The sequence below is a fragment of the Phyllostomus hastatus genome, unplaced genomic scaffold, assembly GCF_019186645.2.
Source record: "Phyllostomus hastatus isolate PE091 unplaced genomic scaffold, TTU_PhHast_1.1 phas_scaffold_93, whole genome shotgun sequence".
Classification (NCBI taxonomy): domain Eukaryota; kingdom Metazoa; phylum Chordata; class Mammalia; order Chiroptera; family Phyllostomidae; genus Phyllostomus; species Phyllostomus hastatus.
The window spans coordinates 4,453,788-4,525,876 of NW_025334042.1; the positions used below are offsets into that span (position 1 = coordinate 4,453,788).

The following is a 72,089-nucleotide window of genomic DNA, read 5'->3' on the forward strand; positions in this document are numbered from 1 at the left end:
TGGCTGGTGTAGCTCAGTGGATTGAGCATGGGCTGCGAACCAAAGTGTCGCAGGTTCAATTCCCAGTCAGGCCACATACCTGGGTTGCAGGCCACAGCCCCCAGCAACCGCACATTGATGTTTCTCTCTCTCTTTCTCCCTCCCTTCCCTCTCTAAAAATAAACAAATAAAATCTTTAAAAAAATCATATGTCCAAATATGAACACATTTTTTAAATTTATTATTTTATGCTAAGAGCACCTAACATGAGCTTTATTCTCTTAACAAATTTTAAATATATAATAATATACTATTATTAAATATAGGTACAATGTTGTAAAGCAGATCTCTAGAGCTTATTTATCTTATGTAACAGAAACTTTGCACCTGTTGATAAATAATTCCTTATTTCCCCCTTTCTAAGACCCTGGCAACCACCATTCTGGGCTACCTTATTTCACTTAGCATAACATCCTCAAAGATTATCCATGCTGTCACATATTGCATAACATTTTTTAACAATGAATAGTATTTCATTTTATATTTATACCAAATTTTCTTCATTTATTCATCTGCTGATCAAAATTTAGATTGTTTCCACACACTAGCTATTGTGAATAGTGCTTTGATGAACATGGGAGTGTAGGTATCACAGTGAGATCCTAATTTCAATTGTTGGAGATATATATACCTAGAGGTAGGACTGCTGGATCATATGGTAGTTCTATTTTTAATTTTTTGAGGAACCCTAATACTGTTTTTCATAGTGGCTGCACTGTTCTGAATTTCTACTAACAATGTACAAGGGTTCTAATTTCTCCACATCTTCACCAACACTTTAAAAAAAAATAACCATCCTCATGAGTATAAGGTGATATCTCATTATGGTTTTGATTTAATTTGCATTCCCTTTATGATTAGTGACAATAAACTTTTTTTTCATATATCTCTTGGACATTTGCATGTTTTCTTTGGAAAAATATCTGTTTAAGTCCTTAGCTCATTTTTTAATTGAGTTATTGGTTTTTTGTTAAGTTCTATGAATTACTTACATGTTTTAGAAATTAATTCCTTATCAGCTATATGGTTTACAAACATTTACTATTATTCTGTACATTAACTTTTCACTCTTGATTGTTTTCTTTGCTGTACAGGAGGTTTTTAATTTGATGTACTCTCACCTGTTTCTTATTGTTTTTGTTGACTGCACTTTTGGGGTAACATCCATGAAATAATTGCCAAGACCAACATCATAAAGATTTTCCTTTATGTTTTATTCTAGAGGGTTTATATTTTCAAGTGTTACACTTAAGTTTTTAATCCATTTTGAGTTGATTTTTGTGTATACTATAAGATAAGGGTCCAGTTTCATTCTTTTACACATGGATATCCAGTTTTCCAAACACCTTTTGTTGAAGAGACAATACTTTCCCTATTCTGTATTCTTGCTAGCCATGTGGAAGATCAATTGAACATGTATGAATAAATTTATTTCTGGGCTCTCTATTCTGTTTCATTGGTCTATATATCTGTCTTTATGCCAGTGCCACACTGTTTTGATTACTGTAGCTTCATACTATTTTTTTGTTTTTTAAATATATTTTATTGATTATGCTATTACAGTTGTCCCATTCCCCCCCTTCACTCCCCTCCACCCTGCACACCTCTCCCACCCACATTCCCCCCCCCCCCTTTACTTCATGTCCATGTGTCATACTCATAAGTTCTTGGCTTCTACATTTCCCACACTGTTCTTACCCTCCCCGTGTCTATTTTCTACCTATTGTCTATGCTACTTATTCTCTGTATCTTTTCCCCCTCTCTGCTCATCCCACTCCCCTGTTGATAAACTTCCATGTGTTCTCCATTTCTGTGATTCTGTTCCTGTTCTAGTTGTTTGCTTAGTTTGTTTTTCTTTTTGTGTTATGTATGGTTGTTAATAATTGTGAGTTTCCTGTCATTTTACTGTGTATGTTTTTTATCTTCTTTTTCTTAGATAAGTCCTTTTAACATTTCACATAATAAGGGCTTGGTGAATGAACTCCTTTAACTTGACCTTATGGGAAGCACTTTACTCCTTACTTGACTTGGGAAGCACTTTATCTGCCCTTCCATTCTAAATGAAAGTTTTGCTGGATAGAGCAATCTGGGATATAGCTCCTTGCCTTTCATGACTTGGAATACTTCTTTTTAGCCCCTTCTTGCCTGCAAGACTTCTTTTGAGAAATCAACTGACAGTCTGATGGGAACTTCTTTGTAGTTTACTGCCTCCTTATCTCTTGCTGCTTCTAGGATTCTCTCCTTCATTTTTACCTTAGCTAATGTAATTATGATGTGCCTTGGTGTGTTCCTCCTTGGGTCCAACTTCTTTGGGACTCTCTGAGCTTCCTGGACTTCCTGGAAGTCTATTTCCTTTGTCAGAATGGGGAAGTTCTCCTTTATTATTTGTTCAAATAACTTTTTCACTTGTTGCTCTCCCTCTTCTCCTTCTGGTACCCCTATAATTTGGATGTTGGAACATTTAAAGATGTCTTGGAGGTTCCTAAGCCTCTCCTCATTTTTTTTTCTGAATTCTTGTTTCTTCATTCTTTTCTAATTAGATGTTTCTTTTCTTACTTCTGGTCCACTCAATTGATTTGAGTCCCAGTTTCCTTTTTATCACTGTTGGTTCCCTGTACATTTTCCTTTATTTCCCTTAGCATGGCATTCATTTTTTCATCTAATTTGTGACCAAATTCAATGAATTCTGTGAGCTTCCTGATTGAATTGTGCATCTGATAGGTTGGCTATCTCTTGATCACTTAGTTGTATTTTTTTCTGGAGCTTTGATCTGTTCTTTTGTTTGGGCTATTTTTTTTTTGTCTTGATGTGCCTGTTACGTAATGAGGGGCAGAGCCTTAGGTGTTCACCAGCCACTGGGTTGTGACACTGTATGTGGGGGTGAGGTCTGAGAGGGAACAATGGAACTTGCTCCATTCTCTGCTGGATTTCAGTCACTTTCCCCACTTCCCGCAAGCAAATTGGGCATTTCTGGAGCTGATTCCTGTGTGGGTGGGTTTGTGTACATCCTGGGACCCTGTGGGTCCCTCCAATGAACTCTCCTGTGAGGCTGGGGGTTTCTCCCAGCACCTCAACCCCCACAGGTGTTTTCAATCGATGTTTTGAGGCTTTATTTTCCCTGCACTTGGGCCCTGGGTTGGGTGGTCTGTCTTGCTCCCCAGTTTTGCCTGGTTTATGTGCCTGTGAATGTGGGACTACCCAGCCAGCCAGCAGCCTTGCATGCCATGCCCTTCCACAATCCACTGCCTCTCTGGGTCCACCCACTGCTGCTTTATGCACCTGGGGTCCACTAGTTGGCCTGCTGGGAGCCCTCTCCCTCCCGGTTCCCTGACTCTGCCCCTTCTACCAGTCTGGACGAATGTGTCTACTTTAACTCCTTGGTTGCCAGACTTCCATACAGTTCAATTTTTCTGTCAGTACTGGTTGTTTTTTGTTTTTAAATTATTGTTGTCCTTATTTTGGTTGTACAAGGAGGCACAGCATATCTACCTATGCCTCCATCTTGGCTGAAAGTCCTTCATAATATATTTTTAAATCAGAAAGTATGATGCTTCTAGGTTAGTTTTTCTTTCTCAGGACTGGTTTGACTGTTCATGGTCTTATGCGGTTCCATATGAATTAAAATATTGATTTTCTATTTCTATAAAAAATATCTTTGAAATTTTTAGATAGTTCATTGTCAATGTATAAAAATGCAACTACTTTTTGTGTATTGATTTTTTAGTCTGCACTTTCACTGAATTTGTGTATGACTTGTAGCTGTTTTTTTTTTAAATTGAGTCTTTGGGGTTTTCTGCATATAAGATCACGTTGTTTGCAAATAGGGATCATTTTACTTCTTCCTTTTGAATACAAATATCTTTTTTTTTCTTGCCTAATTGTGCTGGCTAGAACTTTCAGTGCTATGCTAAATAAAAATGGTGAGAGTGGGTATTCTTGCCTTCTTTCTAATATTAGAAGAAGAAATTGTCAAATTTTTACCATCGAGTATAATGTTAGCTGTGGGTTTTTCTTATATGGCTTTATATTTTGAGGTGTTTTTTTTTTCTGTTTCCAGTTTGTTGAGAGCTTTTTTTTTATCATAAAGAGTGTTGAACATCATCAAGTGCCTTTTCTGCATCTATTTGGATGATCATACAGTTTTTATCCTTCATTCTGTTTGTATAGTATATCACATTTATTTACTTGATTTGTTTATGTTGAACAATCTTTGCACCACAGGGATAAATTCTACTTGGTTGTAGTATATGGCACTTTTAATGTGCTGTTGGATTCAATTTACTGGTATGTTACTGAGGATTTTTGCATGTGTGTTCATCAAGCATATTTCCTCATAGTTTTCTTGTGGTGTCTTTGTCTAGCTTTGTCATCGGGGCCAGTCTGTGTATGAGGGTCAGCTCCTTCCTGCTTGGTGCTCATGGCAGCTCTGTGTGCTAGCTGAGGCTGGGGCGGGGGCCCTGATTTCCCCTTGCTGCATGATTTCTGATGTCCCTGCTTTGCTGGCCTCATTAGAATAGGGTTCTGGGAACCAGTGTATTTTGTCTCCCTGAGAGAAGTTCAAATGGGCCCTTTAGGCATTTCTCTTTCTGTCTTTCTCCTGTGGAAATGCATTCTGCAGGGGGTTCTTAAGCCTCTTCTGCTTTTGATCGTGCAGGAGGTAGGGTCTGGGTGCTCCTTCCCTTCCCAGAGATTTGATCTCCCCTGGGGTAGGCAGCTCTGTCTGGCTGTAAATAATTCCAGGTACTCAACTCCCACCCATCCAGTTCAAAGCCCGTTGCCCCTGTAGCAGACTCTCCAAACTTTTCACTCTGCACAGCCTCCATACTGCCAGCTGTGCTGGGCTGGGGCCAAGCAATCCCCTTGGTGTGCACCTTTCTGCTTTCTCTGCCCAGGTGCACTCAGTGTGAGCAAACTGCACCCTCAAGCCTTCCCCCATGCTGGCAGGGCATCTGCACATAGAGTCCCTGCCAGGCATGTCTCAGCTCCCCTTTAAAAAAGTCTTTCCAAGCATTCCCACTGCAGCACTGGGTCACTATCCAGCTTTCCTCAACACACCACCTTTCCAAAAAGCCAAAAGTGTTTCACTGTCATGGTACAGATAGAATCCCTTTCTCTCTGGCACTCTCCCAGCTGGCATTTGCTGCTTGCTGTGTGTATGTGTAGCCTGAATCTCCCCAATTTTATGTATCTAAGTCATGCCCCAGCCTGGGTCTGGGGGTTCTCTGACCTTGGAGGGGAGGGAGCCACAGAGCTGTGATCTCTATCTAGAGCAAGAGCAAGTAGACTCAACTTCCACCTACTTGGCTGCCATCTTCTCTCTCATAGTTTTTAAATTTTTTTCTATTGTTTTTCTGTTTGAAAGTTCATTTATCTTTGTTTTTTTTTTGTTATTTCCTTCTATCTTCTAACTTTGGGCCTCTTTTGTTTTTCTTTTTTTAGATCCCTGATATGTAATGTCAGGTTGTTTCTCTGAGATCTTTTTTCTTGCTTTTTTTCTTTCCTTTCTGTATGTTTTCAATGTACATAGTTATTACTACAAACTTAAACTCTTAGTATTGTTTTTGCTGAAGTCCATAAATTTTTATATGTTATATTTTCAATTTTATTTATCTTAAAGTATTTTATGATATTCCTTTGTAGTTATTCTTTGATTTAGGGGTGTGTTGTTTAATGTCTACATTTTTATGAAGTTTCCAGTGTTCTCTCTGCTGTTGATTTTTAGCTTCATTTGTTTGTGGTCAAAGATACTTGATATACTTTCAATCTTATTAAATTTGTTGAGAAAAATCCACATGCCCTCAAGAATGTGTACTTGCTCTGTTCTGAGTGAAATTCTCTATATGTCTTTTAAGTTTATTTGGTCTATAGTGTTGTTAAGGGCCTCTGTTTCCTTATTGATCTTTGGTATAAATGTTCTACCATGTATGGAAGTCTCTTATTATTATTGTATTGCTGTGTATTTCTTCCTTTAGTTTTGTAAATGTTTGCTTTGCATATATAGGTGCTCTAATGCTCTGTGTATAAATACTTATAATTGTTATATCTTGCTGGTAGATTGATCCTTTTATCATTATGTAACATTCTTTGTCTCTGGTGACATTTTTTGACTTAAAGTCTGCTTTGCCTGATTAAGTATACCGTTCCTGCTCTCTTTTGGTTACCATTTGCCTTGAGTATCTTTCTTCATCTTTTCAGTGTCAGCCAATGTGTGTGCCTTAAATGTAAAGTGAGTTTCTGGCAAGCAGCATACACTGGGGTCATGTTGTTTCAGCCACCTTATGCCATTTGATTATAGAATTCAATACATTTATATTTAAAGTAATTATTGATAGGGAAGGATTTACTATAAACATTTTTTAGTTGTTTTCTGTTAGTATTGTAGGTCTTTTATCTATCTTTTCTTCTCTTGCTGTTTTTGACTAGGTGTTTCATCACCAAAAATAATTTATTTGGGGAAAAGAAAGAGTTGCAACCCATTGTATACAGACATGGTAAACTACATTCACACTCTGCCTGGCATGCCAAGATGAGAGAGGTATTTATCCAAAAGAAAAGGAAGTTAAGAGAAAGGGAAGTTAGAACCACAGACTTTATTATAAGCATAGAGTTTTTCCTGTCGAGTTCTCATGTGGTCTGGAGATTGTGTGTGAGACTTCCATAAGCCTTTGCACCTCCTGTACACACTCTGTACTAATTGTGTTTTCTTAACATTCCAGTTAGTGTTTATCACTGTCTGTGTATTTGTTGATTTTTTGTATTGTTATATATTGATTTCTTTGTTTTTCTTTTGAGTAAGTTCTATAGGCTTATTTTTGTTGTTACTTGGGACTTATGTATCTTATGGCTGTTACAGATTAATTAAGGTTCATAAAAACTTAAGTTTAATTGCTGACAAAAACTCTACATTTTAACTTTTCTGCTCCACACTTTATGTTATTGCCACAATTTACAAATGATAGTATTATATGTCTTTAAACATGTTTTAGTTATTCTTAATTTTTTATTTTTCTTTATTTTTTTCATCACCATTTATCCCCTCCATAACCTTTTCCACCTCCACACACACCCCTTCCCCTGAAAATGTTTTGGCTTTTATATTTGAATTTAAAGTAAACTCACCATCATTACAGAATACAGCATTTGTATTATCAACATGTTTACCTTTACCAATGAACTTTGGGTTTTCTTATGTTAGCATATTGCTGTTTAATGTTTGTTTATTTTAAATCAAGAACTTCCTTTTCTATTTCTTCTAATATGGGTCCAGTGGTCATGAACTCTTACAGCTTTTGTTTGTCTGGAAAGTGTTTATCTTTCCTTCATTTTCAAAGAACAGTTTTTCTGGATATAGTATTCTTAATTGGCCTTTTTCTTTCTTTCAGCACTTTGAATTTATCAAACCACTCTCTTCTGGACTGTAATATTTCCACTGAAAAATCTGCTGATTGTCTTATGAAAATTGTACATAATCAGTTGCTTTTCTCTTGCCACTTTCATAATTTTCTCTTTGACTTTTTACAATTTGATTATAATGTGTCTTATGTAAATTTGAGGAGCTCATCTTATTTGGTGACTTTTGGACTTCTTGGATTTGGCCATTTCCTTCTTCATATCTGTGAAGTTTTTAGCCATTATTTCTTTGAATATGTTTTCCAATCCTTTCTCTCTCTTCTCTTTATTCAACTTTTGTAATGTGTATTATATTTCCTAAGTACCTTAAGTTTTCTTCACTTTTTTTCCTCTGACTAAATTATTTCCAATGATGTGTCTGTGCATTTTGCTGATCCTTTCTTGTGCTTGATCTAAACTGACGTTGAACCCCTCTAGTGAATTTCTCAGTCGTGTTATTGCATTCTTTAGGTCTGTATTTCTGTTTGGTATTTTAAAAACATTTTCTATCTTTTTGTTGAAATTCATACTTTGTTCATACTGAGATTAAGATGCTCTCTTAATCTCAGTGAGCATCTATACAACAGCCATTTTAAATTCTCTGTCAGGTAAATCATATAACTCAATTTCATGAGGTTTGTTTATGGAGATTTATTTTCTCCTTTGTGTGGAGCATCTTTGCCTGATTCTTCATTTTCTTTGATTCTTCATGTTAGTATCTGTGCATTAGACAAAGCAGAAGCTTCTCCTGGTCTTCATAGTCTAGCCTCATACAGGAGGTTACCCCTAGTCAGTCTGGGGAGAGATTCTGGGGACCTCCATTAATTCTTTTCTTCCCCAAGGTAAAGCTGACAGCAGAAGTTGTTAGCTTATTCTGTGGCGAGCCAGAAACATGAGGTGTGGCATCTGCCAGTCATCTCCATTCTCCCCCAAACTGCTAGATTGTGATTGGTGGACCTGTCTGCACTCCAGGACTGTCAGGGCAGAGGTCATTCTAATGGAGAGGGCCTGCACATGGCTTTACTCTTTCTCTCCCCAGGAAAGTTGAAGGCTGGATTTTTCATTTTGCTCATTTTATGCTGAGCAGCAGGTGGGGCTATGGTGTCTGTAAGTCCAACCTGTTATCTTCATTTTCTCTTAGGCTGCTAGGATGTGGTGACCCACCTAAGTTCCAAGACTGGCAGGACTGAGATTAATCCCCTAGGGAGGCCCCTCAGAGCAGCCAGAGCACTGGATAGGCAAATGAATCCCTTTCTTCTCCTGGGAGAGCTGGTGCCAGGAGATCTCTTTCTGACCACATGGTATTGCATCAGTGGAAGGGACTACAGGAGAGGCTGTCCTGAATTTCCTTACTAACTTTGATAAATCTGTTTTTATGGTCACTTAGTTTCTAGATTTCTCATAAAGGAAACTGCTCATGAATTGTTTAATTGGTATGTTTATGGGCAGAAGGGATGGTCCTACTCTAGCATCTTGCTGATGTCATATTGTGAGGTATTGAATGTTAGGATTTCAACATATGGGGGGGAAGGCACAATCCATCCTATAACATCTGCCTATACCTCCAATTATATTTAAATATGCTCCATTCTCATTGCTTTGTCTTACAACTCTCTACAGGATCTGATTTGAAGAACATCTTCTGATCTTACCTCAAACCAGGCTCCCCATAACTCTTTACAGTATATAAACATCAGACTTTTCCCTCAAACATGCCAAGTTTGTTCGTACCTTAGGGGTACTGTACTATCTGTTACTTTTGTATGAAATTCTCTTACTCTAGATCTTACCATGGTTTTTGCCTTCTTATCATCCAGGACTTATGGTATTTACTTATTCAGTATATTAATGTTTAATAATAATGGTGGATATCACTTGAGATCTTACTTTGTACAAGACACTATGCTAAATACTTACATGGCCTACTTGACAGAAATAGCATGCAGAGTGGTTGAAGATATGTGTAGTCTGGAGCTAGGCTGCCTGAGTTTACATCCAGGCTGAGCACATACTTTGGGATCTTTGGAAAGTTATTTAACTTCTCTATGCCTCAATTTTCCTCCATCAGCAACCATTTATTTTTATTCCAATCAACCTCAAAATTACAGAAAAGTCACAGGAAAGGTGTCAATAATCTTTATTTATCCTTGTTTGGAGACTCCATTCATGTTCATTAATTTGTCCATTAACACCTTTTATATAAAGGATCTGATTTAGGATCATACATTTCAACAAGTTGTTGTGTCTCTCTCTAGCAATTTGAGCATGGAATAATTCCTTGTCTTTTCTTAACCCTCATAACCTAATGTTTTAAATGATTTAGACCAGTTATTTTGTAGAATGTTCTTCATTTATGTTTGTTAAATGTTTGCTCATGATTTGACCCAAGCTTAAACTCAGTTTAAGTGTTACCTTCTCAGAGTTTCATATAATGTAAAATAGTTCCCTCAGTTACTTGGTAGACAGTATTCTGCCATTTTTTCTTTCTATTTGTTTTCTTGTATGTTTGTGTATTTGTTTGCTGTCTCAAGTTGGTGGACAAGGTCCATAAAAACAGCCTGGACTTTATTTTTCTTTTGCAGAACTGTATTCTAGCATATACGGTGATTATAATTTGCTAGTCACTAGGATAGACAGTAGCAATATAGTGGTGAACATTCACAAACATGCTCTTTGTTATTATTTTAAAATGCATTAGATGGCATATTCAGGAAACTTGCTATTTAGTCATTCATTTGAAAAACAGTTATTGAACACCTACCATATTCTGAGCTCTAGGGATGTGGCAATAAACAACACAGAAAATGTTCCTAATCTCCAGAAGTTTGTATTCTAGAAAGGAAGCAGGTAATAAGACAAATAAATCAATAAGTAATATAGAGAGTGGAGAAGATGAACCATCTATCTAGCTCTACAGATGAAGAGGGTTCCAGTGAGAGAAGGGGAAATGAGAAGGCCGTGAGTTGGGAATACATTTGGCAACTCCAAGGACCAACAGGGGGTCCACTGTGGCTGGAGCAGCTCAAGTGAGGGAGTAAGTGGCAGGAAATGAGGTCAGTGAGGCAGCCAAGGGCCCATCCTGTGTGGCTTTGGATTTCATTCTAATTGTGATGGGAACCCATTAGAGGGTACAAAGCCTGAGAGTGACATAATCTTTTACTGCACAGAGAATTGCTTTGTAAACTGTTTCCTTCTGAGAAATCTCCTTAGGGGATTGTCTAAGAATCAGTGAGTCTTGAGAAACTTGACATTTCTGGCTGTTTCTTATACATCAAGCTCTGAACTAGTAGCTAGAAATCCTGGAATGTGTTCCCAGATTTGCACATTCCTTTTTGAGGGGCCTCAGCTAGGCCAGTTTTTCTGGCTTAACAATATCTCTTCATACTCATGTATTTAAGGAAGTATGAAGAGTGAAGAGGAAAAAGAGCAGAACACTTACGGGAATTCTCTGGCTCTCTGAAACCTCAAGTATGAATATGGTATAAATAAATTATCATGCAGAAAGAGTTTGGGTCCTTTCCATAATAAAAAAAAAATCAGTTCTCTTTCAGAATATTTTCTGAAGGTTTAATGCTTAGTGTAGGCAAGCGTAGAGGTCAGCATGACTCCGTAAAGCAAAACAACCCTTTAGCTATGTTTTACCCACTGGCACTTTAATGACCCTAACAGTAGCTTATTTAAAATTTTTTGACTTCTTCACACTGTTGCCCTATGGAGGAAGCATTTTCTGAATTAATCAGGGTGTTAATAAGTAAGAGAATTACTGGGAAGTTCAGGGCAGAAGAGAATTCTAGGAGAAATGGTGTATTCCGTGCCCAGTTTTTGAAAAGAGCCCATGTGGGGATTGTATTTTTAAAGACATGTACTTTTATTTGATACGGATTGAAAGTGGGGTGAACTGTTCCTATAGGAGGACAGTGAAGAACATGTAGTTAGGCCCTCTGGTTTCCAGAAAGAACTGTGCTGTTAAGCCACAGGTTTTCTGGAATATTTCAGTTTCTTTTGCCTTCTAACATGAAGAGAGGATTAGGTCTTCCAAGTGCCCAAGGAAACCTAAATAGTACTGTCTGTGGTTTAAAATAATTCAAACCAGAGTCTGGCTTCTTTTTTTCTTTTCCCTGAGCTTATTTAAGATACATTTTGTTGCTTCTTATAAAGGTGTGAAATGGAAGTTTGGTATTTCCTGATCAATGACCTTTTACAGTGACTTCCTGTTATTTTATTTCCCCCTGGGAATCAGAATAGCCATGCGATACATTCCCACTGTGTGAGGATGAATAAACCTTTCTAATTTAGAATTAGTCACATGTGAGATCCTAATTAACATGAGCTAAATGTCTCTGTTTATTTCTGACCGGTCATGGGAGAAGCCTGCGTTAAATTTGTTGTAACATTTTGTTGACTCCAGTTTGAGAAACTGGTGTCTGATAGAGCATTAACCACACCCTAATCTGTCTTTTCCTTCCTATTTTTTTTCTTTTTAAAAAATTCTGTGTTGGTGGCCTCCAGTCACTTCCGTACCTCTTAATCACTGTTACCTCAGAGCCTAACCATGCCTGGCAGCTAATGTGTACCTTGTGAACTGGCGAACAAAGGACTGATTCAGAGAAAACTCACAGAAAAGCAGGTTGACATTTAAACTTTAAACTTAAAAAGCAAACAACCAGGCAAATATTTGGCACAAAAATGTGGTATCCAATGATCCTGGGCTGGTGATTACAAAGCTCTGTTTTGTCTTCTTTATTCTCGTGTTAAGTATTGTATTCTGCAGATGAGCACACATCCCAGTTTATAGAGAAGGAAAATAAGTTCGACTTCTGAGAATCAGCTAGTAAAATCTATGGGGATGGACTAAGAGAGCTGTCCTGTTTAAGCGAAGAATTTCAGAAATATCTGAAATGCAATTAAAAATGTGATCTTAGAAGTAGGAGTGTATAGTAATTACAGACTGGTGAATGGATGCCTAGTTGATTTTCATGTCTCTTTATCTGGGGATAGGCTGTGATCACAGAGGGGACATGGACTGAATAGAGTTCAGAGAATGTAACCAGTAGGACAAATTATTTGGTGATGTGTCAGTGATATGCCACCACCGAGAGTGGTTTCTGGATCCCTGAGGTGGTTCTAGACTCAACAGCCTGTCAAATCTTGGCATTGCCTTCACTGACTCCTTTACTGAATTTAGCCCCCAAAACACCATCTGTGTATTCTCTGGCTTCTGCACTGCTTTCTTACATGGAGAGGATTTTCTGATCAACCACTCTCTTATGCTGGATGGCGGGATGTGTGCATTTCTGATGATAAACTAAGAAACTGACATTCTGGCTTCTGTAAGGTCACTTAATGTGAATCAGTCCTAAGAAGCAGATCACTTCTGGAAGGGCTGATAAAGCTGTGTTTCAGGGCCTGCCAAGCCAAGGTCCCGACCCTGGACCACACCCAGAAGCTGTCCTCTTTCTCATCTTGCTGTAACTGCTACAAACATAAAAGGACTATGAATACTGCAGTGAAGCCTAGTAAGAATTCAAAGGCATGTTTAATCCATCAAGGTTAGAAACTGCATTTTTAAATCATTGTACCATTTTGCCTCAATCTTTACTTATAAACTCTTAACAATAGATTTTGGTGATCTAAAGTCTACTTTCTTTCTCATACACATTTTCATATTTTTCCTTATGTGGCCTATATTATTAACTTTATGTCTAGCTGCAAATGATGAACATTTTAAAATCAACACAATCTATAAAAGAGGAAGAGTATTGGAAATCCATTCTTCATGGACACTGTATTGCTACTTCATGACAATTCCAAGCTACACTTTATTTTTGAGCTAGAATTAATACTACAAGTAGATATTGTCATTTCAAAATAATATCATGCAAAGAGAAGAGAGTAATCATCCTCATACCAGATGCTTCCCATCCCAGTGGGAATATGCAAAAGTTTTTGTGAGCCAGGCTCCATAAGCACACAGGGTAGAAGATATAGACTGTGTGTTCAAATGAAAGCATAAGAAGAATGTTGGTCTCAGGAATGCTGGAATTGCACTAATAGACAAGAAAGAATAAGGCTCTTCCCCTGTAAAAATGGTCATAAAACCCATCAGTGAGAAACCTCAATTTTGCAAAAATAAGAAAATGGTTTTTCACCCTGGCTGACATAGCTCAGTGGATTGAGCGCGGGCTGGGAACCAAAGTGCCCCAGGTTCGATTCCCAGCCAGGGTACATTCCTGGGTTGCAGGCCAGAAACCCCAGCAACCGCACATTGATGTTTCTCTCTCTCTCTCTCTCCCTTCCTTTTCCTCCCTTCCCTCTCTAAAAATAAATAAATAAAATCTTTAAAAAAAAAAAAAAGAAAATGGTTTTTCAAAATGAGAAATACTAAAGAGTACTAGAACTTTCCCTTCACTCGTTGTTTAGAATGCATGACCTCATGACCTAAATACAATCATAAGGAAGAGAAACTTCAGCATCATTGTTCTTGCTACTGTTACCATCCTTTGAGAAAGTGACTGGAATATTCAAAGCACCTTAAAAAATCCTGTTTTGGCAGCAGTAATAATGGGAAAATACATAAAATAACGGAGAATATAATCTTTTCTCTAAAACACATGATTTATTTTTTCAGTACCTACTCCACTGCAAAATACAGTGAGTAACTAGATTTTGGAGACAAAATCTTCCCTGTTGTATTTTTGTTTCCAAAATTTAGTTACCCTATATATTTGTGTGTGTGTGTGAATACACACACACACATATTAAAATCCTCCATGAGACAAAAATTTTATCTTGTTTTAAAACTGCTGTACCTCCAGCACACAGTATAGAACCTTAAATATAGTAGGCATTCAGTACATTTGTTGGATGCATTGTTGGGTGTGCCATGAAGAAGGAAATGTGATATCAAGATGAAAATATGAAGCAACAGCTCTATGCCTGATTTCTGCCATACATAGGCCTGATTTGCTTGCTGAGCTAGAGAAAATGCCAGGCTTTACATAGGGTATCTGATGATTTATATGTCCTTTCCTCTTCTCTGAGCTCAGTAGAACTGTCTCTTGGAGAGTCTTCATGATTAATTAGATTTGAACCCTCACCCTGCTTGACCCTGTGCATTCACTATGAGTGATAATAATTGACATGGTGGAAACATTAGGAAAATTTTATCTAAATTTATTGAAACTTTCCTTCTGCTCTTTCCTTCAGTTGTTATTTTTTGCGATACCCCATTCTCTACTGCCTCTCCTTCCTGGTCTGGTCTTTCCCTGGGCTAAGATTTATTACCAGCCCTCTCCCACCCCTCCATACTCCCAATCTCTGTTGTTAAATATCTTTTCTAAGACAATTTCTCAAGATAAGTTAATAACAGACTCATAATGTTAGTACATAATTCAATAAATTGTTGATGCAAGTGGACAGAATGCTGATCTGGTCATCATGAGACCTCATTTCTAGAAAGAGCTCTGACAATAACCAGTTTTGTAACCTTGGGCTACTCAGTCTCTCTGAGCTTCTTTTCTCAGTATAAAATGTGAGGGTTCATCTAGGTCAGTGTTTCTATGAGTAAGTGCTAGAATAGTGGTCCAGGGGTAAGTCTTCCAAAAATATGTTCTAGGGTCGCATTCTTTTTAGAATTGCTATGTACTTTGCCACCTTCTTAAATATTAGCAAGTTTTGACAAGTCCTGAATTAAGAAACTTTTCTTCTTTACTTGATAATTTACTTTCTTTTAAGGTGGGGGTAACACGTTGGTAGTTTCCCTAGATTTCTGTGAAGGAATCCCTAGTTGAACTTTCTGAGAAACTTGGCTGCAGTTACACATCTCTTCATCTCCAATGCCAGCTGCTGTGGGTACAGAATAAGTACATCAGTATCTTGGTCTTTCAGGCATAAAAGATCAAACAGGGAAGAGAGGAAAATCAATGTTATAAAGGAGGGCAATTTTAGACCAAAGTTTTTTCTTTCAAATTATAATAGGCATGAGTATTGAGAAGCAAGTAGGTCTGCCCAGAGTAGGGGCAGTGGGTGAGGAAAGGGAAGGCTCCACAGGTGAAGTTCCATTTGAATTGAGTACTGAGGGGCGTTTACAATAATTCAGGTAGAGAGGGTGTGAAAGGATATTCCAGGCAGAAGGAACAACGCAGCACAGAGGCATAAAACACCAGGGTCTATTCCAGTCCTGTGAAATAATTTTATGGTTATGGAGCTGAGGAATGGAGGCTGCCTGGGGAGAAAGGAGCAGGAGAGAGCACCGGATGATGAGTAGTGGTCTGCTTGCCATGTGCTTCAAGTATAACTCGAGTCTGAAATTTATCCAGTAGGGAACAGGAAAGCATCTTTAGCTTGGTTTTTAATCAGGGGAATTGCATGATGAGTAAGTATTTTACTAAGAGAATCAGGAAAAGAAAAAGAGAAAATTCTAGAGTTTGAAGAGAAAATGTCCAGGGTGCTAGCTAGTGCAAATAGGAGGGGCAAGAGACTGACCAGAGATACTAATTATGATTCTATTAAAATGGTTCATGTAAGAGATGATAAAAAGCTGAATAATGACAGTGGTGAAAGAGTGAGGTGGAAGAAATGGATTTGAAGGAAATTTAGAAGCTCAACAGATTGTGTGAAGTGATTGGATATGAGACAAGAAAGAAAGAGAAATGCAAAATGCCTATGGTATTTAGCTTGGGCAGATGTGTCTTATAAAACTTTTGATATAGAGGAGAGAACTGTTTCATGTAGAATTCGAATTGGACTGCAGAGTCTGTTACACAGAGTACTTTTCCTGTAAAAACGCGTCCATTGATTTTTGTGTTTTGGATTTCAATAATGATTATATTCTTTTTTTCCTTTTAAAAAAAGATTTTATTTATTTATTTATTTTTAGAAAGAGGGGAATGGAAGGAGAAAGAGAGGGGGAGAAATATCAGTGTGTGGTTGCCTTTCTCATCACCCACACTGGGGACCTGGCCTGCAACCCAGGCATGTGCCCTGACTGGGAATCAAATTGGTGACCCTTTGGTCCACAGGCCTGTGCTCAATGCACTGAGCTAAACCAGCCAGGGCTACACTAAAGATTATATTCTTTTTTGAAAGAGATTCAGCATCTACACAAAAACTATTCCAAGCTCAAATTTGGTAGATACTCAATACATGCTTGTCAACAAAACAGTATTTTAATCTATATATTTCTTTTGATAAATAATAATTTTTAGCACTATACATCCATTTGGTTTTTCATTTGGTCAAAAACTCTCTTTTTTTAGCTATGGATAATCCCATATGTACTGATATCTCAGTAGAAATTTCAAAATGTTTTCCATTTTCTAGGAAGAAATAGCACAGAACCCCCACAATTTTAGTGACTTAAATAATAAGCAATTATGTTTTGAAGTAATTCTAAATTGATTCTTAATACTAAATATTATTGCTGCTAATACATTAAAAACATATTTTTAGTCAAGTAGTGGGATTATTTCAAAAGCATCTTTGTATGTCAGTAACAATTAGAAAAATTTTCTTTTAACTATTCAAACTTTTTAGAAGTTCATGCTTGCTTATTATAAAGAAGTTAACAAAGATTTTAAAGAATTACTTTTTCCAAAAATCTTTTGAAGTTCAGGGTTGTTTTATTTCGAAGAGAAAAACCCCTCTTCTTTTGAGAGGCAGGATGTGGAGACCAGCACGATCCACACTGTTCACACAGCAGCAGTCCACACCTCCCTAATCAGGCCAGAGAATTTTGCTTTTACCTGCAACAACTGTCTTCTATTAGTAATAGAAACAAACTGTACAAGATATGGTCATTGAACTATGACCACCTTCTTGTTCTGAATTTTTTTGTCCAAGAGACCAGGAATCTAGAAATTGAGTTGGTGGTGAGGGAGGAGCTTTGCTAGGCATGACCAATCAGAGGAAGGAAGTATGAGGGGGAAATCAAAAATAACCAAAATTATCTTCAGGAAGGTGGGCTTCTTGTAGTATAGGCTTCCCCCGCTAGGTAAGTGTTTTAGGAACCCATCTGTATCAATGTACCTGCTGGCATTGTTGTGAGAGGCTGAGTTGGCCTCAGTTAAATTTTTTTTTTTGGAGACTCTCTGTGCATTTGCTCCCTTCGTGGTGGGTGATTTACCAGCACATTGGTCCCCACCCACACTGAGTGTTCCACAGTTATGGACCAACAACGTCATGACCCCTGTGTCCCACCCTCCTTATTGACCTAATCTTGCCTGGAGTGACTCTTTGTGTTTGCCGAGAGGAAATAAGTCCTCAAAGGGAAATGTTTTGTTGATGTGGAAGACATAAAACAAAAAGTGGCAGAAGTACTAAAAAACATCAAGTTCAAACTATGTTTTGAGCAGTGGAAAAATTATCTCAATAGGTGTTGCATCAATTGGAGAGTACTTTGAAGGTGACTGAAGTTTAAAGAGGTCAGACTAGATATGCAATTTTTAATAAACAAATTTCAGCTCTTTTTGAGTCCCCCTTTTATAGTGTCCGCCTTAAAATTAAACTGAACTATCAAAAAGGCTATACACGATAAGATGAACACAATGAAGGTAGTCAGAGAGTGACTCATGATAATTTTTTTCCCTCTTACGTTGTAAAGAAATAAAGATAAAAGCTGAATGGCCCTGTGGTAGGCAGGGCAGCCTCTCTCCCCCCACTTCCCGCAGCTGCTCAGCATTTAAGGCAGCTCCATGAAATTATTTTGAACTAAATTCAGAGGCTCTGGAAGGCCGGTACATGTAATGGTTGTTACCACTATTCTGGGGTTAATGATAAAAGGTTGTTCTGTCTAAGCCTTCAGATTTGGCAGATTTCTAAATGCATTTTACTTCACCTGAAAGTAGTTTTGCATTCTTGAGAAAATGCAAGTCAAAACTGATTTGAGACACAATGTCCCTTTATCTCAGAACAAAACCATCTTATTTCCTTCCTTATAGTTGAAGTAGAGGCCAGGCAAGTCAGGTTGTGGTTTCGGAAACCTAACAACCCACTATCGCTGTGCCACTCTCTCCCAGGTTCACTGCCACTCCCTTAACCTGATATCTGTTTACTTGAGAGGAGGCAGTTTTTTAGAAAGGATCATAAATATCCTGGCCCAGTGCCCCAGAAGCCGTGACAGGCAAAAGAACATTCTCGTCTAGAGATAGCCCTTGAGATATTTAAATGTTTGGGTTAATTTTTTATCCACTTTAATAACTAGATTACCCCCCTCCCTTTGCTTTCTATTTCTGCTCTGAAGCCGTGGGCACAGAAATCTCTGCAGGCAAATTACTCCAGAGCATATTGCAGGACAATCCTGTAACGAACGGTTAAACTCACAGCATCTGGATTCCTGATCCTTTTCCGACATGGCAGGTGTGAGTGGCTGTTTAAAATATTCTATGTTTATCTTCAACTTCTTGTTCTGGGTAAGTGTTTTTCTTTTAATTACCAATTTTATGCAAGAAAGGGGATCTGAATATAAATATCATAAATGAGAACATACTCTGCACTAGAGAAATAGGAGGAGGAGGAAAATGTATTTTCCATTTACTTGTTTGGATTTGTTTGTTCTTTCTTTGGTTATTTCAGTAATTGAAAAGGGGCCAGTGACTCGCAAAAGTGCACCTCAGGGTCTGTGAGGATAAACATTTTACAAATGTTTTGATATTGTTGCAAAACAATCACAGAGGAAAAAATACCCCTTAATTAAAGGACAATTATTCTTAGTTGTATATCGTGCAGGCCTCCCTGGTTTTAGGGCCCCATGGGAAAATTCTGCTCTGATTCCATCCGGATGGAGCCCCGAGCCCCTGAGTCTGAACCTTTACATCTGGGTTTGAAACAGGTGGATGGCGGGGTATCAAAAGATAAAGACCCGAGAAGAGGATTATTTTCAGTCACCCAAAGAAGAAACAATGGGTCATAAAGAACTTGAGAGGGAAACAATAAAAGCATTTTAATCATGAAAAGATTAAACTAAGCCACTAAATTTGTATTAGCCATTTAAAGTTAGGATTTTGATGTGTCATCACCACATCCTTTACTCAACAGGTTTTGTATTGTAACAAGTTCTTATGTTTTCCTCAAAAGTCTGTTAACATAAGATATAGCAAATAAGTTGAGAAATGGAATCTAACATTGGAAAATTGGAACAATAAGATATGGAAATGCAATAAGGTAAAGGGCAGGCAGGGATGTTGGAAAACTGACATTATTTTTAGTATATGTGGTACAGTTTTAGATTGTTCAAAAGAAAAAATCATTTCGTATACTGATTTAAAACTGGCTTATGCAGTAGAAGCAGGAGAGAGTTGTGGTTTTGTTTTTTACCTGGTTACCTCTAGTAAATAGGCAGCTGGTATTTAAATGTTGGTGAATTTCCATTCTATTGAAATAATGATATACATAATTAAACATAACTACAAGAACACAGGCTTTATTATATAGTATGACTTTTCATTCAACATTCAGTAGCCCTAATGAGTGCAGATGACATGTGGGTGAAAATGAGCAGATAAATAGATAAAACAAAATAACAAGATCTTTGTACTTTCTCTTTTCTCTAGAAAAATGGGCCACCTTGGCAAATATTAAATGAAGGCCATGAATGTATGCCAGTTTTTTAAAGTTTGTCCTGATAAATTTCTTCCCTTGAATATTTAAAATTGGTTCAATGTTGAGAGTAGAATATAAACAAAGAAACACCTGTGTACTTTGGTTGGTTTTGTTTTTAGCTATTTATTGTGGAGAACTTGGAACGTTCCCGGGGTAGGACAGAGTGATTGACCATGAAACCATGGCCAGGCCTTCCCTGTTCCTCCTCCCCGCTGCCTTCCCTACGCCATTGGATTTTGAAGCAAATCTAGGATATATCATTTCATCTATAAGTATTTTAGTGGGTATCTCTAAAAGATAAGCAATTCTTTTACAAAAATGTAACCACATTGTCATTATCATATTAAAAACTGATTAAGAATTTCTTATCAAATATCCCATCCAGGGTTCAAATTTCCTGTTGCCTCATAAATGACCCTGTGTAAATCAGAATCCAAATAAGGCTCAGACATTGTACCCACACATTAATGTATCTTTTATGTCAATTTTCATCTTTAGGCTCTCACTCCATCTTTATCTCTTTTTTCTTTCCAGCAATTTTTGTGTACTGGTGTGTGTTGTCAGAATGTTCACAATCTGGATTTTGCCATTTTTATACCTATGGTACAATTTAACATGTTCCCCCATCTTCTGTATTTTCTCTAATTTAGTAGTCACATCCGGCAGCTTGAAAAAATTCAGGTATTCTTTTTGGCCGATACAACTGCTTTATAAGTGAGACTGTGTGTTCTTTCATCAGGAGGCACATAATATCTGACCATACCACTTTTTATGATGTTAGTAACCACTGATGCTCAAGAACCTAAGTCCTTAGTTCCTTGAGAGTTTCAAATTAATGATACTCCATTCCTATTATTTTTTCCTTTATTTTTGGCTATACTACTATCAATGAGGAGAAATGCATCATTTACTGATTGGTTCCCAGTGGTATTCAGTTTTTATTTTAAAAGACAGCACAAAAGTTTCTTACTCTTTACCTAACAGATTTCAAAATGATGAGTTAACTTTCTCATCATGCAATATCACAATAATATCACTAACATACAATAGTGATAGGCAAGTATTTCTCTAAGTACCCATGAAAGAATAAATTTAAATGTCCTCAGAGTTCTCATTCTCATTGGTGTGCAATTTATTGCATCTTTGGCCAGTGGGAGGAAGCATCTTCAGGTTGGCTCCTGAGTTCTTTTGACACGATCCTAAGAACTTTGATAACTTCTTCGCTATCTGATATGACAAGATGTTTCAGGCTCACTTCCCTATTTCCTGCCCCAGACCTGGACTCAGCTCTTTCTCCAAAAAGCCCTGATACTCTTCTAAAAAACTGTAACCATTGTCTTTTTATGATACAGAGTATATATGGCCCATAAAAAACCCAGCAAATGAATATGCTAATAAATGCATAGCTCCTATTTTAATAACGTGTCTCAAAGTACCCAAACCAGCAGCAATCCTCATTATGAAATTATAAAACTGTTAAAATACAACATAAAAAGTGAATAATATATCACAGGTCAGTGTTTTATTAAATGGGTAAGCAGGAATTTGGAATAGATTTGAACTTTGAACCACAACTATAAGTCGAAGAAAGGGGTAGGTTCAGGATTATTTACAATTAGAGTTCAAAGATAGTTGTATATATCTGTGTCATACTATTCCTTGGCATTGTTACTGCTTTTTTGGGAACCTCTGATTATTTTGTGGTTTCCATCATTTCTATGGTTTTCTGACAATGAAGACAAAATCTCATGCTGGAGATTCAGGTTAAATATGTCTAACTTCTCTGGGCTAAAGGCCTTGTCCTTATCATTAGCATAGTGGTGGGATCTGCAGTCTCCATATGAGCCTCGTGAAGTGGAGTATTTGGGCAAGAGCAACAGCTGTAAAGACCAATGATAACTTCTTGGCCAACAGGTGACACCCTTTTATTTGAAATCTAGACAGCTGGCTCAGCTTCTGGGGTTAAGGAGCTGCTCCTCTCTCTACCCTTCCCTCCACCCACAACCCAGAGTTCTCAGAATTTTACAATCCTTCATAGGAAATTAGCAATTTGTCACATTTCTAATGTTTACTTAAGCAAAATTTTAACGGTCCCTCTGATGTGGTTTCATTGTAGATATCCATGAGCGTATGTTTTCAAATGCATTCTTTCTGGTGTAACTTGCAAAACTAAGCCTTTGCAAAGTAGAGACAGATGTTGAAATATCTGTAAGATATGCATATGGTCATTTAAGTTAAACATATTGGTTTCTTTTGTGAGAGAACTTGAGATATGCCACATAAATATTCAGTGATTTCCATTTGTTAGAATTAGTAATGGAAGAAAAACATATGAAAGTGAATATCACTTCTAATCATTCATGCTAGAGGTTGATGCAAGTTAGAGTGAATTGGAGATGCTGCAGATAATAGGCAAATTATGGGTACAAAACCTATTTCCCCCAGTCTTGTGTCAGAACAGAGGATCTGCCCACATTTTCTTATGCTCCTCTCAGATAGGTCAGGCTTAAGAGTACAGTAGATGCTTGGGGTGTCTTAGGAGCCTGGAGAAGCGGGCAACATGGGGCCTTCGGCCCGTGTGTGCAATGGAACAACTGCCAAAGGCGGAGCTGTGGCATGGCCAGCTCTCCTTGTAGGAAAGCAGAGTGAAGGAACGGCGCTAATGGCAAGTGAGGTGAGGTGAGAAGGAGGAACCAAGGTGCAAAGGCAAATATATCAGGGAGTGAATGAAGCCAATGCATGAGGCAGTTTGAAGAGGGCAGAAGGAAGTTGGAATTTGGATGGTGTCCAAAACCAGCATTTTGATGTTCATCATTGTATTTTATGTGGTGCCTGAGTCTCTAGATTAGATGTTCTGAGAGCAATTAAAAGAGTTGATGCAGAGCAGACATCACTAGGAGATAGAGCTACATTAAAAAATAAGGTACAATTATATTTCATTCTGTCAGCTGATGAAATCCCTCAAGATAAAGATTTGACTAGGGCAGCAATGTGTGAGCTTGGTAAATACAGTAGCTGCCTGCCACTATGCACTCAGTGTGGAAGTGTAACGATGACAAAAGGCCTTGGAGCCAGTGGTTGAGGCTTGGGCTGAACCTCAGCTCCTTCATCACTAGATGTGAGACCTGGGGGAAATGAGTTAACCTGTTTCTGCCATAGTGTCTGTTCCTCATCTGTAAAACTGGGGATAGCACTGGTATCTACCCCATGGGGTTGTCATGAAGACTAAGTGATTTGACTCATGTAAAGAACTAAGAATAACACTAAATAAATGTTTAAGAAACAGACACTTCTGTTCACATTGTGTAAGCATTTTTATGAGACAAAAGTATAAAACCAGCATGCATAGGAATGAAGAATTCCAATGTTGGATTTTGAAACAGAGGGGGAAATAAGAGGTCAAGAGTTGTAAGGCAGAAATTCTTCTATCATAAACTAAAGGAATGGAAAGAAAGTATGTTTTGTAAACAGGCAGGCAGATTCAAATCCTGAATTCTCTTCATATTGCTTTGTGGCCCAGAACATGTTGCTTGACTTTTCCATGCCCTAGTCTCTGCATTTGTGAAATGAGGACGGTAATTTTACTGGGCTGGATTAATTGTGCAGACGCACTGAGATCCCCTATGAAAGCCTGTAAGCAAGGCCTGACATACAATCGTAGTCAATGAATGCTATTTTTCCCAAGTCCAACCATCATACCACCTTTTAATTTAAAAGTATTGGAATCTGGTGTGATAGTATTTTATACATTGTGGGCTTTAGAAACTTAAGTATAATTTTAGCACTACTCTGATCTTACTTTGGCCTCATGGGGCAAGAAATCCATGGGGATAGAGGAATATGCTCACTTTGAATCTGGCCTCCACTTTGAGTATGTGGGGCCCACAGTTTCTCTATCCAAATTGCCCCAAGCCTGTTTCCAGTATCTATATGGCCTTCTCCAGGTGTGATCAAGAAGAAGCTCTCTGCCAGGAAGGAGAACAGGTTGTAAACAGACCTGGCTGGAGGCTGAGGTATCCATACCCATTCCATTACATCCCTCAGACTTCAAGACAGAGCCAGAAGTGAGGGATGGGGGCCTGGGCTGGCTGTCCCCATGTCACCCCTCTGGTAGTAGACTATGAGAATTCTAAATCAAACCTTGTCTCCAGGCCATTAAGAAGGTTCTTTGTCAAGGTAGGAAGATAGAACACATTATGTATATGTTTATCACCTTGAGTTATAACTCCTCCATATAGAGACCAAGGGTCTGTGGTTTGTGATTTGTATTCTTGCTCCAGGCCCTGCAAATGTACACACAGGTCTGCAGGTATTACTCGATGGTGGTCGTACTTTGAAACAAACCACCAAGTGATGAAAACATTCGTGAATGTGCATCATTTTGTCATTCAGAAATATTAGGATGCTAATCAAATGCTGAACATTCATCTCTGTTTACGTATTTCGAAGCTATGTGAATTTCAGTGATTTTATACTCCAGTGCAGGAAAGATAACCTGAGGCATGCTTACCCAGGCCTATCTGTGTCAGACGAAAATGTGCTTGATTTGTTTCCCTTACATTTGGAGATATTTGAAATTAAAATTTGCAGCAGTTATAGTGGGTGCTTGGCTCTGGTTTAGGAGATACATATTAATACGACGATAGGGATACTTCACTGCGTACTTACCATGCATTGATGCAATAAATGTCATTCATTTGGGGAACACAGAGAAACCATAATAGCAGAGTCTGGTAAGAATTGTTTAATTTGCTGCACTGGTTTAGAGCACCGATTTTCAACCAGTGTGCCGGGGCAGGCAGGGTGGTGTGCCACAAGACGTTTTCAAACATGCAATACCCGAATGTTTAGTTCTGGGAACTGACCTGTTTTCCCTTAGACTGTCAAATAAAAAAATGATAACAGCCGACACAACAATAAGTTCTTGGTGTAAATGAATCAAAATTATACCAATTTTTTGTCATATCAGAAAAAAATTCTTTTTTGGTGTGCCACAGAACTTTAGTAATTAGTTTATATGTGCCACGAGATGCGGAAGGTTGAAAATCACTGGTTCAGAGCATCAGAAAATCAGGTACTGTGTGAAGGCTGGGGGGCTCTCTCTGTAAATCAGAGCTGCATTTGGCCATTTCTGTAGAGAAAATGCATGGCAACCTCCCCTCTACCAGATCTGAGAATTGACATACCGCTGTTGTTAGAAAGCAAGGCAAATTAGTATGAAATCAGAATAGGTCTCAGTAAAGAATGAATAAAGGAAAACCCAGCATAAGTTCTAAAAAAAACCACCAATGAAACAATGAAAGGAAATGTCACCCTGAAGCCTTAGAGGACAAGCTCACACCCCTGAGAGAAACTCTGCAGCAGCCGGAAAAAAAAGTACCAGGAAATTTGCCTCCACTGCCCAATGCCAGAAAATGACCCCCCGTGAAGGGGTGGCTGGAGGTCACAAGGGAAGATAAAGTTAACTGGAAAACCATAGGATGAGATGCAAAGGGAAATGGATAAAACAACGAAGTACTTCAAGTAAACCAGACACACAGTGATAGAATTAAAATCCATCCTAGAAATCACATTACATGGAGACAGTAATACAGAATCCCAAATTGAGAAGCTCTTCCAGAGGAAAATCAAAAAGAGATGTATGAGGTGAAGGAAGATAATAATATGAAAAATTCTCACAAGCAATGATTTCATAGGCTATGTCATCTTACCACAATGCAATTAAACTAGACTTTTGAGTAAATGTTTAATAAAAGAGGATGCTTGAAAATTAACAACAGTAGTACTGTCCCAAAACATTAGTGCTTCACTCATGATCACTTGTGTTCTGGGTTATCATAAAAACAAATCTTGCAGTTGCCCAAGTGATCCACTTCAGTATTTCTTTACTTGTTTGTAAACTCCCAGGAGGAGCATGGGAAGTTTTCCCCTGAGTTTATCTAAACAGTGTCTATTTTGTTTGGACCAGTGATGATAGCTCACAGTACATTTTTCCTCCTAGCATAGAACTATGTGCTTTCTTCCATTTTTGACACTTTTCAAAAACACTTTGATAAACACCCAAATCTGAAGACAGAATTGAGGGGCAGGGGGTGGAATGACTGGAGGACACATTACCCAAAAGAGGACAAGGCAGCTTGTTCTATGTCACTTGTGTCCGGGATGGTGCTTCCCATTTTCCTCCTACCCTGCCTTAGTCTGCTTGGGCAGCTGTAACAAAATAGCACAAAGTTGGGAGGTTAAACAACAGAGATACATTTTTCACAGTTCTGGAGGCTGGAAGTCCAAGGTCAAGGTGCCTACTAATTTGGTTTCTGGTCAGAACTCTCTTCCTGGTTTGCAAATGGCTTCCTCTTGCTGTGTTATCACATAGCTTCTCTGCCCTGTATATGTACAAAGGAAAAGATTCTCTCTTTCTCTCTCTCTCTCTTTCTCTCTCTCTCATCCCCCCTCTCTCTTTCTCTTCCTGTTGTTATAAGGTCACCAATCATATGGGATTAGGACCTTGCCCTTACGATCTCATTTAACTTTAATTACCTCCTAAAAGCCCTACCTCAAAATACAGTCACATTTAGAGTTAGGGTTTCAACATCCCAATTTAGAGGGGATATAATTTAGTCCATAGCATGATCATAAACAAATATCAAAATTTCTTAGCATGCTGGCGCAGACCAATAAGCATCCTGATTCCATGAATAGAAAGATGTCCCATGAGAGCTGAGTGACAACCACGATGACTCACTGGGGGGTGGGGTGGGGGTGGGAGTAGACTTAGTCAGTTCTGCAGTGCCCACTGCGGGCTGACCTGGGGCCCGATAGGTCAGCCCATTTCTTTTTACCACCTTATCAGCAGAAAGAAGGACAGAGCTTGACATTTTTTTCTTAATTTATACTCCCAATTTTTTAAAACTGTATAAAAAGATCAGGGAACAAACCCATAAATACAAACTGGAATAAAATAGATTAGTATCAATCATGACTCTAGAATGATTGTTCTTGACAGAAAATCTTAAATTACTTTAAAGCCCATAAATATAAATAAATTTACAAATTCATGAATGATTTCATGTCATTAAGGCTCTGATTTTTACATATGAATTTCTTCAGTAAGATGAAAATGATATATTTTAAACATCTGTTTCTTTTGTTTTGATGATGAAGTTTGAATAAGGGATGGAGGTGCTAGTTTGGTCAGCTTCAAAATCCCTGAGAACATTTATCTAATTGTAAGATTGACTTCAGACTTCAAAATATTCTTGACTCCTGAAATACACTTTCTACTTTAAAAAGCCTTTAATTTGTTGGAGCAGTTTTAGGTCCACAGCAAAATAGAGAGGAAGGTCCAGAGACTTCCCATACATCCTGGTCCCCACACATGCACAGCTTCCCCCCATCATCAGTATCACTTGCAAGAGCGGTAAGTTTGTTACAGTTGATGAACCAACGCTGACTCATCATCATCACTCAAATACCATAGTTTATATTGGGGTTCACTCTTGGTGTTGTACATTCCATGGGTTTGGACAAATGTATAATGACCTTGACATGTATCCATGATTATATTATTATTTAGAGTATTTTCACCATCCTAAAATCCCCTGTGCTCTGCCCATTCTTTTTGTTTCCCCTCCAACAATCCCTGATCTTTTTACTGACTCCACAGTTTTGCCCTTTCCAGAATGTGTGTAGTTGGAATTATATAGTGTATAGTATTTTCAGATTGGCTTCTTTCACTTAGTAATATGGATTTCATTTTCCTTCATATTCTTTCATGGTTTGATAGTCATTTCTTTTTAGCCTTGAATAATATTCCATTGTCTGGATGTACCACAGTTTATTTATCCATTCATCTGCTGAAGGACATCTTGGTGCCTGCTAAGTTTTAGCAATTATGAATGAAGCTGCTATAAATATCCCTGGGCAGGTTTTTGTGTGTATGTAAGTTTTCAACTCCTTTGGGTAAATTCCAAGGATCACTATATGTTGCTGGTTCATGTGATGAGAGTATATATAGTTTGTGAGAAACTGCCAAATATCTCCTGAGGTGGCTGCACCATTTGGTACCTCAGTAGCCATGAATGAGATTTCTTGTTCTTTCACAACCTTCTCAGCATTTGGGGTTGTCAGTGATCCAGATTTTGGCTGTTCTGATGGGTGTATAGTGGTATCTCATTGTTTTGATATCCTTTTTTTAAATATTAATGTTACTGATAACTTTCAGTGGCTGAGAAGACTGAAAGTTATAATTCGAGGGGGAAATACGGTCTATTTCATAAGGTTTCTGAATAATTCAATGTCTAGATACATTGAAGAAGTCAACTGAAAAGTCACATAGAAACAAACAAAAAAGTAAGGGTTTAAACAATACTACACTTTTAGTTTGTAAGAATTCTTAAAGTTTCCTCAGTAGTTTCATCAGTAAGTTTAAGGATGGTAATTATAATATTTATTTAGATAATTAATACTATTTTTAGTTAAAGCTAAAAGCCAGAGCAACTATTAAGATAATCAATGTAAATCTTCCTGTGGAAGAAGAAAAGGAGAAAATATCAGTGAACAAATCAAATAACAAATCAAATCCAGCTGCTATAAAATTACTGAAAATCCCAGAGTCTCATCATCATTTGACACAAATTCTTTCACACTTCTTTATTAACAAAAAACTGCTAAAATGAATATTTTTATCGGCAAATGAAATTAGAATTAGTCAAAATGAACAGGAAATCAGGAGGGCTTTCAGGCTCTAAAGCTGTTTTTCCAATGGTTTGTATTTTATAGTGTGTGTATATGTATGCCCATAAGATAATTAAATTATACAGGTTATTTGGTGATTTGATAAACAGCTTTGGTTTTCCATTGCATTCCTTATTTTGTAGGAGTAGAAGCAGGTGGTAGAGGCAGGACTGGAATAGAAGTAGTGCTGGATTTTCACAACATGATTGCTGTCTGTCAGGGGTTCTAGTTTCTTTATCTGAAATGAAGGGTTTAAACCTAGGTGATTTTTGAAATCTTTTAGGGAATGCAGATTTTGTGGTTGTTTAGCTCCTCATGGCACTCCCTATTTCTCAACAAAGCCCTTGACTCAACTTCCATGGCAAACTTAATGAGAAGCCATTAAAAATGAAACTGCTGTTTAGGGAGTCCACACATATTGGCTCAACTGTGCATAAAAGCAATGATGCTGTGAGGTCACTGGGCTTTAGAGGACTCTGGTACCATAAGGCCAGAAAAATCTAGAAAGTCCTCCAAGGCCTGCTGTGTAGGGTATGTTACCAAGCTTGTTCTCAACATCTCTGTCTAATAGTAGATCTTTGATTTCTTTTTTGAGGCCACAACATATATGTCTTTAAAAAAAAACCCTAAAAGACATGGGTTTTCCTTACATGAAAGTAAAATGTGTTTCACATTTTATGTGTTGGCCTTGGTCCAAATTAAATAATCTGGTAAAGTCATTAAAGGAATTTAAGACTTTAAGCACTGTTCTCATTGTTCCTCTTCTCTGGGCAAGCTTACTACCTAAAAGCTTATTTTAAAAGAGTTTCTTTAGGTACAAAAAGTGCTATGAACTCTTGTTGCTTAACTGCAAATTTTGTCAGATGTTCTACTTTTCCCTGTCTTTCCCAACTTCTTGCTTCTTGGATCTTGAAGGAATATTTGGTAATTGGTTATTCTCTTTCTTTTGGTGTAAGACAGCTTCTCAAAGACAAACTGAGAGGCCTAATAAGGCTATTTTGTCTTTAAACAGTTGTGACTTATCTCTTGTATATTAAAAATCTAGCTAAAACACTGAGTTAGAGTTGAAACATGGAAAATCATCTTTCCCCTCCCCCATAGTGGAGATGATTTCTTATCCTAGAGCTATGAATGGACTGCAAATGGGAAACAGACTATTCTTACTGAATTTAGCAATTTCGATGGACCATTTTAGCACTTACCTGCTCTTGAATATGCCTCATTTATGTCTTTTAGGTAGTAATGGTGTAACTAATGATAGATCATTTTAACCAGAATGCTAGGGGTATGTGGAATTAGAGTTGCAGTTTATCTTAGTTGTACTCTAATATATATGTTTTCTTTTCCTACAGCTATGTGGTATTTTCATCCTGGCAGTGTCAATTTGGATACGAGTGAGCAAAGATGGTCAACAGGTAAATAAATAAATATTGTACAAGCTGCTCTGATCCCAAAGTAGTTTATTTTTCTTATAATGATCAAAGTAATGACAATAATAATAAATATTTCTACAGCATTTTCCTTACCTGCCTCATATGGTTTTTGCATTGGTATGTGATTTTATTATTTAGTTCAATTTAATTGATCAAAGATCTTCACTATGTGCCTGGCACCATACTGGGCATGGGTCAATCCTGAAAAATGGAGAAGGTGCTATTGCAAAAGCAGGAAGATCACAATGAAAGTGGATGTGGGAAGGGGCCAAACTGAAAATTTATTAGCTTAGGACAAGCCTAACGTGTAGCTGGAGGATACAGACTACCTTTCTTCCAGACCAAGAATGATTTTTGTAGTATACTGTATTGGCAATAACTTGGCTGATCCCAAGATGGGATGATGGTTCAAAAGGAAAGAAGGTGAGAAGTTCTCTTAGAGAAGATTTTGAATCTGTTTTAAAGGCAACAATATACAAAGATAGTTGGTCATAACCTGCAGCAATTGGCAATGAGGGTAACCCCTTATGACAGTAAGAGGCTGGTCACCTGGGTGTAACTCTGCAGCTGGCTGGGGATCTCCAGCTTCCTGCTATCTAAGTAGGATTAGCATGACCCGCTTCCCACCACCATACACCTTCCATGTCCTGTGGTAAAGCTCTTACCAAGACTTCCACAGGCCTGGAGGATGTTTAGTTCATATAGTTGGTTCTGGCTCCAGTCTTTGGATTCCACATGCGCTGTTTCTGTTTCACATCAGTGTTGCAAATGTGGAAGGACTGTGTGTGGGGAATAAGGGTGAGGGTGTGGGAGCGTCGTTCTGTTAGTTTTACCCAGCCTCACACCTGGCACCATTTCCTGGCCCTCCTGCTTCCATTCTTCTCTCTGCCTTCTTTTCAGGTACACTCCACTTCAAATGACTTTTCCTACTGCACACAGCACAGTTTTCTTGCTCTTTGTCGTCTGAGTTCCTGCCACTACTCAGGATCACATTACCTAGTGCTAGGGCCTTTCCCAAGTATTTTCCCAAAAACTTTTTCTAAAAAGAATGCTGATTCTTATTTGATAATTATTAAGTTATTATTAAGCTGGCAATTAAGGTTAATGCATTTTTAAAAATTAACTTTTATTTTTAAATTTTTCAGTTGCATTTGACATTCAATATTATATTAGTTTCAGGTGTATGGTGTAGTGGGTAGACACTTATATAAATTATGAAGTGATCCCCCAGTAAGTCTAATACCCCATACATAGTTATTACAGTATTATTGACTTATATTCCTTATACTGTACAGGTAATGCATTATCTATTGAAACTAATTATACTATGATGCAGCTAAATGCCTTTGGACATAGCCTAGTTGAGACAAACATTAAAAGAAAATGACCACCTGTTCTGAATGGGTGGCTTTTTCCTCCCTTCCTTCCTTCCTCCCTTCCTTCCTTCCTCCCTCCTCCCCTCCCTCCCTTCCCTCCTTCTTTTACTTTTATTTCTTCTCTTTTAAAATCATGCTTTCTTCCATTGAGAACCCAGAGAATCCCAATGGGAATTAACAGCCTCCTCATTCTGTGTCTCACTGTGATGAAGAAATTGGGTGAGGGACAGGTAAGGCAACTAGTTGCTAACATCTTAGTCCATCAGGATTTCATTTATTGTTTTAAGCTGATGTGACTTCCTAATGTCTTTTGGATTTGAGCCTGTCAATGGTATTTGAAGATGTATGGAATCTCTGTTGTCTAGAAACTGATGTCTGACATTGGGACTCAAATTAAATACAGAGATTAATAGCCACCTATGGCCTTTTTAAGATGTATGTACAGCCTGCATTATTTTATTTTATTTATTGCTTATTTTTTCTAGTTGATATGGGAACTGTTTCTTTTCCCCCAGTGTTTCTGGTAAACAAATTTGGTGTTCAGTTTATTCAGAAATTACCCACATTGAATATCGTACAAGAGGACTGTTGTCCCTGAGAGGGTGTTACTCCACATCTGGGAATAAGAATAAATTAGTAGAGCTAGATAGCATCTTTAGTCATATTTTAGCTCTTGTGCTCTGTCAGCTTCTAACTTTGTTGTCAGTGTCTGCCAGGACAGTATTAACCAGCTTGACTTATGTGAAATTGGCTTGATTTATATTTATCTTTATATTTATATTTATATTTATATTTATATTTAAATATATATTTATATTTATATTTATATTTATAAATATATTTATATTTTTTTATATTTATATTTATTTATATTTATAAATATAAATATATTTATAAATATATTTATATATTTATAAATATGATTTATATTTATATTTATCTTGATTTATATATTATTTATATTTATATTTATAAGGGATAAAGAATCCAGGCTTTGCAAAGAACTGAATTTTACTAGCAGAAAAAAGTAGTAGCAATTTTGGAAGGAGAAACATGAGCATAAACACTGAAAAGAGGGATGTCAGGGAGGTGTATGTGAACATCTCTTATCTCTTTGCACTAAAATGTTTCCTAGGTATGCTTTGTTCTCCTTCAGGATAAACTCAACATTGTGAGGCAAAGCATAGGGGCAGCCAGCCATCCTTGACCCAAGAGATCACTTAGAATCCAAAGAGGACCCTGAGCCTTCTTTCAGGTTCAGCTCTTCCTCTTTCTTTACAAATTCTCCCCTTTTTCCAAGACACACTCAGATACTGTTCATCCAAGACAGCTTTTAGCACTCAGTTGCCCCTCCCCTATAACAAACACTTGAACTCAGATTTCTACTTCTTTTCTGAGTAAGAAAAGACACTTGTTAGGCTGGACTTATAATGGAGACCCTCAAGCCAACACACTGCTTTCTGACTAGTCTTTGGTTGTGGGCCATCTGCCCAGGTCAGATAGAAGTGCTTCATTAGCTGGCAGAATAAGTGCTGGCCACATCATCCAGGTCTCACTTGTAGATACTTGACCTATTATTTTTCCGTCTGAGCTAAGCAAAGTTGTTTTTTTTCTCTCTTTTGTTGATTTTAGAGAAAGGGGCAGGGAGGAAGAAAGAGAAGGAGGAAAACATCAATGGGAGGGAAAAACACTGATCTGGTTGCCTCTTACACACGCCCCTACTGGGGACTGAACCTACAACCCAGGCATGTGCCCTGACAGGGATTCAAACCAGCCACCTTTCAGCTTACAAGATGGTGCCCAACTAGCTGAGCCATACTGGCCAGGATACAAAGTTCTGAGAGGCTTCAACCCTTTCAGATGCCTTGCAGGGGTGTCCAACCTGTGGCCCACAGGCTGCATGCCACTCAGGATGGCCATGAGTGCAGCCCAACACAAAACTAAATTTATTTAATACATTATGAGATTTTTTTGATTATGTGTTGCAGTGTATCTATGTGTGGCCCAAGACAACTCTTCTTCCAGTGTGGCCCAGAGATGCCAAAAGGTTCAACACCCCTGCTAGGATTTGCCTATGCTGGCCACAGCATTCTGGTGAAGCAGTATTTGATGGGGAGTGGGTAGAGTGGGTTTCCTAATGCTATTTTTTTTTGTTATTTTCTGTCTGACCCAGATACCATGGCTGCTTATCAACAAAACTGATTTCTTAGCTCCAATCCTAACAAATAAATAAACAACAATCAAACATAAAACATGAAAAATGAACAAAATATTTTTAGGACATATGTCAGTGGAAAGGATTCTAAATGTGTAAATTGAAACATAATCTGTAAGCACAGACTCTTAGAGACAAAAGAGGCCTTAGATATCATAGAGGCTGACCTAATTCTCTTTATAAATGGGAAACTGGGGCCCAGCAGGGTTAGTTTGACCATTTCAGTAATAGAAACTGAGTTATACAGTAGGACCTGCTGGAATACAGATCTTCGTTCCAATGCTTTGACAACTTTAGCACATTCTTTCCTACTGATTGTCCAATAAAGGTTTCTTCTAGACTATGGATTGCTTTCAAATGTCATTTAAAATGTAAAGATCGTTCACAGTGGTGGTTTTTTGTTTGTTTGTTTGTTTGTTTGTTTGTTTTGGTATTTCCTGTAAGGGAGCTGAACTACAATGATATGTAGAAGATTCTAGAAGAAGAGTCTCTGAGTTAGTATAAGAACTAATGCTCTACCTAGACTAGAAATAGAAATAGAAATAGAAATAGAAACAGATAGAGGTTTTACAAGAAAGATGGGCTACTTGTGGCACTCAAGTATAACACCAGCACAAGGTTTCACTTTTGGATTATTATGTACTTCTGGATATATCTAGAGGACAAGTGGTAGATTGAGGCTAGGTGCTATGAAGGTGAAGAAGGGTATGTGTGGGGAAGAAGAAATTAATTATGCAGGTTGTATAACTCACCCACCACAAAGGGCCCTATGAATTTTCCCTCAATATCTCATTACTTAACAGTCAGGCAAAATGAAGAGTTTCTGGATGACTCCATGGACTATATCTTCTGGGAACACGGAGATAGAATTGACATAGAATTTCAGGCACTAGACTATTTTTTCTTATTTTAAATTTTTTGTTTGTTTTGGCAAATGCCTAGGTCTATGAAATTACCATTATGATCAATATATAAAGGATTTTATTAACCCATAAATGTTCCCTCATTGCTTTGCAGTCAGTTCCTCCTTTCCCTCCTTCCAAGCTAGAGATCAAGCCCTGCTCTGACTTCTGTCACCGTGGCTTAGACTGACCTATTCTTGATCATCATATAAATGGGATCATACAGCAACCACTCTGTTGAATATGGCCTACTTAACTCAACATAATGTTTTTGAAGTTCATTCATATTGTTGGGTCTGTCACTAGTTTGAGGAACTTGAGCTTTATAATTAACTTAATTACCATAAAACACATGCATTACAATATTACTCTTATGTACAAAACACAAAATATACAAACCAAAGAGCCCATCATGTATGCAAGTACATCTTCTAAATTCAAAATAATTGGTGTTTTAAAAGCCTATTACATTGCTCCCATCCAATATCCAATATATCACCTTAGAAAAATACAAAGTTGGAAACATTATTCAGACAAGTTACATCTTAATAGAATGTAAGCTCACCGAGGGCAGACATTTTTGCTGGTTTAGATCACTAAAGTATCTCAAGGTCCTGAAACAGGGCTTGGAACATAGTAGGTACCCGGTGGATTTCTGTTGAATAAAAAACAGCAAGGAAAATGATTTTTCTGTTTTCTCATCTGTTTTCAGCTTCTCAGTGGTGGGGAATCTGGCATCAACCCCTATGTTGGTGTGAATATCTTGATTGCTGTCGGCGCGACCATCATGGTTCTGGGGTTCCTGGGATGCTGTGGTGCCATAAAGGAGAGCCGCTGCATGCTTCTGCTGGTGAGTTTCTCAGGCAAATCCCAACGCCCATCCCCACTGTCTGTCAAAAGGACTTGCCAAGACTGATGCCACTCTAACTTCTATTTATAGGGGTTGATGTGGAAGCTGATATGTTTAGCTTAGAATAGAGGCTACCCTGAGAGAAGTCAGATTTTAGCCTTCATTTATTCGCTATTACTGAGTACCTGCTACATGAACTAAACAATGCAGAGATGTTGAGACCATTAGAATCCATTAAGGAAGACAGGCAAATAAATGATTAGCTACAGTGGGAGTGGCCCATGAAGAAAATGGCCCATGAAGGATATAGGAGGGAACTTCAAGGCAGAACCAGAAGTGAATAAGGTGTTTGTGCAGGTGAGGTTGTGATAAGCTTTCAGCAGGGTGGGGGGGGGGGGCTAGGAAACCTGCCTATTTGGCAGGGGCTTGGGTATGGCTGGAGTGGCAGAGGCTATTTTTAGCAAATGATAGGAGATGGGTCTGAATATGTACTGTGGCAAAAATCATATTTCATGGTAAAAAAAATTGTAAGGAAGTAAGATAATCATATCTGTTACTTCGAAAGCGTCAAGGAAGATGGATTGGGTTGGGATAACCCAAAGACTTCACTTTTATAATATATAGAATAATATGGATATACAGTTCCATTTTTAGTTTTCTGAGGAAATTCCATACTGTTTTCCACAGTGCCTGCACCAGTCTGCATTCCCAACAGTGCACTAGGGTTCCCTTTTCTCCACAACCTTGCCAGCACTTGTTTGTTGATTTGTTTATGATGGCCTGCCTTTTGACCCAGCAATTTCACTGCTGGGATTATACCCTAAAAACCCTGAAACGCCAATTCAAAAGAACTTGTGCACTGCCAGTGGTAATGGCAGTGTTATTTACAATAGCCAAGGGCTGGAAACAGCCTTAGCACCCATTAGTAAATGAGTGATTCAAAAAATGTGGTACATTTACACAATGGAATACTACAAAGCAGAAAGAAAGAAGGAGCTCCTACCCTTCCCAATAACATGGATGGAATGCTGGAGAGCATTATGCTAAGTGAAATAAGCCAGGCAGTGAAAGACAAATACTGTATGATCTCACCTATAAGTATAACCTAATAAACAAAACAAGTGAGCAAAATATATCCAGAGACTTTGAAACAAAGAACAAACTGACAGTGACCAGCGGGGAGGTGGAAGGGGATAATGGGAAAGAAGGGGAAGGGTCAAGACAAGGAACACGCATAAAGAATCTGTGAACAAGGATAATGGGGGAGGGGTTGAATGTAGGTGGGGGTGGTGATTAGGGCAGGGGAGAGCAATGGGGAAAAAGGGGGATAACTGTAGCTGAACAACAATGAAAATATTTTTTTTAAAGAATGAAATAAGCCAGGCAGTGAGGGATAAATACCATACAATCTCACCTTTAACTGGAACATAATCAGCAAAAGAAAAAAGCAAACAAAATATAACCAAAGACATTGAAATTAAGAACAATCTAACAATAACCAGAGGGGAGGGCAGAGGGGAGAGTGGTGAGAAGTGTTTCCAGGAACTACTATAAAGGACACATGGATAAAACCAAGGGGGAGGATGAAAGCAAGGGAGGGGAGTGGGTTTGGCTGGGGTGGGGGGAAAATGGAGACAACTGTAATTGAACAACAATAGAATAATTTAAAAAAATGAATATAGGAAAAACATTAAGTATCCCTTAGATATAAATCTGACATAAAAGTTTATCAGAGTTCACCTAAACTTGTTTCTCTCATAAAATAGGTATTGTGTCAGTCCCTGAAAAAAATACTTGTTAAGTGTTTGCTTATTATGAGGGAAAATAGGGACAGAGTTTTAACCACTATTATCATTCATAGTGATTGCTTTTAGATTACTAAGGCCTCATTTGCAATTGAGAATTTAATTACTTGAAGAGTTTGCTTAAAAAAAATTAGTTTGTGGGCTGTATTCTCCAAAATTATGATTTCATCAATCTGAGGCAGGTTTCAGGAATCTGTACTGATCACAACACCCCAGTGATTCTGATAGTGGCAGAACCATTGTTTTGCAGTCAGTTCTGAAGTTTGTTCTGAACTTTGTGTTTGATGAAAAAAGAGGACAAAGATAATATTCAGATAATTTCATCTAAGTTTTTAAACTTCCCATTCAACATCACACTGATGCCTACAATTCTATAAATAAATTTTCTTTTTAACTACTTTCTATGGTCAGTCTTTGGAGCAAATATTTCTGAGTAGTAATGGTTCCAAAATTTGCTTCTTAGGGCAAAGGGTAGAATAAATAAAGAGTGTGGTTACTACTTCAAATTGTAATATGCTCCAGACTGCAGAAAGAGACATCATGCTGAAATGTTCCAAGGTGTTACTGAATGCACTGGGGATAACATATATTCCTTTTTGTCTTTTGTTTTTTCAGTTTTTCATAGGCTTGTTTTTGATCCTGCTCCTTCAGGTGGCAGCAGGTATCCTAGGAGCTGCCTTCAGATCTGAGGTGTGTATACAGATGGCATTTGATAATTCTGGAAAAGTCTGAAAAATAGATATACTACCTTCTGGCATGAAAAAATTAATGATATTTTTTAATTTTCAGTCTGAGAAAATTCTGAATGAGACTCTCCATAAAAATGTAGAGCTTTTGAGTGCAACAACTGAAAATGCAGAAGTATTCCAGAAAACCTTGAGTGAATTTCAAGAAGAGGTAATTAGAATTTGTAGGTCATTTGGGGAGTTACACATAGTTCTTCTGTGTTTACTTAATTTTTAACAGATGGATTCCTTAAAGGTTAAAAAATATTTCCATTTTGCAGATTTTGACTGCTTATTCTGTTGCAATGCAATAAGGAACATCCAATAATATTTCTATTTTTTTCCAGCATCTTACAAAGTTCTAAAGCAGTTTAGAAGGACAGAGATTAAGATATGTTTATGACAGATTAAGCCTCAGTTGGACCAAATTAATCATTGTTTTAATATTTATAGTATGTTTAGGGAGTTTGGAGAGTCAGTCTCTCCTCTCTCCACCCCCACCCCCTTTCTCTCGCCATGACTGTTTCCTCTCTCATAAAGATAATTACAGCAGTTCTCATTAAGTACCAGGCTTTACATTTAGTAGCTCACTTAAATCTCAACCCTATGAGGTGGTTAATATAATTATTCTCATTATCCCCATTTGACAGGTGAGGAGATTAGGGCTTAGAAAGGTCTGACAGCTAATAAATGATAGGGTTGGAATTTGAACCTGGATCTGACTAGTTAACACTTTTTAATAAGTACGCAAGACCCTCATTAGTTAGTTACTGTATTTTTTGGATCATAAGATGCACATCCCCCCCACACACACACACACACAAATTTGGGAGGAATAATGGTTGCTAATGCTGCTGTTGAGTTCTGTTCACATTTACATTGCTGAAATATTATGTTATTTATGTTATGAAATATTTTACCACATTTTTTGCTTCAAATTTTTTTTCCTATTTTCCTTCTCCAAAACCTAGGTGTGTCTTATGGTCCGAAAACTACGTTACTTAGCTTGTTTGTGTATTTATTTAAACTGCTTTGCTATCTTTCGGGTAAAGTCAAAACTTGGGCAAGCATTGAAAGTATTTGCTGTCTGGCTCCTACCTAATATTTTAGATTTCTGAAAGTATGGCTCCATAATGCAAACACTCTAATCCAGCTAGGTTTGTCTCCTCGGGATGCTTTAAACAATTCCACCTTTCTTTCCTTGCATTGTTCCTCATCTTTAGAATGTACTTACCACTCTTCTCTTTCTTTTCAAATATTGCATGTACTTTGAAGCTTGGCTGAAATATTACTTACTCTGTGGAGCTCCTTTCAACCACACCTCTCAGTTATATCCAAGTCTGATCATTAGTGTGTTCTTTCTTAATTTGAAACAAAATCTGCCTCTCTAGAATTTGTATCACTTAGTACTAGCTCTTCCTTCTGGAGTTTCAGAAGTAAAAAAAAAAAAAAATCTACTGATAGTTTTATACATTGCAACTTTTTCTTTGAAGACATCCTTTCTTGAGCAATTTACCAGATGATATTTTTTTTCCCAGTTCCTATTTGGATAGACTCCAGATTATGAAAATTCTGCCTAAAGCATCATTTCTAAGAGCCAAACCCTGATATGTGTCAGTCCTCGTTTAACTTTGTGTTGTGCTTTATCTAGCTGCCCCCTAGCTGCATCCCTGATCCTCACCCCTCCAGATTGTTCCCACTCTGAACCCCAGATTAATCCAGATTTAAAGCAGGAAGAATTTAGGCAACTCAGTTCCTCCATTGGGTGGGGCTGAGCGTCCTTGATTCTCCCTGGTAGTTGACATGGAACCAAATGTACTACAGGTTAACATTGGGTCTCTGGGTTAGGTCCTGAGTCACACTTGTGCACATTGTTCCTGGTCCCAAGTCTCAGTGCCAACAGTGGAGTTCTCAATGTTCTGTTTGTTGTAGTCTAATTCTGAATTGCTTTCATTCTTATATACTTATCCTATATCTGAAGTTGCTTGTGTTCATAGGACCACAGTTCTTTCTTAAACGTGCATTCTGAGTTTTTTCTCTTTCTGTTATCCACTAGGGTTCATTTCTTTCTTTCCTTCCTTCCTTTATTTCTTAATGCTTCTTTGTAAAAAAAAAATCCAAACTCAAACTCTGGCTGAGGGACCTGGCCTCCACCACACATGGACAGAATTTCTAGAGACCAAGTGGCTTTCTTTTCAGGTTTCAGGGAATTCCTACACAAATTCCCTCCTAACATACTAGTGGAATGTGCTCCCGTGGATTCTTGGTGGTAACTGTCTAGAGATTGTTGTCTCAATTCCCTGCACAGAGCCTTGTTCATCTAGCTGTTATAACTCTTTTAACAAGTTCTGACCCACTTCTTCTCCAGCTGCTCCCACGTCTGATCTGGTAACCAGATAGCATGCCAAGTTTAGCCCTTCTACCTCCCTCCTAGTCTTCTGTAAGTAGGTCTCTATCTATACCTCCCTAAGGAATCCTGAGGTAGATAGTGGACTGATCTGTGAGTGCATATAGTGGGGTTTATGTTCTTTTTGGTCTGGAGTATATATTTCAATGACTACTACTCAAGATTATTTAATAAGAAAGAGTGAACAATTATTGATGTCTACTATGGGAACAGGAAGGGAAGATATTTCAAGATAGCCCTCTTTGCTAATATTGATTGAACTTGGGACCAACTGAAATCTCCAGCTCTTTGTCATAACAATGCCTGCTGAGGTATGGACAGGGCGAGGCAAAAGTGGGTTTACAATTGTTTATATGGACAATAATACAATAGTTAATAAAGAATAACACAAGAATAAACTGTGTTTCACATACTCACAGCTGTAAAACTACTTTTGCCCCACCCTGTATTTGTACAATTGAGCCTTTGAGCCAAAGGTACAAGACTTTCTATCTGCCTCAGTTAAACTTGCTAGTTTAAGTCTATGTTTTGAACTCTCTTTGGAATTCAATTCTGTCCTCCAGTGTATTAATCGTCACTCCCAGTTCTCTATCAGCTACAGAGCTGAAAAGATATTTTCCATATCTTTATCTAAATTACTGATATCAATGTTGAATAGATTGCGTGCAGTGAGAGCATAATGGCATTCACAACAGCTGCAAAACACGAGCAACCAGAGCAGCTGACACAGGCTTTCTAGAAGCCAGCCACTGGGTTAAGCACTTCATATTGTCACATGGGTTTTCTCATTTTTATCTTTACAACAAATTTACAAATTGATACTATTATTAGCAACTATTACTATCTGTGTTTTACAGATGAAGAAACTGTGGCACAGAGAGTGTTGAGTAACATGGGTAATGTGGTCACCCAGTAAGTGAATGGATGCTCGTTTAATATTCTGTCATCGAAATGCACCTGAACCTGGAAAACCACCCAGTGTTGGTTCCATTTTCTTCAGCTATTTTGCTCTACCTTTCTGCATGAAGAGTTTACTGCTATTCTATTGAAGCAAATAGGACAAGACGAGGGATAATAATATTTCTGTCTTTCATCTAATAGCAAGGACCGTATACGGAGTCATTGGGCTTACCACCCCCTTGTTTTTCTCCCCTAAACCTGACTGCAGATTCCCCCAGTGTTTCCCCAGGCTTTGGTTTATTCTAGGCTTTAATGTTTCTGACATTATTCTAAGAATTTCCGCTCTCATTTGGACCCCTTTCCCTCTTGTGCAGACGTCCAGGTGGAATTTAATCTTGTGGGAGGCCCACTGAACATCGCCTTTGGCTTTGGAGAGGCCTCTCAACCTTTTTCTCTTAGCCTCCAAAAGTGATCAAAGATCATGAGATAGAAATTTCATTTTTAAAACCTCTCATCTCTTTTGAGCAAAAAGTCTTTTAAGCACTCTTGACTGTCTGGTGAGCTCTTTGGGAGATTCTCTCCTAAAACCTACGATGAGTAGATCTGGTTTTGCTCCTCTTTTGTCATTAAAAACTATAAGGGGAGCTTTTCATCTTCTCTCCAAGTTCCTCAGACTTTTGCTACTGCAACCTATTTTTCCTTCTCTAATATTAAGACCAAAAAGGAATATTCCTTCATGTTTGCTTCTTCATTCAGAGAGGTAGGTGAAAATACATGATATTTTAGTATAAGAAACATCTTAATAATAGTTTCAGGAGAATATGATTCAATGTATTGACACTGTTTTTATCTTCTTCGGTGTGTGCTTTTCATACTTATTTTTCATCAAACAGTTCAAATGCTGTGGTTTGATCAGTGGACCTGCTGACTGGGGACAAAATTTTGAAAAATATTCCAAGTCCTGTGAGTGTCCAGATGCACAACTTGCTTCATGTATAAGTTATGGCAACAAAAATGTTTACAATCAGGTAAGAACAAATCAATGTTGGCACAGTAAGTAGTTCTGTTCATTTTTTCTATGTGGAAGTCTTTTAAAAAATTAAATTGCAGCAATTGTAACAGGAATCATGATATAGAAAAGTCCCAGGAATTTCCCAAATAAAAAAGAAATCCTTATTTAAAGATAAAAGCTTAATAAAAAAGATGAAAGTATTTCACTTCTATGAGTCTGGCGTTATTTAAACACAGCTCTCATAGATCAAAGTAGCGTTACGCTGCAAGGGGAGACAGAATACAAAGTCACAGTGAGAGTGTATTTTGTCCTCTCTTCGCTGACTTTCATCTCTATTCTTCTCTATGTTTTTCTATTTTAGCATAAGTTCTAGAAATCTGTATTTTCACTTTAATTTTAAAATTAAAGCTTTTTTTTTCTAATCAAAGATCCCTTCTCTTAAGTAATTGTATAGGTGTAAAGAAATGCTCTGGCTTTTAGGAGCTTCAGCTCTGGATATTCAGTTTACTTACTAATTTGTCTAATTAGCACTCCAATTTAAAAGTTACCTCAGACATTTAAGTCAATTGGAAAAGCTGGGTTTATCTTTTATGTGTTGTAGATGTCATATTTATTATGTCACTTCTGGATGGAAATATGTGAATGTCACATTTCCTATCACTTAATTAATCAAATATTTATAATGGGAATCATGATATAAAAGTCCCAGGAATTTCCCACTTCCTTTGTGCCAGACCTCCTACCAGCCACTGGTGCCTGATTCCTGAGTAGGGCACAGCGCCTGTGCTCACAGAGCTGACGCCCAAAGAGGGACAAGAGGAAAACAATGGGGCAGCTTTTTTCGGTCCCAGGAACTATTGGTGTTTCTTGGATAGGAGCAGGCACAGGTGTTGGGGGGCCCTCACTAGCTCAGTGTTCAGGGTTCAGGGGATGATTCCTAGAGGGCATGATATCTGTCTGTTACTGCAGGGTTTTATATAATTCGTTCCTCTTGCCTGAAAGGAATGTGTACAAAAATGACAGTTACAATTAATAATGTTAATGTGTCATTGATTTGCGATTACACGTCAGTGTCTATTTTGTGTCAGACAAACCCTTACTAGAATCAGACATGCTTCTGGATGCTCTAGGAGATTATAGTCTAGTTGGAAGGGAGACCTGTAACAGCTATTATAATTTGATAAATTAGTTTCTGTAATACTTAAGATTATATTCAATTTAGCATTGGCTTAATAATGGCTACTGAGGTTAATTATATATCAGGAAACAAAGTATCTCAGGAGAAACATGTCTCCAGCTGACTCACATCCCTTTTACTAATCTTATCAAAATTAAAGAGGCTCTGTTTTGAAGGGCAATTGCTGTTACTAGTATTTAAAGTAAATGTGGGGGAGGAATTGTCTATCGGAACATGGAGCTACCATGTCCTTCATTGTCCAAGTAATATCAGTAAAAAAAATGTTGTTCTTACTTTATTATATTCCTCCCTGTTCCCCTCCTCCTTACCTAATGTTAGTGGCACAATATCAACAAGGAAGAGGGAAATAAATATCGGGTAAATAAATGTAGTTTCCGCTTAGGATAATAAGGAAATTAGTAAACTCAATTGCAGATTGCTATCTCCTGTTAAAGATTCAACACAAAGATTTTTTTTTCCTCAGGGCACATTTTGAAAATCTCTACCATTATCCTAAAAATAATAGACATTCCCTCCAAATTCACAGATAATTCAACTGAATACAGGCCGATAGTCTTACCAGTTTCCCAAAAGGAAAGTCATAAATTCATAAAATACTTCCACCTGCCTTGCATTATTTGCAAGAAGTCTGGAAAAGAAAATCTGAAATAGCCATAATTTGTTTCTTTTTTCCCCTCCTCCTTTTTGACAAGATAACCTGTTTATCTAGAAGGAAAGGCAGAGAAAACTCCTCAAGCATAACAAATATGACTCAGTAGACCATCAGTTTCCTAGTTCATCCTAAATAATGTAATAATTTCTTCTAATGTTTACTGCTTTGGGTCAGATGAGAATGGAGAAACCCATTCAGAAATGAAGAAAAAAAAGCCGGTTCCACTAAGCCTCATGGAGAACTTTCATTTTATTTAACAAATAGCAATATTTTGTTGGCCTTTTGCACATGTAAGGCTCTCATGGGGAAGATATATTTTCTGGCCATACAGACCATAGAACTATTACATTGTGTAGTATTTTTCATTTTTAAAGTTACTCATATAATTTACAATTTTTGGAATTTTTAGGTTGGTCTGGAATGTTTTAAGCTTGGAATTGTACACTGGTTTGAGTAAATTTTGAAATAATGTGGTAGACATGTAACTTCCCAGATTCTCTTTTTTATCTAAGTTACGGACCTAATAGTAGACATATGATTTTTTTATTTTTAAGGTAAAAATAAACCTGGTATATATTAGAAAGGTATTTTTGAAAAATCTTGTAAAATTGAAAATTTTCACCATGATTAGCTGAAACCCCAACCAGGGAACTCCGCCATAGATTATAAGCCTAAAACAATACATAGTCAAGGTGATAACAGCTCTAAGATTATAAATTAAGATAAAATTATTATTTATAACTAAAGATCCTTAGATTCAGCAATGACATAATTGAAGCAAAATTTTGCTCCCTAAGTGCTTTCTAATATATGAACAAACCACAATTACAACCTTTCAGAGGGCAGAGGAGCTTGAAGTGGAGGAAATAATCCAATTTCTTTTTGTTGACTATGTTTTTTGGTAACAGTGTAAAAATATCAACCGAATGCAAAAAAATCTTAATTTAAATAATATAATCAAAATTTGATTAAAGGTGACATTTTTATGTTTTGTTTTTTTTTAACAGCCATGCATTTCTTTGATACAAGACGTACTTAAAAAACATATTATCATAATTATTGGAATAGCATTTGGACTGGCAGTTATTGAGGTATAGTATATTCTTTCATTATTGACTCTTTATATTTAATCCCTTGTTTGTTCCATTAATTCTCCTAACACAAATTTATGGTGAGCCAGGTAAATATCTGGTGTTTCTGAGCAACACTGGGTATCAAGTCCCCAGAGGCCTGCATCACCCTCTGTCAGTCTTGGGATTGAGGAGGGGATTACCATTTTATGAATTGAGCAGAGCTAAGCCTATTATTTCTGAATGGTCTCACTACTGGGAAATAAAAATTGATTTGATAACCACATTGTTCTTAGTCCCAGATATCTTGTTCTCATTGAAAACTAATACAAGAGTTAAAGTTAGAAGACAGAGCTCCAGACAAATCCAAAACACAACCTTTACATTTTCTTATACCTCCTGATTTTGAAACAGAAAATAAAAACTGAACTCAGGAGTGTGGGGAGCTATTGTCCTGCTATTCCATTCTAGAGAAATCTAACAAGTTCTAAAAACTCAAAACAGTTGCCTTTGATTTTCTCACTGTAAGGACTATGGACTCACTTCAAGAAGTTTTAAAGGAAGCTGTTCTTGAGGTTTATGTATTTACTCTCATCAATTTGATTATTGATGTTGATGGGCTTTCTTGGCATTTTTTATATATAATGCAATTTTTTTTAAAGAGAAGGTTTATTTATTTATTTATTTTAAATTGTTGTTCAAGTACAGTTGTCTACATTTTCACCCCACCACAGCTCCCCGCCCCAACCACCCCCACCTCCTACTCTCGAACCAACCCCCTTTGGCTTTGTCCGTATGTCCTTCATCCCTTCATTCCTTGATAGACCTTCCCTTACTTTCCCCCACTATCCTCTTCTCCCTCCCCTCTGGTCACTGTCAGTTTGTTCTTTATTTTAGTGGTGTTTTTTGGTACCTTTCACACAGCCTAAAAATCTTTGCCAAAAAGATGACATAAAACTATTTCAGAGAAGCATTTTTAAAGTCACCCTAGATCTTGGGGCATTTAGATATCAAGTGAGTTGCACCCTGTTCAGGGTAGGATGTTGGCAAGAATCCTAACGATGTGTGGATTCTTTTTGGTTAATGTCTCTGAGGGCTGATTAGCTCAGCTGAGTGACCACGGCTTCACTCTCATGGAATGCTGGACAATGCTCCCCTTAGGATTTCTAGTAGCTTTTTATTTTTTACTTGTGCCATATCACTGCCAGAAAGGAATTTTAGCAGGGATTGAAGCAATTTAGTGTTCTAAGTGGTCATTTAAGTTACTGGTGGAATCACCCAGCCAACCATTAGGACCAGCTATAAATGGGGATGTTGAGTATTACTTGCTGGTAGCCAAGAATAAGTCTAAACATGAAACATTCTCTGCTGGGAACATGGCTGTCTTTCTTTATGTCTGATATGTGACCAAAGTTGAATGGCGTTGTGTATCAAGTCTATTTCTCTCAATTCTGCCTTTTGTCAAATGTCCTTTATTTGTTTGCTTTGTATTCTTTATTTTAAAGATTTTATTTATTTTTAGAGAGAGGGGATGAGAAGGAGAAAGAGAGGGAGAGAAACATCGGTGTGTGGTTGCCTCTCACATGCTCCCTACTGGGGACCTGGCCTGCAACCCAGGCATGTGCCCTGACTGGGAATGGAACCGGTGACTCTGTGTTTCAGAGTCCTGCACTCAATCCACTGAGCCACACCAACCAGGGCTCTGCTTTGTATTCTGAGTTAATTCTAACTTAGTAATATGAGCTAGTGGCCATAGTGAGTGAGGAATCACACCCATGTATACTCATACATTTGTAAACATAAATCACGTACCACCTGTTGCTAGGCTAGACTTTAAATGAATGATTGAAAGAGCAGGTTTTCAATGAAGTATTTAGTGCAAGTGTCAATGTAAGTGTCAAATTCCATGTTAGACTCAAATTGACTATGACTGGCTACAACCCACAGATCCTTTTAAGAAGCTTCTCAAAAGGATAGTCATAGAAAATAAGCACATAATCAACTGGGGAGATTGATATCTCTCATACCATAGTTAAAGGTATTGCCAAGAATCTAAATACATCTAATTCAAGGTAAGAGTACAAGAGAAGTACCATATTCTATGAACTTGGTATATCCATGTGTTGTTACATATTTAGATATGTTATTGGTTGTTCTAAAGACATGGTTAGAGAAATACCTTAATAAAAACCTTGTTTATAGGTATGGAACTTATATATGTTAATATCATAAAACATAACATTTTTTAGTTAAGTATGATTTATACACTATATGTAGGTATGATAGTTGGTTCAAAGAATAGTAGCTTTGAAAACAGTCTTCTGATATTCAGTCTATAAAAATGGATCCAAAATAATGTACATTAGTACGTCTTATAGTCATTAATCCTAGTTGCTTAATACTTAGGCCCATTTTGAAGGCTTAATACTTAGGCCTTGTTTCCCAAATTCAAGAAAACACAGAGACTCAGAGACAGAAAAAAATTCCTCTAATAAATATTTTTAAGAAGAAAACAGGGGCAAATATCTCCATGCAGGAAATACGCTCAAACTATCTCCATAACAAATCGTGTGAAAAAGTTTATCCTCTGACATTTAAAGCTTTGGCATCAGCCTGTTCAGGAATAGGCTCTGATGAAGGGCTGGCAGTTCTTTTCAAGGCTCTGCTAAGACCACATACCTGAGGGATTCTTCTTCTACCAGGATGCTATGGATCTATGCAAAATGCTGGAGTTTGTAAGGATATTTTATTTATAGACAGTTTTGGAGTTCTTGTTATTCCAAGCTGAAAAACCAGACTACCATATCTCTCCTTATTTGACTATAGCAACTTAAAAGCACAAAAAATAATCAGTACTTTCTCCTCTCACTTCAGCTGAGGGAAAAAAAGCCACTGACATGGACAATCATCATCGTGTAGAGTACAAGTTATTCTGACAGGATCCCAGGAATAGCACAGTTCATAGAGAGAAAAATGATAATTTTACATTTTTTAGGCTGCTCCTGAATATGGGAACACATTCACATTACTTACAGCAAGTTTATCCTGAGTCTTTGCATACATTACCACACAATGAATCTCTTCAATTACTTGCTATTTTTATGAACAGTGATAAATTTTCTTTTCAGAGGCAGTCAGGTGCAAAAAAGTGAGAAGTTAACTGTCTAATCTGCTGATAGATGGTGGGTTTCTATTTGAAGAATGTGACAGTGAAAGATGATAGTTGCCTAATCCCAGTATTTTGCCCATTTTCTTTACTCTTTCCTGATACTTGTCTCCCAGACTTGAGGCTTGAGACCAAGACAAAAAGGCTAAATTTCAAGGCTTTTTGAAGTCATTCTAAAAGAATGACTTTGAGAACACTCCAAAAATCATTATTTTTTGCAGAGTATTGATGTTCACTTTTTTTTAAGAAGACAAATATTGGGCAGTAGTTCTCATTTGAAATGCATTTCAGAAAATAATTATTAAGCAGGATGTCTTAAAACAGTAGGAGCACTTGAGATGACTCAGTGTAAATGGTAGCTCATCCTCCTCCTCCCTCTCCTCAAAGCAGGCCGGTGGGGAGGAAACTTTTGATTTGTAATACACATCAGTCTTTCTACATCAAAGCCACAGCATGCAAGTCACCAACTGCAAAGACAGTAAGGGCAAGTTTTAGTGTCCTTTATTCTTGGTAGAGCCGCTTAATGAGCTGGAAACTATGCCCCAGATTTTCAGCTGCGTTTTTTCACTTCAAAGGAAATTTCTGAGTTAAGCTTATTCTCTATAGATTTAGAAGTTTTTAAATAAAAAATTACTTATTTTTCATTCCTCTTGGTAATGTCTAACTATGGCAAGAGAAATTCTAGACTCCTTGATTTTCATGCAGGTGATCTAAACCAGATGATCATAACACTTTTCTGGAAGCAACAGATATATTGAGCTGCCAGAGGCCTGAGGTCCTCTGAGCTCTAGGGCAGATACCCCCAGAAAGGTGTGTGTGTCCAGAAGGGTGGATGCTCTGTGGTAGCTGCTACTGAACAACCAGAAAGGGCAGGTTAGAGGTGGAATGGTTAGCTGAAAACCTCGATTAAGACACAGAATACTCAGAGAGCTTTCTCAGTGCGCTTTTGTCCCACGAGAGTCTCTAATTTCCCATGAAGAGAGATAGATGACTTAGATAAATAAAATTAAGACTGTCAATAGCCAGAATCTTTCCATATATGATGTTCTTTCTGTCTGTTTATAATGTCTCCAGCATTTTCCCTTAAATTCCATGTTAACTCTATTATTTTATTTTCTAGATACTCGGTCTGATATTTTCTATGGTCCTGTTCTGCCAGATTGGAAGCAAATGAATCTGTGGATGTGTGGAGCTATCATCAGTCAAATTGCTTTGAAATTTTGCTTTGGCTTTGTGATTTTAAATATATAAGTGTTGCATGTGTTAGGAGCAGCCGTTCTATTAAAATTTCTCATTTAGCTGGGCTATGTCTTCCAGACGTGTTGAACATATTTAGGATTTCAGTAATACTAGGAAAATGATATGGATGTACATTTTTACTCAAAATAAAAGTAAGTTTCTTTATATTGGTGCCTTTTTTGTGTCTGATCACTATGTTCAGGGGGTACTGTGCTGAAAACACTCTTCTGGAGCCACCCAGTGGACCCGTCTTCGTCTCTGAGTGACAGTTCGTTCAGGCAGTGCACCCAGGCTTTTCAGAAGCAGCACTTGGTTTTGTGTGGTGTATCCCATGCTAGTGACAAGATTAGATTAAGCCAAGTTGAAAGATTGGGAGAGTGGCCTGGCTCTTTTCTATTTATGCCACTGTCTACTAATGATGTCTCTCATTCCTCTCTAATGATTATGGGGACAAGATGGTACGAATGCCATCTTTTCAGCCACTAAATCTTTGGTTCCTCTCTGGACCTTCCTCTGGAACATGGTTAGAATAGCTTCTATCTTTCTAGTTCTCACAGACATTTTTACATTTTACCTTTTATTGAGGTACAGTATACACATAATGAAGTGAACACATCTTAAGAATACACCTGTATAAGCACTATGCAGATCAAGATAAAGGGCATTCCCAGCACATCAGGATGCCTCAGTAGTGTGCTAGGGCTGGCTCACACACACTTGCCAGAGCAGACTGTGTGTGTGTACCCCCTTCCCCAACTCTGGGCTCCGTGACATCGCATTACTACCTTGGAATCCAGCATGGAGGGAGCATTTACACCATGGAGACTGGCAAATGATAGAAAGCCAGAGATTCTGTGGGGTTTTCTTTGAGAGCTGATTGTTAAACTTGTATTGCTATACCACTGCTCTCTTCTCAGCAAAAACTCCAAAGATTACTACTCTTCTGAATTTTATGACCACAGATTCACTTTGCCTACTTTTAACTTCCTATAAATGGAATAGTAAAATAGGCACTCTGGCTTATTTTCCCTCAACATTTTGTTTGTGAGATTCATCTATATCATTGCATGCAACCAAAGTTAATTATCATCATTATGTAGTAGTTCATTATAGAAATATATATCATCACATATTTACCCATCCTTCTGTTGATAAGCCTTGGGTTTGCTTCCAATTAGGCCTTATTGTGAAAAAAGCTGCTAAAAACATTCTCTTTAAGTATGTATATGTACTCATTTCTGGGCAGACATGCAGAAGTGGAATTGCTTCACAGATTTAATAGATTCTGTCTAGAAATTTTCTAAAGTGGTTATACTAATCTATATTCATACTAGAAAAGTATCATAGACTCAGTTTCCTCTTCTGAGGAAGAGAAAGAAGAAAGGCGGTCATTGTCCCATAGTCAGAATGACCAGTAAAGCGTGGAAACTGGGGCACCCTGGCTGGCTTAGACAGCCTGAGTCTGTACTCCCCTACTGATGTGACGGCAGCTGTCTGTCTCTGAGCATACCATCCCCCAGAAACCATACCAAAACTGCACTTTTCTTATCCCATATTTTTCTTACCACATCCTTGTGAGGTAGATTAGCATTCTCATTTTGTTGGTGAGAAAATAGAGAACCAGAACTCTAAGCCCAGAGCCGAACTACTAGTGATTGGTGACACTAGGGTTCAAACCTTGATGATGGTCTCCCCAATCCTGGCTGAGGGTCATGCTTGAATTGGCTTTCCCATGATATGTCTATTAATAAATTTGCTATGTTTTATTATAATTACTTGCAACTCCTTAAAGGCATTATTTGTTGTTTGTCATTATGTCCCCAGTACCCATTAAATGTGTACCTATTATGTGCTTGGCACATAATAGGCTCTCAATAAATTGTAGCTAAAAATAATACTTAGATTTAGTGAGAGGTTATTATGAGCCTAAAAATATTCTAAGCCCTTAGCATAGGGTAACTCGTTTAATCCAGAATGACCTTCTTAGGTTAGAACTATTATTAGACCCAGTTTACAGATGAGGAAACCAGGGTCCAGTGAGGTTAACTAAGTTTTTTTAGGAGAGGCAGCTAGTAAAGTAGGGATGCTGCAATTCGGTCTAAGTGACTGAAAACATATGCTCTTTGTGTCACATCACCCTGCCCTGCCTGACAGTGTTATTGGGAGAGACATATGGAAGAGAGTGTGGAAGTGCACAAACTAATATTTGCTGGTATCAATGTTAGAAAGAATTATGTCAGGATGGGCAGGAAAACAAAAACTATCTATTTAAATAATGGAAATATAACACAGGGAATTGCTGTATTAGGCAGCTTGAGGGGCCATAACAAAATACTGTTGTCTAGGGGATTAAACAACAGAGACAACTTCTCTTCCAGTTCTGGAAGCTGGAAGTCCAAGCTCAGGGTGTTGGCAGATTCTGTCCCTGGTGGGAGCTCTCTTTCTAGCTCACAGAGGGATTACCTTCTTCTGTGTCTTCACATGGCACAGAGAGAAAGGAGGAGCTCCTGGGCTCTTATAAAAACACTAATCCTATTGGATCAGGGTTTGCCCTTAAGATATCATTTAACCTGAATGACTTCCTGACTCCAAATACAGCTACCCTGAAGGTTAGGGCCCAAATATGAATTTGGGGAGGGAGGGGACAAAATTCAGTTCATAGCAACTGCTTACACAGATGATGGAAGAAGAAGCCAAAGGGGAGAGCAAGGGAAGCCAGAAACTGGCAACAGTAAGAAGTTGCTACCACCCTTGGGACTGGAAAAACACAATTAATGTAACCTTAGCCCAGCATCCAGGGCCTCCTGGTGGAAGATGGAACCCATGGCCGGGACCACAGAGGGAACATTATCAGAACAGAGAAAGGGGGGACTGTCCCAGTTCATTCCCTCTGGCCCATTCCAGTCTTTTGCCATTACCTCCCATTGGCTGAAATCGCCTAGCAACCAGAAAACAAAAGAGCCTGGGCAATGTTGTTTCTTGCGACACAAAGTGAAGCTGGGAGTGGCCAGCAGACAGGGAAGATGGTCACAGATTTAAAGAGCAAACACAGGTGCTGAGCTTTTTGACTAAAGTGTATGACACTGTAGAAAGCATAACAGATTTAACATTCTTCTGAGAAATGGTACAAAGTTTGCAAGGTTCTTTCTGTTTTGACAAAAATTCAAATCATTTTAGGGATAGAGAGAAATTTTTAGGGCTGTTGTTCATAACTGGGAAACATTTGCCTAGGGATTTTTGGCAATGTTTGGAGATATTTTTGGTTGTCACAAATGGTGTGGAAGGGGAATGTTATTGGACTTTAGTAGGTAAAGGCCAGGGATGTGGCTACATGTCCCACAGTGCGCAAGAATGTGCCTTCATAACAAAGAATCACATGGCCCAAAATGCCCATAGTACTGTGCTTGTGAAGTCCTGCTTTAGAGAATCACAGCTGAATAACAAAATGTCTCCTTGCCAGGGGGCAGTAAGGTGCTCGTTATTGTGGAAAGTAAATGGGATTGGAGTCAGGAGTCACTTTAGATCAGGCTTCTAACTTGATGGCTTTGTAATCTTTGCAAGTCACTTAGATTTCATCAACTCCAAATGAGAAATTTTATCTAGAAGATATTTATTTGCTTGTGATAGTTCATTGAAGTTTTAATTTTGATCTTTGGTACTGGAGGTGATTATGAGGGAAGCTTTTACTGTCTTGAAGGATATTAAAATCAGATTTATGAATAAGCTTATACTTATTTTCATGCTTCCAAGAACAAACCACAATGTTAAAAAACATTGTTTTATTAAATCACTTAAGAACATAGTAAAAAAAAATAAGAAGGAACTGTGACCAAATTGATAACTCAGTGTAGGTAGATATGTTTCTTCTAATTAAGAGAAATGTAGAAATTATCTCTATTATGTTTAATATTGTACAATTGTACTCATATGTATATATAATGTATATGACATTTTGACAAATGCTTTTCAGATCTGCTCATTCCTCTGCTTTCCTGTGTCTACCAGCCTCTCTGATCTCTCATAATCCCTCCTAGGGTAGAAATAGCTCATGGTCTATTCAATATCCTTTCTTTCTTTGTCTACCCTACTGATACATCTGATTTTGTTGGAGAGTAATGAACCTGAATAAAGTATTTATTTCCTCCCACCTACTGGAGTGAAACTCCTCTCTAACACACCTAGCAAACACACAAAGAATACACATAATTTGTGAGTGTTTCTTGTCTTCCACAGCAGCAGGCTGCTCCCATTTTTAATTAACCTTTCAACAATGTAAGAGCATCTTTTAAGTGACTAAATTTATTGGACCCCACATAGAACATTGAAATAGAATTTTATCATACTTGATAAAAGAGACACCTTCTGATGCCTATAATCTAAACTGAAGAAGAGTCACATAATTTGAACTGTGCACAGTAGAAAAAATGTAACTTCTTCACTACCCTAGACTGGAAAGGACACTGAGATGGCTGTGTTGGGTGATAATACGAGCCATTCCTAAGCATCTTCCTTGGAGAGTTAGTTCTGTACTAGACAGTGAACTACTATCAAAGGTGGGATATTGTTTCAAATTACCCCAAGGTCTGTTTCTGGACTCTGTCTTGTTCTATCCTTGGACCAATACACTGTTGTTGAACATTATAACACTTGATATAAAATAGAATAAGCTCTCTCACTTTGTTGTTGAGTGCTGTGGCTATTCCCCCATGTTTCTGTAGAAATTTTATAACTAGCTTGTCAATTTTCGTACACACACACACACACACACACACACACTCCTACTAGAATTTTTATTAAGATTGCTTTCAATCTATAGCTTATATCTTTACAATGTTGAGTCTCCCCATCCATGGTGTAGCTACCCATTTATTTAATTCTCTTTAATTTCTGTTAATAATGTTTTAGATTTTTTCTGTTAGAAATCTTTCAGTTCTTTGAATTATTATTTTTTTTGGCATTTCAATTACTTTATTAAAATGTATCTCCCTTAGTACCAAAACATAATGGTAGTTGGTTAGGTTACCTCTACCAACTCAAAATTAACACGGATGTGATCAAAACATTGAAATGTATCAGCCTTTTGCGAAAACTGAGGTTATCCACAAAACATTGTTTATAAAGTATACTGTGGTTCTTTGGCTTACTTTCCAGTATGTATTTATTTATCCATAACATGATGTCAAAATTGGGTACAGTCATCCTGGGTGGACTCACGCTACACACCGCCCTGAGTAAACCACTCACGACACCTGACACTGTAGATCTATCTCCTTATATGCACCAACTGACTAGAAAATCCTGAACACCACCTCAGCGACGTTGTGACTACAAAGATGTGTAGTTACTTATGACTCTGTTCACACAGTGGGGGAAATTAGTGGAAATAAATTCCCTCGTTCTTGAAGAAAATTCTAAATTAGAAGCAATGGTAGTTTTATAAAAATGGTTCTTAGTAAAAACTTCTGGAGCGTTGAATCAGCAGGTTTTCAGAGTGATGTTAAATTTTAGTCACTAATACAATAAAACCAATTTTCTCATTTGGACTACATTGAAACAGATTTTGTACAAACATTTTTTTTGTGGACACAAACATCACATGTTTTCTAGGAAAAACTGTAAAGATAAATTGATATGCCAAAATAGCTAAATGTGTAGTTTTGCTTTATATAAAATACCCTCAAATTTAAATGTTAGGTCCCATGTAGCAATAAGGTCACATCTCTGGATAATGTATTATTTACATTACAGTTACTAAGAAACCATTTTCACTGGTTAAATAGTGACCTTTATTGTATCTTAAAAGTGCATTTGTGAAATGTTGGTTTTGATGTAAACCTCATTATTCAAAATTTAAATTAAGTGTGTTCCCATTTTTAATACCACTGAAATAGACTAACCCAATATAAAAAGTTGGATCAATGTGAGGAATGAAGATTCACAGTTTACTTTACCAGACTTGTCATTCACATTTCACATGATGTTCTTGGCATTGTTTGTGTGCCTCAGATTAATTCAAATTTAAGCATAACTCCACTACAGCATAATGTTAATTAGGCAGTTTTCCCAAATCTGAGAACATTGATGCTAATCTACTTGTGATGTTTGAGGATGCACAGCTTAAATCCACTATAACATTATGGAATCCATTCTTCAGGATCATGGAGAATGGCTTCACAGAAGAGCTTTTGTTGCTGTTATAATCCTACTAAGGAACCATTTCAGGAATTGTCGGCAGGTGGCTTATTCTGTAGTAACTGTGCCTCAGTTGCCATGCAGTTCACCCGGAAACAATCCATTTCAACTTCTGGATGTTCGGTTTGAAGCACTTGTCTGATGGATACTCAGTTAAACACTTGGATACGAGCTCTTGCCAGAACATCAAATCTCTGCCATTTATCTTGGAATGTTTCTGAAGACATTCTACCTCTTCTGTTAACTCTACATACTTCTGTGCTTGGATCTCCAGTGTGATGATAGACAATACCAACACAGAAGGCTTTGCTTTAGAAAATATGATCCTGCAGTGGCACGCCTTAAATTGAGCTTCTAATCTTTCAAAATTAAGGCTATGCCTCCTTTTGAACGGTAAGTTCTCTTGAATGAGTGAATAATAGAGTTGCAGAAATGGAAAGGCAGTAGTAGCTTTGACTTTCCAGCACACCTTCTCCAACACAATCTTTTCCAATCTCATGAGGTCTGAGACTGTGAACCTATACTGGTTTATTCAGATCAAGTCACTGGCCAAGGGGACATTCCTTTCCTTCTCTATGGACTTTACAGCCAGGTAGAAGCAGTTCAGTCCAACACACCCAAGGTGCTTGGGCTGTACCTTCATTTTGGACAGGAATCTGTCCAGTTAATTCACAGCTAGAGAAAAAGTCTCTGTATCGAAGCCAAAGAACTGAGTGAGGCTAAGAAGATCTTTCACTTCAAAGTCCCTCAGTCTTGCAGTCATCCGGAGGCCCTTATCGTGTGCAGATTCAATTAGTCTCAAGCCACAGACCTTTGGCTGACATTTCGGCTCCTGTTCCAACAGTGCATTCAGCTGGTGTAGCAGTTCCTGGGAGTCGGCTGTGGTGAGTACCTCCACCATCTTAGTCGCGAATGCCGCTCCTTCGCTGTAATCATCCTCCCCCCGCCTGCTCTCACCTCAGCCCACGATGTCAGATCCGAGAGGCCTAGGAGGCGAGGGGACTCGTGGGCAAGAGGGGAGAGGCCCGGGGAGGGGGAGCTGTCTTGGGTGGAGGGCTCCGCAGTGCCACACAGAGGACACCAACCTCCTCAGGGTCAGCTCGGAGCCGAAGGCAATTCTTTGAATTAAGTAAACTGTGCAAAGTTGCTGGATTCAAGGTCATCACATGCAAAATTGTTCTTCTGTATACCAACCACAAAAAATACAAATTGGAATTTCAAAATAATCATTACAAAGAGTCATGATATGTCAAATATTTAATAATAAATCCAATGAATAATTGTAATATTTTAACCATAACAAAATTCACAAAACATTCTTAAGAGAAATTAATGTACATAGAAATGCAATTTTGTGGGTTGGTTTTCAATCCAGTATCCTTGCTACTTACTAATTAATTTCAATAATTTATCTGCAGATTATATTGTGTATTTTGTGTGTATACCACTGTGTTGTTGGCTAATAACACAGTTTTATTTCTCCCTTCCAATATTTATACATTTTTTTCTTGATTTATTGTATTGACTAAGACATTTAGTACAATGTTGTATGGAAATTATATTTTCTATGGGCATGCTATATATATACACACACATGCACATACATATATATGTATATATATAAATTCTATAATTAGGGTATATGCTAATTTTATTAAAACCAACATTTTACTAATATTCAGCAAAACACTAGGGACATGTGTAAAGAAAAAGCCATTTTCAGTAGCCTCATTGATTTGATGGTTCATGAGTGTGGAAGAATGAAGAAACTTGGTGGGATGAAACAAGAATGAACGTCATCGGAGTGGTGATAGGGGCCAGTTCCCCAGACATAAATTTTTCCCCAAGGAAAATGGTAATAGGCACTGAACTGAAGAGAAATGGATGGTCCTAAACACATTTATATTTTATATTAGCAAAATCCACATTTCTCATTATGTGAGCATTCAGCTACTTGGAAACAGTGTGAATAGGAACATGACTGTTGGAATAAAAAATCTGGGTTTAAGTTCCAGCTCTATTGTTGTGTAACCACAGACAGGCAAGCTGCTGAATCCCTTTGAAGCTCATTTCCTCACCTGTAAATTGAGGATAATGACTCACACTTATTGGGATTACTATAAGGATGAAATGAGATAACTAACATATGTATGTTATTGGTTATATAAAAATGAACTATAAATGTTAATTTTCTTCTCCGTTTTGGTTTGAATTCTTCTTCATCTTGTGTTGCTGTATAATACTTGTGACATATGAAACTATATTGTTGCTCTTTTTTGACATATTAAACTATATACTTTATCTTGATCTTTTCTCTGTTTCTTGTCTCACTACCACCCTTAAACTTTCACATTGTTCAAGCACATAGTAGGGACCCTCAAGAAGGATGGAGTAGAGCAGGAAGCAGAAATAATCTGCAGTGCTTCTAGCGTTTGCATTAGACAGCCTGACATTTTCAGGCAGACACCTTAAACTTGTGGGTTCTAGGCTGCATTTGATTTCAGACGTGTTTTGTATTGCTTCACATTGTGTAAAATGTTTTAAGTGGGTCCTGGCACATAAGAATTGAGATGTTTAATGTAGAACTCTGGGAGATCTGGCACAGCTGGATCTGTGTTTTCTCAAGGAGGAATGGGCTAGAGGCCTGTCCCTTCAATGGGCTGCTAGAACTCTAATTGGGCATGGCCACCATGGGTATACGCCATCCTCTGTGTAACCTGTGCAACTGTTGTAATCATTCGAGTTTGTGTCCTACAGGGAGACATTTTATGAATTTGAGGTATAGCCAAATATTTGGGAGAAGCAAGGAGGAGAGATTGGGGCATTGCTGACAGCATGGTGTGACTAGAGCAGGCTCAGAAGTGTTCCAAACAGCCTCATGCCCAATTGACACCAAAGTAATAAAGTCTTGTCCTCTACCTCAAGTATGGATTTGTCCCAGAAGTGGACCTGAGACTGAAACAAAGTCTTTCTAATGGTACTAACTGTGCAACGGTGGGCTTTATGAATGACAATCAGATTGGCTCTTTCAACTTCACTATATCTTGGCACTGAGCTTTTCAGAAACGTGCCCAGATTAAGATTCCCCTCCCCACAATGAGCACTTAGAATATTCACTTACATTTTTTTTTCTGTTTCTATGAGTTGAGAATATTGGCTTCTACTCTTTTCTTGTCTTCTTTGCCTCCAGTGCCACCAAAACTTTCTCGAAATCTTGTTCTGTGGCTTCCACAATTCTACTGCCTCCTGCTTCTTGCTCTCCTTTTCTGTGTGTTTTCAGCTCTCTCATCACTGCTCCAGCTGCTATAGTCAGATATTCATTGCACTAGCTGCTTTTTCTATACCAGTCTATATTTTATTATTTAATTTTTTCTTCTGGACACTGTTCAAATTTTGGGTTTTCTCGGGGTTTTAGTCTTAGTCTTCTTTTTATTCTACTTCTTCTTTCTTGTCAATCCTAACTATTTCCAAATCCCCAGTGAACTCTCAAGTCTTCAAACTCCATATCCCTGGTCGGGATTGCCCTTCTGAGTTGAATTTGTAGCTGCTAAATAGAGATGCCATAGCCACATCTGCTTTTCCTCCTGCCCTTTTGATATTGCTTATCAGCATTAACAAATCAGTCACCCAAGCTAGGCATGTCAGAGCCACAGTCAACATATCCTCTTTATATATCATGTCTAATTGGTCACCCCGTCTTGCTGATACTTTTGTCTTCTCCCTTTCCTGCTAGTCAGAGCCTCAGTTCAGGCCACCATCATTTCTCTTTAGAGTTGTTGTAATAATCTCTTGATGGGTTTTTCTGCCCTTGTCTGCTCCCTCTTCAAAGCCATTCCTCATGGTGCCACAGGAGCGTTTCTAGGATGCAGATGTTATGTTACATTACTCTCTCTCTCTCCAAATTAGAATAGCCTACAGGCTTTCCATTAGAACTAATTCTGGTTCTCCCTGCTCATCTCCAGTCACTCCTTCATGCTCACACCATGAGTCTTTCACTTTCTGTTCTTCTGTTATCCTTTCATACCTTTGCCACACTGCTGCCTATGCCCAGGATGACCTTGGTACTCATTTGGTTGGAATCCTTCAAGATCTAGTTCAAATGTCACCTCCTCAATGAAGCTTTCCTGGATCCATCATGACAGAATTAATTTTCTACTCATTTGCATTTTCCCATAGCACATTTATTTAAATATTACTTATTCTAATATATTTTGGCTAGAATTTTGTTGCCTCCATTTTCCTATAAACTTCCTGAATACCCCTGAGCCCCTGAATTCAGTTTGTTCCCCAGATCCTGGCATGGCACTTAAAATATTAATTACAGGCTTAACACATATATGTTGTTTTTAATATCACCTGGCCCACTTGAAGAAAGGTATTCATTCTTACCTCAATGACTATCAATATATTTACTAATAATTATAATAACAATAATAACAATAACAAATACGTGTAGTGCTTATTGTATTCCAGATTTTGCTTTAAGAAATTCACATATGTCACATTCAATTCTCACAACAGTTCTGTTAGTAAAATTAATATCCTCATTTTACAGACAATGAAACTGAACCATAGGGAGGTTAGGTTGCCCAAAACAGACCCAGGTTTCAAACCCAGCTACCTTGGCTCCACAGCTTACAGTCCTAAACCACAATGCTATAGTACATCTCTTGGGAAAATAAAAATAATTTGTTTAAAAATTAGAAATTTGTTTAGATTCCTTCCAGAGTAATTGAACTGCTGACAGTGACACTTGAACATCAGAATCCCACCCTCACACTCTGTGTTCACCTTCGTCATCACGTTCATCACACTGTACTACGAGGCTTTGTTTCCATGTCTTTTTCTGATTGGGAACAATTTGAGGCAAGAAATATGACTTTTTTAACTTTATTCTTACCCATCTGTAACATGACACCTGACATATGCATACTCAATCAATAATTAGTGAAAGAAAATGTAAGAAATAGCGCTTACCTTTCTAAAGACACGAAAATCACCCCATCCATAAATTAAGGTTGATAAGTTCTAAAACTAACAACCAATTAAATTGACTCCAAGAGATACATGGAGATTAGAATATCCTCTGATTTATCTTGAAAAGAGTTTGTTTAGTTATCACTTGGATTTTCTCTTTCTATTGCAATGGGTGGTGATTAAGAGCTGCAGAAACTGGAATCAGATTTGTCTGGGATCAAATCATGGCTTCACCATCTAGTAGCTGAGTGATTGTGGGATTGTTACTTACAATCTTTGCCTCATTCTTATTAAGGATAAAAAAATCTCTGTAAAGCTGTTGTGAGATTGAATGAGACAATGCATGCACAATATTCGGAATATATAGTAAAGTTATTACTCAGTGTTATTAGCTATAACATCATTATTATAAGCATAAGTAGAATTAACATTAGTATTTAAATACTAATCCTGCTTTGGTTTTGATTATGAAGCTTCTTTACACTTTAAAAAACATTTAAGACCATCAGAGTCTTCATCTTCAGAGCTCTGAATTTTTGAAATGGATTTTGACACAAACTCCTCCACAAAATGATAAATCTTCTGCTTAGAAGCTCTTTCCAAGGCTGCTGTCCAGCGATCATGTTAAGCAGTGGAACCAAGAAGACAGGGAAGGGATAATGAGCCAGGAACTGAGCCACATGGAATGACAGACAGTACATGCGAGGATATTTAATCTGGGAATCAGCATGATGCTAAACAGCACGCATCACATCGAGTGGAGAGACAGCTCCGCCAGGTTTGCCGGCAAGGTGAGACCCGAATAAGTCATGTCTATTTAATATAATCCGAGCATCAGCTGTGACAAAGCCAAGAGCAGTAACTAGCTGAGACGAACATGACATTGCACCTGGCTCACGACAGCTCCAAGAGTAATTTGTGACACCATTTCAAGTGATTCCAATAGAGAACATGTTGTTCTCTGCAGAAATTGTGATTTTGGAAAACAGGTTAGGGTTCATGGCAAAATTTGACATGAAAATAGTTAGGAATGTAAGAAACAAGCAAGAAATCATTGGTAAGTTTATAACTGGAAGACATAATAACTGGCAGTTGAACTTACTTTTTAATACCATAACAAAAAAAATGCTTACTATAGAGACAGGCAAGTCAAGCAAACTAGGCCCAGTAAGTATTCGGAAACAAGATGGGTATCAAATGTGTATAATGAGCATTAAGTTGTGGTGAGTACTTGCTGAACTGGGAAAGGCAGAGCCTCGTGGTCCTGGAAGCTGGAACTGTGGGTTGTGAGTTGGGCTGTGAGCTTGGCTCCGTGTGATGCTGGCTAAACCACCAATACCATTTTTATCCTCATTTATAACCCCTCAGTGGTTTAAAATTCTGGACTTTGAAAAGTACTTTCCAAAGATCTAAAGATTTAAAAATCCTTAGATAGAAAGAGCAAGTTTCAGATGGAAGAACCAACCTTCTTTCCTGGTAAGCATCCAGGAAATCTAAAAATATCTTGGAAAGAGCATGTATTTGACTAATATAAAGCAGAAATTTGATTTTTCCTACTACCCAAACTGCTTTCATATGTAATTATCTTATATCTTTGTGGTAAAATGGTAGCAAAGTGTGTCCTGGTTAAAAAATGAGGAACTTGTATTTTTTTTTTTAGTCAAGGGAAGGAAAACAGAAGGAACAATGTTGGAATTATGAGACCACTGAGTACCAAAAAACAAAAACAAAAAAAACCCCTCTGTTCTCATAGTCTTTTCTGAGATTCCCAAGTTAGATTGTAATGTTGGATTACCTACTATTATGAAAAAATGTTGATAAAAGAATTAAAATTCCTTATGGAACTCATCCAAACATCCTAGGAAAACAAAAGACCACATCATGTTGTGGGAGGAAGTGGTTGCCGGCACCAACACTCATCTAGTAGATGCCCGCTCTACCGGGCTTGAGGCTAGATATTTTGCATACTTTATGCCAAGTCAGTACCTCAGTGCCAGTGCCTGGATCCCAGGCATAGAGGTTTTGAATTAACTGGTGCTCATAATGTGCAGCTGTAGGTGGGAATCATGTCCATAGAGGAGTCCAGTGAGAATGAGCATGTGCTCCCAGTATCTTTTTGTTCCTGTGATGTTGAGTTCCATAAATTTTCTCAGGCATGTTCTCTCAAGGCGCCTACAATAACAGGATCGCCTCGAAACACACCCAGTCGGTTAAATACTTTCCGCACTTGTACCTATGTACAAACCTCATAAATTCAACATTTGGCCTTCCACAGCTTGTCTTTTTTTATCATAGTTGCATTTTTTCCACCAAATAGATTTTTTAACTGTTACTCTATTACAGTTGTCCCAATGTTCCCCCCTTTTCCCTCCTCTTCCCATCCCACTCTCCTGCTCCCACAATCAATCCCTACCCTGTTGTCCATGTCCATGGGTCATTCAGAAATGCTCTTTGTCTTGTCCCTTCCCCTTCTTTCCACAGGTTGTGTTTTTGTTCTAGATTCAGAGTGGAGCTTGGAACAGCTACACCTCCACAAATATGGAGCAACCCATATAACACTTATCTATTGTAGTGTTATTTGCAATAGCAAAAGATTGTTAATGACCCAAGAGTCTGCGAGTGACAGACAAGTTTGATAAACTATGGTGCATTCACTGGTACTGTGCAGCTGTAACAAAGAATGAGGAAGACCTGCATGAGCCAGTATGACTGATTTCCAGGCTACATTGTAAGAGAGAAAATCAATGAATATTACAGTGTGCTACTTTGGTGTGTAAGAAATAAAAAGAAATAGAAATATATATAAATAACCATATATATGTATATGTTTATTTGTGCAAAAGAAAGCCAAACAAGATGAAACAAAAACCAATGAAAATGTTTACTCCTATAGAGCAAATGTGGAAATGAGGTGGAAATAGGAATGAAGCTGAGAGTTCTCTAAGTATATTCCCTCATAGGTCTTTTGACTTTCTGATATGGTTTTGAACCATGTAAATGCTTTATATATGCAAAATTAAATTTAAAAGGAAAGAAAAATAAACTCTAAAATTTAACATAAATAGAAACATAGGGCCTAAATGTATATAAAAATGAATAACATAACCAAAGATTTATGTCAAGTAACTTTGATATAGTACTCTGTACTCTGACTATACATAGTGTAAGAACATAAACAACAGCAAAATCCAAAGAAATATCTTACTACATAAGTTTATTGGGAGTGGCGGTATTTGTACTGCTGTTCTAAAATTATTTTACATACAAGATAAAACAAATAAATACATTAACATTACTGTGAACAAAGAATTTTAGCAGAAAAGAAAAAATATAAAAATATAGAACAAAAGAAGTTTGAAAATCTGTAATGGTAAATTTGAATGGCAATATCAATATGCAATTATACTGTAAGAAAACTTTTCCGAGTTCTATTTACTGCAAGGATTTTGGTATAATAATACAAGGAATATAACTGCAGTAACTAGTTGTAAATAAATGGAAGGGTGTGTCATGTTTGTGAATACATCCCTTTATGTTTAAAAATCAACATTGTAAAATGTCACTTCTTTTCAAACTGATCTACAGATTCAAAGCAATCTGCATCAAAATCTCAATTTTTGCTGGTTTTATATTTATTTGTTTATGTTAATAGTTTTTATTGTATTTTTCCATTACCATTTAGCCCCCTTATACTCTCTCCCACATCTACCCACCTCCCTCCCCCACAATCACTGCACTGTTGTCTGTGTCCACAAGTCCTTTTTCTTTTTTGCTTGATCCCTTCACCCTCAATTTTTTAAATTAAGTATATTGGGGTGACATTGGTTAATAAAATTACACAGGTTTCAGGTGTATAATTCCATACTGCATCATCTGCCTATTGTATTGTGTGCTCGCCAACCTAAGCCCAGTCTCCTGCCATCACCATTTATCCCCCTATACCCTCCTCTGCCTCCCCCCACCCCTCCTTCCTTCTGGTAATCACCATGCTTCAACCTTTTTTTAGTGGAAATTAATGGGCCAATTCTAAAATTCTGGTGGCAATATCTAGAAGAGCCAAGAAAATGCTTGAAAAACAAAAACTGCATAACTTATACTACTAGATACTAAGATTTACTGTAACAATACAATAATTAAGACAGTATGACATTGGCACAAGAATAGACATATAGACCCATGACACAGAATAGAGGCCAAGAACATACCCATTTATATGAAGTCACCTGATTTACGGTGACATTCAGTGAATGGACAGATGTGAACAGATGGTACATCAGTCACAGTTCTGTCAGGAGCTAGAAACCACAGCAGTAATGTGAACAAAGACGATTTAATATAAAATGTTACTAACTACTAAAAGGGCAAAAGAGAATCTCAGTGTAACAACTGCAGAGAGCAGAGAGTAGCTACCACCCCTCTGGCTGACTGATCAAAGAGAAACAAAGAAAAAGCAAAATATAAACAAAGTCACTGAAATAGAGGACAGACTGACAGTAACCAGAGAGGAGAAAAGAGGGAATTTCAGGGGAGAATGGGAAGGGTTTACAGGAACAAATTTAAAGGACACATGGACAAAAACTAGGGGGAGGGTAGTAATGGGAGGGAAGTGGGGAGGGTTGGGTAGGAGGGCTGGAATGGGAGTAAAAGGGAGAAAACTGTACTTGAACAAAGATTAAAATTAAAAAAATTAAAAAGAAAAAAGAAAAGAAAAGCTTGGAGGGTAAGAGAAAAGGCAGCAGGGCTGACTTCCAGCTCTGAGGAGGGGGTGCTCAGCTGGGCCTGTGTGCATGAGCTTTGGAAGAGGAGGTCTGTGGGAGCAGCCCCAGGCCTCTGAAGAGGGGCTGTTGTTGCTGCAGAAAACATAACATTCTTCTGCCACTAGAGAGACAAAGTACTGTTTGGTGCCACTCAGAAACCACCAGCCAGAGAAGCCCTTAGGAATAATAATAATAATAATAATACAACCAACCTAGAAAACAAACAGAAAAAAACAAGTCCCTTCCTTCTGCTCCAATTTTAAAGTGCTATCAACCTCTGTTGGTAGACTCTCATAGCAAGCGAACCAGCAAAGCAGAAGTGTGGGTTGCAAAGTCCAGCCCCAGCATCGCAAAGTGATGTCTACAGCTGGGTGGGTTTCGAGCTGAAAGACAATAACCTAATAACTTACACATGTAATGTTGGCAATAAATGGTATTGAAGCAACTATATTTCCATGTTGTAAAAAATGAACTTAACCACTATTTCAAACCATATACGAAATTAATGCAAGATGGACCAGAACCTAAATCTAAAAGAAATCAAACTTCTAGAAGACAACAGGATGTCTTATAGGCAAAGATTTCTTCCACAGCCTCAAAAGCCATTAACCTTAAAAGAAGTGATTGATAAAATATATCAATAAATTACAAACTTCTTTTTATAAAAATCCACTATTACAAAGGTAACAAGGTAAGTCACAGGCTGGGGAACATATTTGAAATACATGTAATGATGCAACCAAAGTAATACAATTATCAAAAGGACATAATGAAAGAAATAAAGCAGTCACTGGTCTACAGAAATTTGGAAATTTCACTAGGCAGGTATTGTCAGGTCCTTCAGTCCTGGGAGCAGGGACTGTATTTAATTAGACTTCAACTCAAAGGATGTACAGATAGCACAGTGCACCCAACCTTTTTGGCACCAGGGACCAGTTTTTCCACGGATGAGTGGTGGGGAGGCAGGAGGCGGTACTCAGGCGGGGGGTGAGGTCAGGAGGCAGAGCTCCGGGAGCTTCCCTTTCCGACTGGTTCCTAACAGACCATGGACCAGTACCCATCTGCGATGTGGGGGCTTGGAGACCCCTGATATAATATATATAAAGAACTTCAAGTCATTGAAAAGATAAATGATCTAATTTAAAGACAAGCAAAGACTTGAAGAGACAGTCCATAAGAGAGACTATCAAAATGGCCTTAGGTAAATGCATCATTAATTATCAAAGAAATGCAAATTGAAACCATAAGACACCACAGTTCTCTAAGATTAAAAATACACATTCATAAGCATTGATGAGGATGTGGAGCAACTAAAAAGTTCTTATATTGATGGGGAGTGTAAATGGAAACAGTCATTCTAGAAAACTTTGGTGGTTCTGAAAGAAGCTAAACATCCTACACAGGAGTCTAATGGGCACTTGCACTTTTGTGGTTCCTGCTTCCAGACTCACTAAGTCCTACTGTGGACACTGGAGGGATCCAAAGATATCAAGGATCTGCCTCTGGGGCTCTGGGGATGATCAGTTCTTTGCCTCTTGCAGTTCCAGTTGCTGCCAGCATCCCTTAGTTGGTGGCTACATCACTCCAGTCTTCAAAGACATCATCTTCACAGCTCTGTCTGTGTTACCTTCACGTTGCCTCCTGTGGCGGGGGAGGGTGGGGCACCAACTCTCCCTCTGCCCCTGTGATAAAGACACTGCTCGTGAGGGCATTCGGGCTAATTCTGCAAACTGAGGGCCCTAATGATTGATTGCCCACAGTCAGACAGGCAGGAGTCTAGAGGCAGAGTTTGAATAGTAAACTCCAGAACTGTAAAAGAATAAATTTCTGTTGTTTTAAGCCCAAACAAAACCACAACAAGAAAATCTAACCATGAGAATCCTCCATAGTGCAAAGTTTCACTCTTGAGTAAATAGCTAATAGATACAAATGCTTATATGCACCAAAAAACATATGCAAGAATGTTTATAGTAACTTTATTAATAATAGTAAAAACTGTAATATAACAACATAAATATTCATCAAAAGTAGAATGGAAAAATAAGTTCTATTATATTCATACAATAAAATATTATACATCAATGAAAGAAGAAATCACTGATACATAGAACAAATGGATTCAAATTATAGATATAATGTTGAATGAAAGAAGTCAAATACAAAGAGAGCATACTACATTATTCCACTTAATCAACAATATTTAAAACTAACCTATGGTGATAGAGGGCAGAGTCAATGCTTACCGATGGGAAGGAGGTAATCGTGGGGAAGGGAGCAAAGGAGCCTCCCAGGATGCTGGAGGTGTTCTGTGTGCTTTCTTTTCAATACAAATCCCACTTTAGTCAACTATGTTTGCTTTATATTCACAAATCTATATAAGCATGGATTAATAATTAGTATTTACTTGGGGTCTTACCTTTTGCCAGGATTCTATTTGTTTTATACATATTAACTTATTTAACTCTTAAGACAAACTCTTGGATGTATAATGTTTTTCATCAAAATGTAGAGGTTTTTGAGCATTGTTTCTTTACATTTTCTTCTTTCTCTCTCTCTTCTCTCTTGTTAGACTCCCACTATGCACACACTAGTATACCATTTGTCCAATAAGTCTTTACGACCCTGTTCAATTTTCTTCAATCTTTATTTCTTCAGTCAATAATATCTATTGATCACTCTTTAAATTTATTGATTCTTTCTTCTGCCATCTCAAATCTGTTGAGCCCCCTACTGATTATTTCAGTTATCATGCTCTTCAAGTATAGAATTTCATTGGTTTTAAAAAAATAATTATTTAGAATCACTGTTAATTGATTTATCTTTGCCATGTCTCAGTTTACTTCTTTAAGCATAGTTTCCCTTAGTTTGTTGAATGTATTTAAAATAACTTTGTTGAAGTCTTTGACTGTTAAATCTAACCTCTGGGGACACTCAGAGACAGCTTTTCTTGACCTCTTATTTACCTGAATGAAGGTAACATTTCATTTAATAAGTTTTCTGTTGAAAAGTTGACATTTTAGAGAATGTATTGTTTCAATGATGGACTCTGAAAGTTGTCACTGCTGCTGCTAATTTTTTTTGTTTGTGAACAAAATTTACTAAACTGCTGAGGATAACTTTTTATCAAGTATCTTTTCTTAGTGGTGAGTGGCCACTCATGTCTCTGCCCAATTTTGTTGTCTTTACAGTCTGTTCTTATTTTTAAGTCTGGCCTCTTAGGGGTTGCCTCTGTGTTTGTATAACTCAGTGACCACCCAATGTTTGGACAAAGGCTGTGCTCAAACACCCTAAAATATGAGGCTTATGTTATCTGCTGATCGGTCCATGCATTACTGTTGTACATACTCATCTGCAAAACACTTACCCATGTGTGTGCATGGGTAAAATGCATTAAGCTCTATGTTAAGATTTAGGCAATTAACTGTAGGAAAGTTATACCTTAAAATTTTAAATGAAAAACATATTGTTTAAGTCATGAGGTGATAGACTTCAGTCTGAAGGTCAAATCTGCCTCCTTGCCTCCTTTCTCTTTTTAAATAAACTGTTATTGGAATACATCCATACCCATTTACTTACATGTCACTTATAGTTGCTCCTAAGCTACGACTAGCTGTAGCAATTATATATATGTAGCATGAAAAGCAGAAAATAATAACTCTCTGACACCTTAAGGAAGTGTTCTGACCCGTAGTCTAAACCACTGAGATGTGGAGAAGCGTAACCTAACGTATCTTGGATGATTCGGTTACCGGTTCTAGGAGTGGTGTGGCACGATAGTAAAAATAAAATAAAATGAGAGCTTTGGTTTGGGGGTCAGTGGTTAGGGGCTGGGAAACTTATTGGATGGGAGATCTATTTTATGCAATGGCAAGGTATTTGGTTTTCATAATAATTTGCAACACAGATGATGAACCTAATAAATCTGTAGCTCTAGGGGAAAAGTTGAAAACATTAATAGAGTGTGTTGATTGCCGTTGTCTGCATTTGGCAAGCTATTAAAACAAAGGTTTGTAAGCAATAATAAAACAAAATGAAGAATTTAGAAATTCAGAGGCCAGTAGGGTTATTAAAGGCAACTGCTTCATAGACCCATGTATTAATAGTGAAAAATAAGATTTTGAAGGCTTTGAAGAACAAAAGTTGACTAAACCTCAGCCTGGCTGGCATGGCTCAAGCTATGAGTACTTTTGGTTTTCATACTTATTATTAAGCCTTTTTAATCAGTTAGTATTTTAAATGTTCAGTTAAGGGTGGAACTCTTAATAGCTCACACAAAAAAATATATTAGAACAAAGAGGTTAAGAGGGCGGCTTCCCCCCTGAAGCCTGGTGGGCACAGCTTGTAATTACAATGAAAGCGACAGAAACAGAACAGAGGATGAGAAAGCAAAGGGACACTTCAGTCAGAATCTGGGGACTTTCTCTTAAAAATAAACTGTGAGTGTAGATTTGCATACAAAAAGCTGAGTAGAATTAATAGGAAAAAGTCTGTTAATGGGAGCGCTGCTCATGCTGAGAATGAGAGACTTTGTTCAGGACTTCATCCAGCCCTGAGTTCCAGGTGTCCACGGGGATGGAGTGGGCCGAGAATGTTGTTCAACCCCAAAGTGGATCATATTCTTCTGCTCTTGTTTCACATGTGGTTAAGGTCAAATGTGGTGTAAATGGGAAAACCTCGGAGGAAGAAGAGCCAGGAATGAGGAAGAACAAGGAATCAGCATCCTTGCCTGGAGATGATGATATATTTTGAACCTGCTGCCATGGTCGAAAATGACTTTTGAGTTTTTTCCCTTAGGGCAGGGTTGGATGTATTCTGCATGTGGAAAGAAGAGGGAACTGAATATTTGGTGACTATAAAAGTGGATGTTGGTACAAGTTATTGTCACTGACCAGCATTTCTTGTTCTTATTCTTCCATGTAAAAGAATGGCATAATAAGGCAAATAAGGATTCTTCTTCAGTCTGGTCTCAGAATGAGAAGGAACTTTGAGCACAGCCTACCACCAGCATAGCTGACCTGCAGCCAGCGACATAGAATGTGACTGATAACTAAATGCTGGTTGTGAGCAATGGAATTTGGGAGTTTTCTGTGACCTTGTCTAATGACTAGAGTACATATAATTTTTGTTCTGAGAAAAGTTCTTACAGCATCAACTAATTTAAAAATGGAAGAGCATGTTTAATGAAAAACCAGGTATTGAATTTCTATTTCACAAGAAAGCAGATAATGACTATGTAACATTCACAAATGATTTTTGATGAATATCATCTATTAAAGGGACCACAGTGATACATATGACTATGTGAATATCAAAAGACACACAGCGGCTGAAGAAACATGTAGGATTGTTTACATATAACTCCATGTCTGTGTCCTCCTAAAATTGAGCTCCTACTGCCAATGTGTTATTAGGAGGTGGAATGTCAGAGTGGTACTTAGGTCTCCAGGGTGGAGCCTCCCACCATGTGAGTACACAGAGATTAAATGACAAAAAGAAACACCCACTTTTTCCTGTATTATACATGGCTGTATGTTATTTTAGTTTTTAAAAAGAATTTTATTTTTGAAAATACTTTCCAATAGACCTATTTTAGGTTAACCGTTGGAGTAAAATCAATTTATAGGTCAATAAATAAATGTTAAGAAATTATCATTTTAATTTTCTTAATGTCTCTATTTCATATTCTAATGTGTCCTACTGAGAATACTAAATTATGTGATTACTTCTGTAATTATTATTTTATATGTATATGTATATTTTTTTGCTTTCTCAATATAGCCTTCCTTCACTTATTTAATTTCTAATATTTCCCTGCTTTTTGCTCTTTGAGTTGCACTATAAAATCTCATATGTATTTTCTAATTCACTCTTTTTTAATATATTTTATTGATTATGCTATTACAGTTGTCCCATTTCCCCCCTTCACTCCCCTCCACCCTGCACACCCCCTCCCACCCACATTCCCCCACTTTAGTTCATGTCCATGTGTCATACTCATAAAGTTCTTTAGCTTCTACATTTCCCATACTATTCTTACCCTCCTCCTGTCTATTTTCAACCTACCATTTATGTTACTTATTACCCTCTCTCCTCCTACCACTCTCTGTTGCTAACCCTCCATGTGTTCTCCATTTCTGTGGTTTTGTTCCTGTTCTAGTCATTTGCTTAGTTTATTTTTCTTTTTGTCTTATGTATGGTTGTTAATAATTGTGAGTTTGCTGTTATTTTACTGTACATGTTTTTTATCTTCTTTTTCTTAGTAAGTCCCTTTAACATTTCATATAATAAGGGCTTGGTGATGATGAACTCCTTCAACTTGACCTTATCTGAGAAGCACTTTATCTGCCCTTCCATTCTAAATGAAAGTTTTGCTGGATAGAGCAATCTGGGATATAGCTCCTTGCCTTTCATGACTTGGAATACTTCTTTCTAGCCCCTTCTTGCCTGCAAAGTCT

General features: G+C 37.7%; 1 protein-coding gene and 1 pseudogene across 1 annotated transcript; one reads left to right on the forward strand and one right to left on the reverse strand.

The window, feature by feature from the left end:
* The first annotated feature begins 18,504 nt into the window (after nucleotides 1-18,504).
* TSPAN8 (tetraspanin 8) lies at nucleotides 18,505-49,873 on the forward strand. The gene is made up of 8 exons (XM_045829534.1): nucleotides 18,505-18,836; nucleotides 30,111-30,173; nucleotides 35,397-35,534; nucleotides 37,955-38,029; nucleotides 38,129-38,236; nucleotides 42,265-42,399; nucleotides 45,241-45,324; nucleotides 49,590-49,873. Exons 1-8 carry the CDS (start codon nucleotides 18,777-18,779, stop codon nucleotides 49,641-49,643), a joined length of 717 nt encoding a protein of 238 aa, XP_045685490.1. The 5' UTR covers nucleotides 18,505-18,776; the 3' UTR covers nucleotides 49,644-49,873.
* Nucleotides 49,874-55,605: 5,732 nt separating this feature from the next.
* LOC123812870 lies at nucleotides 55,606-56,801 on the reverse strand (annotated as a pseudogene).
* Between the last annotated feature and the right edge of the window lie 15,288 nt (nucleotides 56,802-72,089).

Bases quoted from the DNA above. Each gene is read 5' to 3' on its own strand.
- TSPAN8 (XM_045829534.1), top strand. From the start codon at position 18,777: ATGGCAGGTGTGAGTGGCTGTTTAAAATATTCTATGTTTATCTTCAAC. The intron at 35,535-37,954 runs GTGAGTTTCTCA...TTGTTTTTTCAG, and splicing joins GCCGCTGCATGCTTCTGCTG to TTTTTCATAGGCTTGTTTTT. The intron at 38,237-42,264 runs GTAATTAGAATT...TTCATCAAACAG, and splicing joins TGAGTGAATTTCAAGAAGAG to TTCAAATGCTGTGGTTTGAT.